At 41.8% G+C, this 72089-nt stretch overlaps 1 protein-coding gene across 1 annotated transcript; it reads left to right on the top strand.

Moving 5' to 3' along the window:
* The first annotated feature begins 25882 nt into the window (after nt 1-25882).
* Nucleotides 25883-66255, top strand: LOC117352671 (natural killer cells antigen CD94-like). Its single transcript, XM_033929249.1, has 6 exons — nt 25883-25999; nt 30521-30625; nt 43091-43171; nt 53274-53425; nt 59359-59444; nt 65888-66255. Exons 1-6 carry the CDS (start codon nt 25930-25932, stop codon nt 66090-66092), a joined length of 699 nt encoding a protein of 232 aa, XP_033785140.1. The 5' UTR covers nt 25883-25929; the 3' UTR covers nt 66093-66255.
* Nucleotides 66256-72089: the final 5834 nt, after the last annotated feature.

The raw sequence follows: 72089 nt of genomic DNA, 5'->3' as shown, positions 1-72089 counted from the left end.
AAAAAAACACGTCAAGAAACCCCCCCCTCCCTAAACCACAACAGCGGGACAGATGTTCAATCTCTCCCCGCTGTCAACCAACAACGGCAGAGACGCCCACACTCTCCTGTTTCCCTAAAATCCTCGCCGCGACAGTGTGTGTGTATGAGCAAGGATCGCTCTCTAGTGATCCTGGCCGTGGGTAGGGGCGTGTTAACGATCATCCCCATTTGCATGCAGGCCTTTAGTGAATTCGTCGACCTGCATGCAAACGGAAACGGATCGCACACAGATTGGAGGGTTAGTGAATCTAGCCCATAGTCTTACATTTCTGTCTTTTCTTCTCTTGTTCTACAGATCACAAGTGTCTGACTAATGCAGGCTTAAACCAAACGCAAATAAGATCAGATATACAGGGCAAGCTGGAGAAGTTCCAGAAATGGGAGGTCCTGAGAGGTACAGCTTTCGTGGTGTGATGGGCTCTCTAGTCAAGACATAAGGGAGTAACATTTTTACTTGTGATAGTAAAGACTGCAATGTAGGTACTTTGCTCTTCTGAGCAGGGACTGTCCAGTGCTGCGTACGCCTTTCAGCGCTTTAGAAACAATAAATACAAAATTTATGCGAAATAAATCACCTTGGTCGTTCTTGGATTCATATGTTCATTCTGCCTCGTAGACACTTCTACCCCTCTCTTTTTCTCCCTCTTTCTCTTTCTCCTTCTTTACCTTTCTTTTTTCTTTTACTTCATCCTCACTTTCTTTTTTCTTTTACTTCATCCTCTCTGCTTATCTACCCTTTCTATTTCTTTTCTTAGCAGTTTCAAATACTCTGAATGCTTCTTAATAATTTGTTATATGCAAATGAATACAATTACGGTTTCTTTTGTTTCTACATCAATATTTCTTATTCAATTTTCATGTACTTGAACTGCTTTCTGTATATTATTTATAATATTCAATAAAATTATTGAACTCAAAAAAAAAAAAAAAGAAACAATAAATACAGTGCTCCCCCAATATTCGCGGGGGTTCCGTTCTGGGAACCCCCACAAATGTTGAAAAACCTCAAATACATTTTTTAGCGGGGGAGACAGGAGAGGGCAGCCGGCGGCTGAAGGAAGTCCAACCGCCTCTTCCTGCACGAAAGTCGGGCCTTACCAATCAGGAGCTGCGTGTCAAAGCAGCTCCTGATTGGTGAGGCCCGACTTTAGTGCAGGAAGAGGCGGTCGGAACATACCGCAAGTGATTTCCTTCACTCGCTGATGCTCCGGTTGCCCTCTCCTGCCCAGTCATTTGCGGTCGGAGAATACCGCGAATGACCAGGACCGCGAATCGCCGACCGTGAATGACCGGGGGGAGAACTGTAGCAGTAAATAGGAGTAGCAGTACACAAAACATTCTTTTATTGAATTTGTATTCTGCATATCTAATGCAATCCTGAATGAATAACAGTAAAACATTAACAATGAGGTTGACAAAACATTAAAAATGTCAACAAATTATTATTTTTATGGTCAATTACACTTATAATTGTAATTGACCATAAAAAAATAATAATTTGTTGACATTTTTCATTATATATAAAAAATACGCACAGGTTCTAGACATTAGGAAAAGAGAATGGACTCACTTTACAACTTCTATTCTATCGTCTTCCAGCTCAAAATCTTCATCATTTTCCCTGTTCATGCTCTTCATCTTTGTTAACTATCTGACCTTAATACCTCTGACATAGCTTTTAACTGGTTTCAAGCCTATCTTGCAGACAGATCCACCTACGTTCACTGGTGTGGCTCTGCTCTGTGGTATCTCCTAGGTTCCATTTTAGGCCTCATATTCTTCAAAATCTATTTGACAACCCATACATTCCTTATCTAGTCATTTGGTTTTATATTTTTCATATAATCTGATGACATCTAGCTTCTTACTGTTGTGGACCCTCTCTCCCCTGCTTGGATCTATCACCGCTCCGTTAAAATTGATACTATCATGGATTGGATTATTACTAACTTCTTCAGGCTTAATCCCACTAGAACTATGGCTGCATTGTTCTCTGAGTGGAATCCTTCCTTCTTAACAGCTTACCCACTATCCATGGCACTCTAATCCCATTGAGAAATTTAATGAAAATACCATTAACGAAATTCTAACCTGTGATGCCCACATATCTAATCTTTTTGAAAAAAATCTTTCTATACTGTTCATCAGGTCTGATCTGTTTGCTTAATATTGGAAGCGAAAGCCCTGAGGCTTATGACTCATTCCATTGTCTTTTCTAGATTAGATTACTGCAATTCTTTGCTCCATGACCTAAAATCTTCCTGACTTCCTGCCTCCATATTTATGGGTCACGCACCACTAGTACACTTCACTCTAAATGGGTTGAACACTATCAAGTAGTCCATTGAGAGAATCCTATCATAGACCCATTGGATATGCTAACTTTTCTATTTCAGTATCTTCTATTCGGTGGTGGAATAACCTCAGACCATCAGGTGTTAGTATCCAGCTGTTTGGATGCTCTTATTTGTAATCACCGGCTTCCAACCACCAGCCTCCCTTCTTATTTCTATTCTATTTTTCTTCTATTTTAGTTTTTTTAATTCTTTTCCCATTTTTCAGTTATTAATAATATTTTCTTCACACCTTCTTACTAACTTATAAAACAATAAATCCCTTTGTTTCTTTAGAGGCCACACGGTTTCTAAACTAGTATACTGCGCCTCTCTATCTCAGGCGCTATCATACATACAGTTCTTTTTCGGGTCTTATGATAGTAGGTCCGGAAAACACTTGCTGTGGAAAACTCTTGTTATATCATTTCAAACATTCAGTACTTATCTTGTGCTAATCAACTCTTAGGACACGACAATTTCAGCCGCTTTTTATCACAAAGTATCTTTCACGCTGAACAACAACGCGGTTAGCATTTCTTGGTTAACCTGTTCTTTAGAACCGCTGCTTCAGGGTTTTTCACTTAGAACGGATATCTTTCTCCAGTACAGACTAATAGTCCTTTCCGTATGGGAACAGGTTATTTGCTTTTAACATGGATGCACTGCCTGTGGCAGATTATTCCAACTCTGCCTTTAAGAATGAGCTCCTTCAGCTTTCCCTGTGTATTGTGGGACGTTTTCTGCCCCCACCCCCAAAAAGCACAATCTTAGAAGCTGTGCTTAAACTTAAGCGCGGTTTACAGATATTGCTTATGCCCAGGAACTGCAACAAAATTTAGGCTTGTGTTACAAAAATGTGTTACAAATGCCTCCCCCTGTCCAGCAGTAGCCCTTCTCCCTTACTTTTACCTCCCCCCGTGCCTAAATTTAGGTGCGGATGTCCATATTCTATAATTACGTGTGCAACTGAAAGTAATGCCCGATCTGCCCATGACACCCCCCGCCCCATTTCTGCACCCCTTTTTTGACTTGCAAGTAAAATTTAGGCATGGATTCTGTGTCTTGTATCTTGTAATTGATTTTAATTAGAACCAATAATTGCTTATTAAGAAGTCAACTCTTGGCGCTAATTAGCTCATGATTCAATTAACTTGTGTACATGTGATAATCCCTCAGCTGAGGGAATGTTACGTTTCTATTTCCTTATATCTTGGATTCTTGATTTTGAGATTTTTATTTCATTAATTATATTTTACGGGCTTGATGGGATTTCTGATTTTCTATAACTGATTTAAGTTGGATTAAGAAAAATGATATTTCTATATTTTTTATATAAATTCCCATATCCTGTATACTTGTTTGGATACATTTACAAATTTAAAAAAAAAATAAAAATTATATTTTACGTGCAAATGTGAGTTCACTAAGTTGTTAATCATGGATGGATATTTCTGAAATGATGCATTTTTGAAAAAATTCTAATAAAAAATTGTGCGCACAATTTGGCTACATGACCAAAATTGCACATGTAAGTTTTAGTACTTTTTATAGAACTTGGGGGAATATGTGTTAATTTGAAACAAAAAGTATTCTGCACGATCCCTCTAATTCTGTAATCTTACAGCCATTCTAATTGCAGCTGTCTAGCGATGTCTGAGTTCGGGATCCACACCTAACTTTTCATTTTTAATTGGCTTATTCGGCATGGTAATTGGCCTCGCTGGTTTTCAGCTAATCCCCCCAAAAAATTAGCTCTCCCTTTTACTGAGCTGTGTTAGAGGTTTTTATCGTGAGCATCAAAGAAACCTCTACCGTGGCTTAGTAACAGAGGGCCTAAGCAATTTAAGAGTTTGGCGCCAAACTCTTAGATCACCTAGCGATGCCTAAGTGGAGGTGCCATCCCACACCTAAGGATGCCTAGTAATGTCTGCCTCAAAATGCAGATGTAGTTAGTTGTGGTGGAGTTAAGCATCTTTAGGTGTCCAACATAGGTGCCTAATGGAGCAACAGCTATTTCTAGAACGCTTAGCGATGCCTAAGTCCACTTAGGTGATATTAGCATGAGTCTATAATCCTACCCTTAGTGTTTCAATATAAGTGATTTTGCATTTCCCCCAGGAATTATAAACACTCTATGGAGTCAAAGTATGAACTGAGCTTTTAAACAGAGGCTTCTCAGTCATATCTCTCTCCTCAGCCGTCTCTTTTCCAAGCTGAAGATCCCTAACCTTTTTAGTCTTTCCTCGTATGAGCGGAGTTCCATTCCCTTTATCATCTTGGTCAATCTTCTTTGAACCTTTTCTAGTGCTGCTATATCTTTCTTGAAATTAGGAGACCAGAACTGAACGCAATACTCCAGGCGAGGTCACACCATTGATTGATACAAAGGCATTATAACATTCTTAGTCTTGTTAACCATTACTTTTTAAATAATTCCTAGCATCTTGTTTGCTTTTTTGGCCACCACCACACACATTGGGCGGAAGGTTTCATCGTATTATCTAATCCCCAAGGTGGACCCTAGCATCTGGTAACTGTGATTTGGGTTATTCTTTCCAATGTGCATCACTTTACATTTGTCCATATTAAATCTCTTTGTAAGTCGCCTTGAGTCTGCTTAGGTATGTGTGATGCAGAAATACAAGATTAGATTAGATCTTATCTGCCACTTGATAAGAGCGTTCTCTTATTTCATTAAGTGCCAATGTTCAGAAACAAAATTCTCTGTTTTGATCTTGTTTCAGATCAGTGATTGAACCATGTCCACCTCATTCTCTTCTTGGTTGGGCTGAGAACTTTGCAGCATCCCCTTGTAGCAACATTCCAGAGCTGAGACTGTGATGTCATAATAACTCATTCCACCAATGCCTAAGAGCCAACCTCAGCAGTGATGTCACAATGGCTCGATTGTCCCATACTTGGCTCACATAAGAACATAAGAGCTGCCTTAATGGTCCATCTAGCCCAGTCTGCTGTCTCCAACCGTGACCAATCCAGGTTACAAGTACCTGGCAGAAACCCAAATAGTACAAGGGGGTGATGAAAAGTTCTCAGGCCAACCAACCAGCTTCCTAAATACTGAGTGTTATTTTGCCACTGTAGCTGAAAAGAGCGTTCTCTTATTTCATTAAGTGCCAATTTTCAGAAACAAAATTCTCTGTTTTGACCTTGTTTCAGATCAGTGACTGAACCATATCCACCTCATTCTCTTCTTGGTTGGGTTGAGAACTTTGCAGCACCCCTTGTACATGTGTAACCACAACCATCTGCATGTGTAGGCCACAATTTTACAATATTTGCCAGTGCTTACACATGCATGTGCTGGATTTTAAAAAAATACTTTTTCATGTGTACATATTTCTGAAATGATTTAAATTTATCACATTAGAGACTATTTAAATTAAAACCTGCTTCAAAAATGATTCCATAACCATCTCCTTAATGTCTTGATTAATGTGTGTGCCTTGTGGTTTTAGTTGGAAAAATTTAGCTATTTAGAAGGAGGATATTTTTAAACATGTGAGGTTTAACACTCTAACTTCCAAAGTTAACATGTTAAACCTGTTCAAAACTTGACTTACATGTCTTGCTTTATACACAGGTAGATATGAGTACTGTCCAGAGGAATGGAGACCCTGGAAAGGAAACTGTTTCTTTGTATCTAAGGAGACGAAAAACTGGAGTTCCAGCCAGCAGGATTGCATTTCCAGAGATTCTCAACTTGCTTTACTCAAGAACCCAAAAGATCTGGTAAAAGTGAATTCCTTTATTGTGCCAGCTGTAGAAATTACATGTGATGCACACTGCAAAGTAGGGACTATATAGTGACTATATGTGAAAGTCAAAAGAACGCCTGGGATTCAGGAGCTCCAATTCCTGTACTTTCACTGCCTCTGTGTGACCTGGGACCAATACTTTTGCCATTATTTATCCCACTATAAATATTAAATAACATGAACTTTCTTATTTCTACTTATCCTATTCAGATGGTGTCGGTTAAGGTACAGAGTAGTGCTGCCCGATTCACGATTCAAATTGACTCAAAAACAAAACAAAAAATCGACCTCCCAATTCAGCGATTGACCCTTCCCCCTCACCCCCTAAAGCAGGATTGGCAGCACTGCCTCTTGCTGGCCGGCCGCTGCCGTTCCTGCTTTAGAGGGCGAGTGGGGAGGGTCAGTCGAGAAGTTCTGGTGTCTGGCTTCCCCCCTGGCCTCCTGGCTTCAATTTACCTAATTTAAGCAGCCTGCATAGGATCGCTGGTGCTAGCGATCTTTGCAAGCTGCCATAGGTCTTCGGAGCTGTCTTCTCTCTGCCGCGGTCCCGTCCCTCCTCTGCCGGGGAGGGGTGCAGGTCTTCAGGGGGAACAGGCAGGCCTTCAGGGCAACATAAAGGACCAGGAAAGTTGACCTTTGAGGTTTACACAGTGACACAAACATGTGTGGTGTGCTGGTAAGAATGGAGTTTACAAGGAGAATACCAAAAAAAAAAACCAAACCCCAACAAACTGAAAAGCTATTCTGGACAGGGACACCCAGAGTATCATAATGAGAAAGTTTCAAAAACAGTCAACAGTATCTGTTAACGGCAAGTCTCAACCCAGCCAAGAAATGTGACGCACCGTCAAAGAAAAGAACATCTTGGTGAGTTGGGGAGGAGAGAGAGAAAGTAGTAAGAAAAAACACAATGTCCGACAGGAGACCCTGCTAAACGTACAAGCCAATGTCAACTCTTCATCTGCCCCAATGTAGGCAACAGCTCAGTAGATTAACATATTTAGAACTCCAGAAAGTTAGATCTGGTGAGATTCAATGACGGAAATGATTATTAAACTCATGGCAGAGTGAAATCCGTAGTACTACATGGATCAGGAAGTCAACACATTTCAAAGCAGGCAACGGGAGTACTGCTTTTGTGGTGAATTCAAAAAATAAAATAAGATTTCACAATCGCAGGAGAATAAGTCCTAGCAAATAGATATATGGAGGTAATTATTCAGACAGTGGCAGTCAGAGATTTTTTGGCCACCTTTGGCTTTATGCACAAATAATTACGTATTGCCAGGCATGTCTGGGCACAAGCATTAAATATTTGGTTATCCAGTTAAGTGCAGGCCTTCAGGGGGGACAGGCAGGCCTTCAGAGGTGGGGTATAGGCCTTCAAGGGGGGTGCAGGCCTTCAAGGGGGGACAGGCAGGCCTTCAGGAGTGGGGTGCAGGCCTTCAGGGGGGAACAGACCTTTGGGAGGGGACAGACCTTCAGGGGAGGGGGTCCTGGTATAGAAGTACACGGAGGGAGGGAAGGGGGGTTTCAAAGAGACGTGTATATGCAGGACTTTGGGGGGAAGAAATAATGGGTCTAAAAACAGAAGAGGGAGAGAGATGGTGGACAATGGGATTTAGGGACGAAAGGAACAGAAAGGGAGAAATGGTGGACCCTGGGGTGGTGGGGAAGGAGGGAGAGATGCTGGATGAAAGGGTAGTTAAGAAAAGGTGGATCTGTGGAGGGAGACGAAAAAAAGGAAAGTTGCCAGACCTCCGGGGGAGGGAAGGAAAACAGAAGGGGAGGACAGAGATGGCAGATGGATGGTTAGAACGGAGAAAGAAGAAAGAAGGAGACCCTGGCAAGCAAGTTATCACCAGACAACCAGAGCCTGGGACCAACAAGAATTGAATAATGACCAGACAACAAAAGGTAGAAAAAATAATTTTATTTTCTGTTTTGTGATTACAATATGCCAGATTTGAAACGTGGATCCTGCCAGAGCTTGTGTTAGACCGCAAACATGAGCTAGGATTTAACAGAGAGAGGAAAAGTCTTTTTTGTTTGTTTATTTTGTTTACACCACAGCGCTAGTGTGGTTAGGAGAAGGCAAAGGGGGTAAAGAGGTTATAAAATAAACCCACCAGGATGTTTTAAAAAAACACCCAATTGGACAGGAAAATCGAAACGAATCGAAAAACCAATTCAATAGGCTGAATCGAATCGAATCGAATCGAAATTTTTTTTCCTGAGTCAGGCAGCACTCTTCAGCTTGGAAAAGAGACAGCTGAGGGGAGAAATAATTGAAATCTACAAAATCCTGAGTGGAGTAGAACATGCACAAGTGGATCAATTTTTCGCTCTGTCAAAAATTACAAAGACTAGGGAACATTCGATGAAATTACACAGAAATACTTTTAAAACCAATCAGAGGAAATTTTTTTTCATTCAGAGAATAGTTAAGTTCTGGAACGCGTTGCCAGAGGATGTAGTAAGAGCGGATAGCGCAGCTGGTTTTAATAAAGGTTTGGACAAGTTCCTGGAGGAAAAGTCCATAGTCTGTTATTGAGAAAGACATGGGGAAGCCACTGCTTGCCCTGTATTGGTTAAACTATAAACTCCTCTAAGTTGTGATTTATTTATTGTTAGTATTTCTGCACAGTTGATTTTGCACACTAGGGACGCCCGATGATGGTGTGCAGGCGGGGTAATTCACCTCCGTCTTTGTAAATGGAAGCGCTGGAGTTTGTTCTCCCGTCGCTAACAACCTCACACTGAGAGCACCCCTATTCTTCAATTGATATTTGGTACCTGTGTGGTTTGGTTTGTTAGGAGTGTTTAGCTGATAGACACACTCATAGAGTCCTTATTGACATTTTTTGCCTCCTTTTTTGCCCTGTATTGGTAGCATGGAATGTTGCTACACCTTGGGTTTAGGCCAGGTATTAGAAACCTGGATTGTCCACCACGAGAACAGGCTAGTGGGCTTGATGGACCATTGGTCTGACCCAGTAAGGCTATTCTTAAGTTTTTATGTTCTTACCCATCACATCAGAAGCTCTAGTTTAGGAACAAATGCATATTTATTTATTTTATAATTTCTATTCCACCTAAAACCTAAACAGATTAGCATTCCTGTCACCTGCAACTGAATACTAATCACCATCAATCAATAATCACACAACTCAATTTTATTGGAATAAATATTTGGCCACAGCTTTATTATCTATCTGAATATTATCTCCACTTATAATACAATCCGTGTCCAAAACCAACAAACCCCTAATGCATATTTCACCCCCCACCCAGGGAGCTATTTGGTGTCGAAACTAGCTCCCGTTACATGTTTAAACTTATAACATTCCCCCAAATATGACCCACGGTGATGCAAGGCCATGCTTCCTCTCCCCCCAAACATGACCCATGGCGATGCAAGGCCATGCTTCCTCTCCCCCCAAACATGACCCACGGTGATGCAAGGCCATGCTTCCCCTCCCCCCAAACATGACCCACGGTGATGCAAGGCCATGCTTCCCCTCCCCCCAAACATGACCCACGGTGATGCAAGGCCATGCTTCCTCTCCCCCCAAACATGACCCACGGCGATGCAAGGCCATGCTTCCCCTCCCCCCAAACATGACCCATGGTGATGCAAGGCCATGCTTCCTCTCCCCCCAAACATGACCCATGGTGATGCAAGGCCATGCTTCCTCTCCCCCCAAACAAGACCCATGGTGATGCAAGGCTATGCTTCCCCTCGCAGCGGTGCCACATACGAGTGTTACATTTATTTATTTATTAACTACTCATTTCCCAGATCCAACTGGGCCAACCCCATTTTCCGCTCTACCCAAAGCTGCGACCACCTCCCCCCAACCCCATAAGCTCAGCCAAACCCACCAAAGTCGACATATAACCTGTACCCTTAGGGAAGCCAACCCCACCCAGCAAACGGAAACGTAGAAATAGCTGGCCCATACAAGCAGGAGAGGGAGGTCACCTGAACGTTTGCCATGCTATACCTGTGCCATTTATGTGTCCACTTGTGGAGAGTGTATTTTCTTGTGTATATGATGCCTCTTTGTATCTGCGCTTTTGATATTCTTGTTGTTCCTGTTATCCAGTTATACCCTTTCTAATAAAAATGATTACCAAAAAAAAAATAAACGGTACCCTCCCTCCCCCGCTCCGCAACATTGACGCAAAACATAACACCAGCACACATGGGAGGGAGGGAGGGAGGGATCATTTTTTCCTGAAGAGACTACTCTACGCTTCCCCTTTCCTCACAGAACTCCCTCCAACCTGCCAGAAACATCCAACCAGTCCTGTGACTGCTCCACCCCATCACCTTAGAAACCTCCCTAATCCTTTTTCTTTTTTACATACTCTGTCTATTAACCCTTTCTTACCTGCCATTCAACAAATTACATATAATTGGAAAGACTGGAGGAGATTAAATTATAACTTTTGGTGGAATTCTTTATGCCATATCTATAAAATGGAAAGATTTATTGCGTTACAAAAGGGATATTTTAAGAAATTTCAGGATGTATGGAAACCATTAACAAAATATTGTCAGGATTAAGTAAAATTATTTCCCTTATCCCTTATTTCCCTTATTATTTCCCTTATGTAATAATAAAATACCCCCCTCCCTTATCAGTTTATGAGGTAGGGAGGGGGGTATTTTATTATTACATATATCATACAATAATGGAGTATATGGTTGGGAGGGATGGGCGAGGGGTGGGGATAAGAATCTATGTAATATACCAATGATTGTTTATAAGTGTTGTACTTATTGTTACTGTGAATGAAAATATTAACACTTAATGTAATTTGTGAAAATGAATAAAGAATTATTTAAAAAAAAACCCTTTCTTACCTCCTCTTATAAACTTGTCAATCCTTATTCTACAGACCCTTGACAACACCTCACCCTCTGCCCCCCATTTTACCCACACCACCATTCAATAAATATTACCAGCAGGTGGCATCAGCTCAGCTAATGTTATATCACACCAGATGAATCTGGCGTTCTTTAAAAGCACATACATAAGCTCGTACATATAACATTGAATGCAACATGGCAGCATTCACATCTTAACTTCTACTATCAGAATATCTAACTATATACATCATAATTAAATGCTTGTACAAATAAATGAGGTTTCAATTCCTTCCTAAAAGATTTCAAGTCCTTGCAGAGTCTCAAGCAACCTGGCAGACGATTCCACCATTGTGGGCCTGCTGCTGACAAACTCTTTTGTAGTGCTTCCCTACTGATTTGGTTGATAATCTCATTTCTGATTCTGATCGTAATGAGCGCAGAGGTGTGTATCTCCTTAGTGTCTGCGACAAATACCAGGGTACCATTCCATAGATTGTCTGATGAACAATTGTTAGGATTTTATATCTGAGTTTCTCAATCTATTGGCTTTTCCACATTTGCTTATGCGGACGATGTCCAACTCCTTCATCCCATCGATCTTAATAATAAGGAAGAAGTAGTCCTCATTAATCGTAAATTAGAAAAAATCAAATATTGGTTAGATTTAAATAAACTATCCCTCAATATCAATAAATCTAAACTTATGATTTTTCCGCTTAAAGAAGGAACAACACTCCAAGCCCCTTTGAAACTTGAATCGTCACCCATCAAAACTGTTCCAACTTTGAAATTATTGGGAGTTACTTTCGGTAGTAAATTTTCCTATTATTCTCACATTAGCACAGTCGTCCAGAAATGTTTCTATAGACTAAGAATGATACGCTCCCTATCCAAGTTACTCGAACCAGCTGCACTAAATACATTAATTCACTCTCTGGTAATTTCATGCATAGATTATTGTAATGCTCTGTATAAGGGCATCACAAAAAAGGAGATTAGATGACTACAGATCATCCAAAACACTGCTATTAAGATCATTAGCGGGGCAAAAAAATATGATCATGTCTCCCCCCTCTTGATCAACGCTCATTGGTTACCAGTTGAACACAGAATTAGCTACAAAATGTTACTTTTAACACTCACAACTAAACTGAATAATCAACCTGATTTTATTAATAGACTTTTAATCCCATATAGCACTCCAAAATCTCTCCGTTCAGCTTCCTAAAATCTCTTAGTTATACCTTCCTTAAAATCGATTAATACATTGCGCTCCAATAACTTTGCTGTTACTGCACCTACTCTGTGGAATTCATTACCAATCCATCTGCGCTACGAATCTGATATAAAACAGTTTAAAACTAAATTAAAAACATTTTTATTCCAAGATGCTTTTGGATAACAATTGCCCTTTTAAGGGCTAAATTTAAAATTTAAATTTATATTTCCACTACTTTTTACCCAACCGATTGTTTTATCCTTTTATGTCTCGCCTTTTCTATATTAATTGTAGTTCATCCCTACTATCCCATTGTTGTGTAATCTGTATGTATCCCATTCCTTATGTTTCATCCTTCCCGTTCCAATTTTTTTTTTTTTTGAACTATGTATTTTTTCCCCTTCCACTTCTTTCCCCTACCATCACTTTCCAGTATGTCCAGTTAAAGTCTAAATGTTCACAATCCCCTTCTTTTTCTTTTCAACTATTTTATATATTGTATAAATTTTATTTTTTTAATCTTATTTTAACTTGTAAACTGGCTAGATATTTGCTGATAGTCGGTATAGTAAAAATTTAATAAACTTGAAACTTGAAACTTTTATCCATTATCCCATTTTTATAAGTTTCTATGTAATTTATTATTTGTTTTTATGTAATTTTATATTGTTAACCGCTTAGAAACCAGAATAAGCGGTCTAAAAAATATTTTAATAAACTTGAAACTTGAAGACCTTAAGCTACTAGTACAATCATTCATCTTAAGCACTCTAGATTACTGTAATATCATATACCTAGGAGCTTATAAAAAGAACCTCAACAAGCTGAGATTAATTCAGAACACTGCGATCTGACTAATCTATGGTTTAAAAAAATGGGAACACATTACCCCTTACTATCAAAAACTCCACTGGTTACCCGTAGAATCCAGAGTCCTCTTCAAGTTTGCTTGTATTTGTTACAAAGCTCTCTTTGGGATTCTTCCAGCTTACCTAATCTCCCAGTTCTCCCCCAACGAGTCCAACAAGAGCACTCGCAGAACAAACCTATTTAATTACCCCTCCTTGAAATCTTACCAATACAAAAAGTTTCTAGATAGAATGTTATCATTCCAGGCAGCTAGGCTGAACACATGGCTTGGAAAACCCATACTTAAGGCCACTACATACGCTGACTTTAGAAAATCCCTGAAAACTTGATTGTTTAACAAATTCTAAATTCCCAACCCACCTCATCCTCTCTACGGCCCTCTTCTCTACCTCGCCACCATCCCAATTCAAGATTTGAGATTAACTTATACTCTTTTTCCACCTTGTATCCCATGTACTGACAAAATGTATCTTTATTGTAAACCGCTTTGAACTTCATGGTATAGCGGTATATAAGAAATAAAATTATTATTATTATTATTATATATAAAATTTCATGGAATTCTGAGATGGTCGACTGGGGACCACTTGACATGGAACGACCCTGAGGTTGATAATGTATTTCTATTAATAGCCAGAACCAGTCTAAAAAGTCAGGTAAAGAGAGTTTACACAACATTTATGTAATGGTTCACCTGAGGATATCAGCAAATATTTTCATACTTCAAATATTTTTCTTTTTTGATTTTGAGTAAATCAGGGCTATGGTGAGAACTGAGACGTCTTTTCTAGGGTGCAAGGAATGATGATTCAATGGAAGTTTCTTTTTATTTTCAGAAATCCATATATATCTCATCCCCTGATATTTACTGGGTTGGTTTGTTGTGGTCAGATGGAAACTGGATTTGGCCAAATGATACAACATCAAGGTAAATTTATACGCTAGGAGTATAATATTATAGAATCTTTTGTGTAAAAATGCTGCTTCCGAAGTCTACCATGCAAACTACCAACCTGAAAGAACAGTTAGCATGGGGGATTTTGTTTTCCCCCAAATGAAGATCAGCATTTCTAATCCAACGTCTACAAGTTCAGGACAAATATTAGGAAGTTCTGCTTCACGCAACGAGTGGTAGAAACCTGGAATGCTCTCCCAGAAGAGGTAAGGGTAAGTTCTAGGGTTTAAGGGTAAGTTAGATGTACACTTCCTTATGAGTGGCTTAAGGTGACATAGGTAAGGGTAAGCTCAATGCACATCTCTTATGAGAAGCTTAGAGTGATATGGGGACTAATACTTTGCCAGGGTACACCTGGCGGGGCCTCCGCTTGTGCGGATCACCGGACTTGATGGACCTAGGGTCTGCTCTAGTAAAGTGGCGTACCATGAGGGGGGAAAACCTCTGAACACGGGCAGTCAGTTACTTCTGCAGCGCAGGAATGAAACAGAGGAGTGGCGAACCATAAGCTTTGACCAGTACGTAGATGGGCAAAATGTGGTCTAAGTAGAGGGGGAAAGAGAGAGACGCTCCTGTTTTCTTTCAGTATAAATGAAACTAACTGAAATATTTTCATCCATTTCTTTCTAGAAACCCCACTGGAGAGTCTTCTCCGTCCTGCATAGTTGTGACTGTAAGTGCAGTGTACCCTACGGTCTGTAAAGATCTCCATCGCTGGATCTGTATGAAACCCAGTATTCAGATGGAGTTGGAGCCGTTTTATAATCTTACACTGAAAGTGTATGAAAACAGCAAATCTGAGACAAGAACTGAATATTATATTGTATAGATAAATGTCAATAAATCTCCATCATGCGTTTCCCCATTCTTCCCCTCTCTGGCTAAGTTGAACTATCCCATTTTCTTCCACTTCACCTCCAGAATCTCTCCACCACTGATCCACGAGACTTCTCTGCTACACATCCTGTTCTCGGGAACAGGTTCCTAAAATGTCATATGCTTTGTGCTCACCATCTCCTTTACGCCTGTTACTGCGCAGCTGACGGTCTGTCTGTGAAAATGGCACTGTTATGGAGCAGCAGGCCGGGGAGAGTCCAAAGACTTCTGAAAGAAGGTTAAGATATGGATTTTCTGAACATCCTTCAATGGATCCGGGTATTAAAGGGTCAGGGAGTTGGAGATTTGAGATGGAAACAGTGGGTTTGGTGTTGGTAGAGATCTGGTGTAATGTGCTTGTTGGAAAGAAATAGTTGTCCCCCAGTGTTTTCAATTGGATGGCATCAGGCTGCCATCTTTGGCTTTGATAGAAAGGGGGGATAATATATAAAGTGTTTGTGGCTAGAATTGTTAATCTAATGTTAAAATTATGTTACCTATGTTTCATGTACAGTGCTCTCTCGGTGATTCGCGGTCCCGGTCATTTGCGGTATTTTCCGATCGCGAATGACCGGGCAGGAGAGGGCAGCCGGAAATCACTCGCAGTATGCTCCAACCGCCTCTTCCTGCACTAAAGTCGGGCCTCACCAATCAGGAGCTGCGTTTTTCAAGATTCACGGGAGTTCCTGGAACAGAACCCCTGTGAATATTGGGGGAGTACTGTATTACGTTTGAGGGCCAGTGTTTACCTACACTGTTCACTGCTTTGGACTACCATGAAAACAGTAGAATAAAGATTTAAATAAGTAACACAAAACCGTGTCTTGAGTTCTCACCTACACTTTGATATGTTTTTGTCGAAATCTATTGCAATTTAGAAAGTTGCTTAAGACCCGTCTGTTCAAGCTTTTCTCAGCTAATATTCTGTTTCTTAAGTTAATACTTTTTCTTCTGAATATCATCTTTTTTTGTAGGTTATCAGATTTGTGCTGCTTTATTGTAGTAGATGAGTGAGATGTAATTTATAAGTTGAGATGGTAGAATCTTATGATTTTTCAGATGTTTAAATCCTGAAATGTGTATGTGATCCTGTGAGCGGATTAAAAATGTCTTAAATAAATAGCTATCTCCTCCTAAACACGCCTCCATTGCCTTTTCCTTGCATTGTTATCTAGAAACCTTTTCTGGGGCAGCACTGCACCATCTAGTCCAGTTTCAGCAGGTCCAAATGCTCAGTGAAAAATAAGCTTTCCGTCTCTTCCTGAATCGCATAACTCAAGTGGAAAAGCATTCAGAACTTTGCCTCGACAACAGAAACAGTCTAAGCTTGTCATTCAACCAAGCAACAAGTCTTTGTGGTACACACCAGCCAATATTCAGACTGCGGGAGAGAGCTGGTTGCCTCCCTCAGTCAGTGGAGAAATGGAAATTCAGTGCCAGCATCATATCTTGCAAATAGAATTGAGGTTTGTTTGTGTGTGTGTGTGTGGGGGGGGGATGTTGGCCAGCTGAGACATAGCTAGATAAGCTGATATTCAGTGGCTGGCTGGCTAAGTCTTAGCAGCTATGGACCTGCTTTTTATTTACAATACTTCCCCGAAATTCGCAGGGATTTCGTTCCAGGAACCCCCGCGAATTTTGAAAAACCGCGAATACGGTTTTTAGGCAGGGGAGACAGGAGAGGGCAGCTGGAGAGGCAGGAGAGGGCAGCCGGAGTGCCAGCGAGTGAAGGAAATCACTCACTGTATGCTCTAACTGCTTCTTCCTGTACTAAATAAAATCGGGCCTCCTGATTGGATTAGTTTATGATTAGCTTTCGAGGGTAACCCCTTCTTCCTCAGATCAGAAATAAGCAAATGTTGGCAAAATCAGTTTATATAAGGGAAACGTGAAAGCATTTCAGTGGTAGTTGGAGACAAAAAGGTGACAAAACAGTTTGAATTTCTTTGTAGTAGGAAAGAAAGCCAAGGTCCTTTTTTTTTAATGGGTTCCATTGCTCACACATTTCAGTGACCTTCAGCAATAAGGATTTTTCATTTACTTTTATCGTTTCTTCCAATGTTTTCTGAATCCAAATACATAAATATTTTATGCCTTCTTCATTCCATAAGAAAGGGAATTTATCAAATAATCCTTTGGAACAATAAACGTTTAAAGGAAGAACCTTTGATTTACTCCAATTTATCTTATATCCTGAAAATTTCCCAAATGTGGAATGGTTGTTTCCAGATTCCTCAAATGAAGCAAAATATCATCTGCATAAGCAGAGACTTTATATTCCCGACCTGCATAAGGAATACCTTGAATCTCCTCTGCCTGTTGAATAGCCAATAACAAGGGTTCCAAAACGATATCAAACAGCAGAGGAGATAATGGACATCCCTGTCTAACTCCCCTCTCCAGACGAAAGCGTTCTGAAAAAGTATTATTAATATATAATCTGGCAAAGGGGGAGCTATACAAGGTCTTTTTTGTTAATTAAGAGACAGAGAGGTATCAAAACAATTTTAAGTTTCTTTATATTGGGAAAGAAAGTTAAGGTCCTTGTTGAGTCCTGTCCGGTGGGTATCAAAATATTTGATCATTTTGATTTCAAAAGTCTTACGTTCTTGGATTGTCTTAAAATTTTCTTTTAATATTCTCATCATAAAATCATTGTGACTGTGGTCAGTTTTTCCAAAGTGCTGTCTGACAGAGGTGACATCTTGGTTGGCGTAATTTTTAATGTGATATCTGTGTAAGTTGATCCTGGTCTTTAGCATCTGGCCTGTTTCACCAATGTTGCATCCTTCTTTGAAGCTTGAAGATGACCCTTGCCTCCATTGGTAGCCAGTGAAGTTTTCTGTAGAATGGGCTTACATGATCTGACTTTTTGAGACCATAAATGAGACGGACGGCAGTATTCTGAATGATTCTCAGACGTTTGATGGTTTTCTTGAAGGATTCCAAATATATGATATTGCAGTAATCTAAGGTGCTTAAGATTAGAGACTGAACCAGCAATCGAAAGGAGAGGAAGTCAAAGTAGTGTTTGATGGTACGGAGTTTCCAGAGGGTGCAAAAGCATTTTTTTAACCTGAGCATTGGTATGGCATTGGTCCAGGATGACTCCAAGGATTTTAATGGTGAAATTGATAGGGTAAGTTAGCCCGTTTCATTTCAGAGAGGTATTTGTTAGTTTGTGGTTGGGACTTGCGAGGAAAAGCTTAGTTTTTTCTGGGTTTAATTTTAGTTTGAACTGAGTAGTCCATTGTTCTACCATAGTGAGAACAGATGAGGTGAGTTGTTCAGTCTCTTGTGTCAGTTAGGTTATGGGGATGATAATTGTAATGTCATCTGCATATAAGTATGATTTCAATTTTTAATCAGATAGCATATGTCCCAATGATGCCATGTAGATGTTGAACAGAGAAAGAGAGAGAGGGATTCCACAGGGGTTACACCAAGAATGGGAAAAGGTTCCATCGCTGTGGACCTGGTAGGTGCGGTTTTTTAGGAAGCCTGTGAACCAGGTTAGTACCTGTCCCGAAATGCCTATAGAATTGAAGCATCTGATCAGAATGTCATGGTCGACGAGGTCAAAGGCACTGCTTAAGTCAAACTGAAGTACCAGTGAGCTTTTTCCCAGAGAAAACAGACGGAAGAGGTGGTCAGTTAATGATGCTAAGACAGTTTCCGTACTGTAGTTTGTGCGAAATCCTGACTGGGAGTCGTGTAGAATGTTAAACTTTTCTAGGTATGTCATGAGATCGAGATTAACTAGACCTTCCATTATTTTGAGGAAGAAAGGTATGTTGGCGATGGGTCTGTAGTTGGCGGTCGAAGAGACTGGTTCTTTGGAGTTTTTGATAATTGGAGTTACAAGAATGTGCCCGAGTTCCAGCGGGAAGTAGCCAGTGGTCAAGCAAAGAGAGACCCAGTTGAAAAGTTCAACTTTGAATGGGAAGGGGGCTGTTTTCATGATAGTCGGTGGACAGTTATCTAGCAGGCAGTTGGATTTAGCATAATTGGAGTAGAGCTTGAGGAATCGGTTCCAATCTGGGTTTTCGAAATGATTCCAGATCATGTCAGCAGTTGAGCCTTCGTTTTCTAGAGCAGGTAGATTGATTGATGGGTCTGTGCTTATAGCTGCGAGAGACGTTTTCAAATTATGAATTTTTGTGGCGAAGTAGTCGGCTAGGTTTGCAGCCGAGGGTGGGAGATCTGTGTGGGAACATTTATGTAGATCGATATCAAATAAGGAATTGACTGTTCTGAAGAGTTCTTTGCTGTTCAGCAAAGGAGAATTGATTGTTTGGGAATAATATTTGCAACACTTTTCTTTAATCATTCTTTTGTACGCTTTAACTTTTAATCACCAAGTGTATCTGTCATTATCTTTTCCTGATTTGCACCATATTCTTTCTAATTTACATACTTCTCATTTTAATGCTGATAGGTCGGCATCATACCAGCAGGCTGATAAACGATGTCTTTTCTTACATACTTTCAATGGTGCAATGTCGTTTAGAACCTGATTGCTGAAGTTTTTCCATCCTATGATGAAATTTGGGTCTATGTCGGGGATGGATATTAAGTTATAGTGTGACCAAAATTCTACTGGGTTTAGTTGTCCTCTTGCCCATATCATTTTTTCTTTGTGACTGATCCTTGGTTGCCTTTTGGTGTGTTTTTTGAGCCAGTGTAATTTAAAATTACATAGAAGGTGGTCTGACCAGAGGGTGTTGGTCCAGGTTTCATCTTTAAAGCTTATACTGGGGGTAGTTGGAGCATTGGAAAGAAATGTGATCAAGTCTAAATGATGACCTTTCCTGTGGGTTTTTGTCAGAGGTGGTTTGGAAAAGCCTAGAGATGTGAGGAAGGAAAGTAGATCTGCAATGTTGGAATTCTTTTCCTGCTCAAGGTGTAGATTGACATCGCCGGCAAGAAGATTGTAGGTGCCAGCTACCGAGTTTGTGAGGAGGAATTCATAGAGATCTTCTTTTGCTAGGTTCCATTTGTTAAGGGGGGGGGGTAGAATACTGTAATGATCAGATTATCTTTACAGTCTTCTTTGGATATTTTCAGGTGAGAATTTTCAGGTCATTGGTTAATTTAGAGTCAAGAGTTTGAAACTGGAAGTGATCTCGAAGGATTATTGCTAAACCACCTCTCTTTGAGTTTCTTGATAAAGGAATAATTTTGTAATTTGAAGGTAGTAAGTCACCTATGATAGCGTCTTGATTGGATATTAGCCATGTTTCGGTTAAGAGTAGGATGTCTAGGTGGGTTCAGTGCGTTGTAAGTTTTTTAGGAGTCGTTTTCTTTTGTGCGATGGTCTAGAGGAGTGTTGGGTGGCATTAACCACGGTGATTGGGAAGGGACCTGATTCCATGTAGTCATGGAGGATACGAGGGGTGCGAAGTGATTTTTCAGGTCCAGTGATTCTGTCCCATGTGAAGTAGGTTGGGATAGGTTCAAATGCTAAGGCTCTAGAGATACAATTTCTCGTGCCAAGTAGGTAGAGAAGGAGGAGGGCTATAAACTTTCCTGTGAAGTCAGACATGTTGGCCCTTTAATTAAAAGAAAGAATTAAAGAGAATGGAGCTAGGTAATCTGCCGATCGATGGGAAGTGGAGCAGGCTGTATTCGATGGGAAGTGGAACAGGCTGTGTTCTGTGAGGATAGGGGGACGGATTGGTTGCCCTACCCCTCACAGAGCTGGTGAGAAAGATGGCCATGCGTTGGGTCAGGGCTAGAAGAAAATTAGTGGAGCTGGTAGTTAGTTGACCCTGCAAGTATTGGTTGGAATTGACCAGTAATTATTGGAATTAACTAGTTAATAGAATAGCCAGACATTCAGTAATTTAGTATTTCTTAGAGATAACTGATGTCGTGTAAGTAAATAGTATGTTATCCAGACATGTCAGTATTTGAGTTGTCCAGGCTAACTAGAGGTATGCAACTGATTATCTGGCGTCAGTTGATTATCTTTCTCAAGGGACCCTCGGTCACAAGGGGGCATCCGCTCAAACTCAGAGGAGGGAAATTCGATAGTGACGTAAGGAAGTATTTCTTCACAGAAAGGGTTGTAGATCACTGGAACAAGCTTCCAGAGCAGGTGATCAAGGCCACCAGTGTGCTTGACTTTAAGAATAAATGGGATGCCCTAGTGGGATCCTTACGAGGGTCGAGTTAAGGAACTAGGTCATTAGTACTCAGACTTAATGGGGTGGGTCAGTAGAGTGGGCAGACTTGATGGGCTATAGCCCTTTTCTGCCGTCATCTTTCTATGTTTCTATGTTTCTATACAAGCTATTAGAATATTATCGAGACTTGCCGGTACTTGAGTTAGTCGGGCATGCAAATACTTAGCTGCTTGGCCAGAGCTACAGGTGGTATCTCCAGAGCAGGAGGTAGGGCGTTTGAAGTCAGTCGTCAGCAGTAGGCTCCCACGGCCATGTAGGGCAGGATCTGGTAGCTGAGTGGGAGGTGGCGTGGTGTTGGGAGGCTTCTTTGAGCTCCGCTTGGTCGCTTCGCTAAGGCATGCGCCTTTGCCGTGCGCCTTAGCCGGCATGCCAAACGGCAGTGCGCCGTTCAGCTGTAGTCATTTAAGTGCTCCTGGCAGGTACTGGAGCATGCTCACACGCCCGGCCCAGTAGGAAGCAGACAGCCAGGAGCTCTGGTGGGTGTCGGTCTCAGTGCAGGTCGTCGGCGAGGCAGGGCAGCCCACATGACTTCCCCCATGTCTGTCTCAATAGCAGAGTTTAGGCTTCTCCAGGAAATTGTCCAAAATATTTTAAAACTTGGCTACACCACCCACCGATATCACATCATTCATCAACAAGTTCCTACTAACTTGATTAACCTTGCTCCAGTTAATTCTTTACAGTTGTCAAATATATTTTCACCCAAATGCACAATTCCAGCAATATCAAAGTTCTTAAAAATAGGTTTAATTAATGTCAGATCACTACGCACTAAACATCACATTATTAAAGATCTCATAACCAACCAATCATTTGATCTTTGTTGCATTGTAGAAACCTGGCTCATGGAAGGTGATGAAGCTTACCTCTCTTATGCTTCTCCCTCTAATTACAACTTTTGTTTTAATCATCGCATAGGTAAAAAGGGTGGAGGCCTTGCTATCATTTATAAATCCGATTTATCCTTAATAGTTGAAAGCGCCCAAGTCTTAGGTACCATTGAATATATCCAATTAAAACTTAATTCAAAGCCAAACATTAAGCTACTTCTATTATACAACCCTCCACCAATTAATCCGTCTACATTCTCTCAGTTATTATCAATTGTTTCAAACTTTGTCACAACCTCTCCTTTTCCTATTCTTCTTGGAGACTTTAATCTCCACTTTGATGATAAATCTAACCCTTACATCTCCGAATTTCTTGTTCACACAAATGATCTCAATCTTATACCATTAAAAATTGCCCCAACACATATAAAAGGACATACTCTAGATATGATTTTTGTCCCAGGGGATATACTTGATAACTTTTCCGATCTTGACATTTCCAAAGTTCCCTGGTCTGATCACAGTCTTATTCAATCAACAGTAGAAATTCTACCTTCTCAAGATCCACTTAGGTCCCCCAAAGTCATTAAAGTAAGAGATTTCCAAAATATCGATGACTCGCTTATCCCTTCACCATTACTTGACCTTGAAAACTTTAAATCCCTATCTATAAATGACCAACTACTGACCTGGAATAACACTTGTCAATCTCTTTTAGACAAAATAGCTCCAATAACAACTCAAATAATTTCTCCAAAAAAACAAAAAAATCCCTGGTTTAACTCTTCTCTTGCTTTACTAAAACGACAGTTACGATCGGCTGAACGTAAATGGCGCTCCAAACCTACACCATACAATCTGGACAATTACAAAAAACATTCTCAATATTATCGCCAAATGATCAACGACACTAAAAAGAAATTTTATAAGAAAAAAATTTCTATGACCAAGAATTCCTCATCTCTTTTCAAAATGTTAAAACAACTAACTATCTTTAAACACAAACCAGATATTGCTACAGAAGACTCTCCCACTGCCAACTGTTTAGCAAATTTTTTCTACACAAAAATTACATCAATTAGAGCAAATATATCTAACAACTCCTCTACTAACCCAGACGAAGATCAAATTAACTACACATCATTACAAGCTACTTGTTCTAGCTTTACCCTTCCAACTTTAACTGAATTAAAACAGTTTTTTCAAGCTATAAAACTTAAAGGTTCTAAAACTGACTCATTTCCTCCTTTTCTTCTAAAATGCTATTTTTCAATTTTCGGTCCAGTCATTCTTCAAATTATTCACAAAAGTCTGTCTACATCATCAATCCCAACAGATTGGAAACACTCTGCTCTTCTTCCAATTATTAAGGATTCCAAAACTAGTCTCCGTGATTGTGCAAATTATCGTCCAATAGCGAGTCTTCCATTTCTAGCAAAAATTACTGAAAAGATAGTATTTCAACAGTTATCAGATTTCGTAGATAAAACTCAGGTCTTACATCCCAACCAGGCAGGATTTCGTAAGAATCATTCAACAGAACATTCCTTATTAGGTCTTGTCACAACTATCCACTACTATTTGGATCAACATAAACCTGTGGTTCTCATTTCCTTAGATTTAGCGGCAGCCTTTGACACAATTGATCATCATCTATTACTCCACCGCCTTTCTTCCATTGGTATAAAAGATCATGTATTAGAATGGTTTCGTTCTTATTTCACAGATAGATCTTCTTCTGTGTATTTTAACAACTCTATTTCAAAAACATATCATACTAATTATGGAATACCACAAGGGTCCATATTGTCACCTCTACTGTTTAACATCTATTTGGCCCCTCTTTTAACCCTATGTCAATCCATAGGATTCACTGTGTACGCCTATGCTGATGATTTCCAACTTTTGCACCCCATTGATCCCTCTAGTTCCCAGGACATATTCGAAATCAACCATAAACTGGCTAAAATCCATAAGTGGTTGAATATTAATCAACTTTCTTTAAGTATCAATAAATCCACAACTGTGCTTTTCTCAGGGAAAGAAGGCGTTCAACTCATTAATCCAATCATAATCGATAACAAACCTCTTAATCACACTACTAATACAAAAATCTTGGGTGTCATAATAGACAATAATCTCACCTTTCGACCACACATTAGCTCTTTGGTTAAAAATTGCTTCTATAGACTAAGAATGATTCGTTCGCTGGTCCCCCTTCTTGATTCTCCATCTCTCAATACTCTAATTCACTCCCTAGTGATCTCAAAATTAGACTATTGTAACTCTTTATTAAAGGGGGCTTATCTCAAGGATATTAGGCGCCTCCAAATTATACAAAACACCGCAATAAAGGTAATTTCAGGTTCTAAAAAATTCGACCACGTCACGCCTCTACTCCAACATGCCCATTGGCTTCCCATTTCATATAGGATAACATTTAAAATAGCTCTTTTAGTCTTTAAGACATTAAAAAATAATACTCCAGCATTTATAGATAGACATCTGATTCCGTACAATTCGCCTAGAGTTCTCAGATCATCCTCACAGTCCACCCTATATGTTCCCTCTTTAAAAATCATTGGTACTCGCCGTGACTTGATTTTCTCGGTTACTGCTCCAACAATTTGGAACTCATTCCCTCTTTATTTAAGACTTGAACCAGACTTGCAAAAATTTAAGAATAGCTTAAAGTGTCTTCTTTTTAAAGAAGCCTTTAACTAAAAGTTTTTTATTTTTTTTTTTTGCTGGTTATTTCCTACTTTCATCACCCTTCATCAAATTAAGATCCCCTTCCCTTTTAACTTTTCTTCTGTTCTAAATTTTTTCTCCCTCACCTTCCTAATGTACTACCCCATTTTGGTTATTTTATTTTAAAATTGTATTTTTTCTTTCTTTCCTACCGTTTCATGTGGCATGTCACCCCAGTTTGTTTTTTACTTTTTTAAAGTAGTCATTTTTAATTTTAATGTATTTGTGATTTTATTGCCTTTGTAAAACGCTTTGTAATCTGAAAAGCGTTTAATCAAATATCATAATAAACTTGAAACTTAAACTTGAAACTAGACCACCTACTAAGACGTCAGAATCACATGTCCATCCATCTTTCCCCTCACAGAAAAGCTTACAGCATGGATTCCCTTTTCTAGATCTTTGATGAACTTACATGGATTCCCTTTCATGGATATTCTCTCCCCTAAAGTTCCTCTCTCCATTCTCCATCCCAGTCTTCCTATTCTTTCTTTCCCCATCTCTTCACTGGACTTTGAGCACACCAAATCATATCCTGTGTTTGCTGCTCTCTTCACCCCTTGCACTCCTTTAGACAAACAAGTCTTAAGGTCCCACTTTCCAAACAACGCTGAATCCCTCACTTAACTGCTCTCTTAATCTCATTTTCAGCCAGTCAGTCTTAAGTGTGCTACAAGTTTCAAAGGTCTGGCTAGGGTTTGTCTACTCGTCTAATTACTTCATAGTTACCTCTTATTCAACTAGGTTGCTAGATTAAATTGCTTTGATCCAAATCTAGCCCTAACCTGGTCAGTCAATTGGGTCCAGTTTAAAAAACGACTGCTTATAATTTGAAAACAGAATCTCTGAGGTCCAACATTTCAGTTGCTTACTCTACTCAGCAATCAGGCAGCACTACCCAATTCAATTGTTATTTGGTATTTTCTGGCCGTGGTATTTCACTGTATAATTTTATCAGACTTCCTGTCCGCCTGCACTTACCTTCATCTCTCCAACAGAGTAGGAGGTAATGGAAATGGCTGAGACAGTTACTTATTCTGAGCTACAATTCGGAAAGGCAAAAAGACTCAAACCCTCCCAATACTGCTCTACAGGTAAATATGCTGAGATGTTTCTCATATGAAGGGCCTGGATCTTATTTCTAAACTGTGCATAATTCCATGGAAGGTTCTTCAGTGCTGCAGGACGGGCAGGTCACGTACGCTGCCATGAGAGCCCCAGAGCCAAGGGAAGAAGAAAACAGTTCCACATTTCCAAGACCTAAAGAAACACAGCAAGGTAAGAACAGAAGCATTTGGCCATTTAAAGAAGAAATTTAGCATTTAACTTTATTAGAACGTATGTGTGGCAGAGATCAAATCTAAACAAACTTCTAGATGGAGTGTGTGGTACAGTGGTTAGGGCTATAGCCTCAGCACCCTAAGGTTGTGGGTTCAAATCTTGTACTTAATCCCCATTGCCCCAGGCACATTAGATAGAGTGGGAGCCCACCAGGGCAGTTAGGGAAAAATTTGTAATCCACATAGAAATTGTAGGATATGCAGAATATAAATTATAAAGTAAGTAAGAGACATATGTTGTGGGTCTAATTTAAATGGATCATCGTTTAGGGGAGACATTTCTTTCCTCAGACTAGAGGAAAGAGCCTAAAATCCGAACAAAATCAAGAGACATTAGGGTGAGCATATATTACGAATGCATGTTATTTCCAAGGCTAATTCCATACAATGTGCCCTATGGTGGTGAATGCAAAATAGTGACATTAGCACAGACAGAAAATGAGTAAATGACACTAGTGGAAAAATTAAACAATTAGAGCACATGAAGACAAGACTGGCTGTGTATGATACACAAGTTTGCCTCTTTGCAGTTAAGACTTAATGTGAAGAAGTGAAAAGTACTGTGTCCAGTTTTGGAGGTTGCATCTGTACAAGGATGCAAAAAAGACTTGAGGAAGGTGACAAAAATGGTACAGGGTTTATACCATAAGATATATGAGAAGAGACTGGAGGACATGAATATGAATACACTGGAAAAAAGAAGAGAGAGAAGTGATATGATATAGACCTTTAAGTACTTGAACGATATTAATTTTCAAAGAAACCTCTTTCAGAGACGTGGGGACAATAGAACTAGAGGGTATGATGGAGATTGCAGTAAGGTAGACTCAGGAGTAATGTTAGGAAATTCTTTTTTTTACAGAGAGGGTGGTAGATGCATGGAACGCCCTTCTGAGAGAGCTGGTAGAGTCTAAAACTGTGAATGAATTAAAAAATGCATGGGACAGACACAGGAGATGCTTAAATAGAAAGAAGATGGAAATACAACATAGAACCATGGCTGTTGAAGGCTTACCTTGAGCAAGAATAGTGGGAGCTGAGGCTGATGTGGTACAAACTGGTCTGAATGGTCTGCCCCACACAGTGAGAGACAAAAAAGAGTGGCCAAATTCAGCATGGAGGAACAGAGCCTGATGCTAGACAGATTTGTATAGTCTGTGTCCCTCATGTGGTGACAGACAGGTGAAGATTGGGCAACTCCAGTATGGGCTCATTTTATTTTCACATACTGTGAGTGTGTGTGTGTGTGTGGGGGGGGACTGCACAGCTTAGGAGGGTGGGGAAGGCATCTTGACTGATGAGTTGAATACTGTCAGCAGTACACCACGTATCATCTCCATCATATTTGGCTGCCTATATGGCTGACGTGGTGGTGACTTCTCAAACAGCATCTAAACATGGGTGACGGGCCTACATAGAGTGGTGGGTGGGATATTTGTTGCCTTGTGGGCAGATTGGATGGACCAAGAGGGTCTTTTTCTGCTGTCATTTACTGTGTGGGAAAAATGAATAGTGGAGTATCACAAGAATCCTTACTGGGACTGGTGCCACTGTTTCACCTAGGTGGTGTGGGAATCCTCCACCTACAGCAAACAAAATGACAAGTAGTAACAATTTTTTTAGGTACATCAAAAGCAGAAAACCTGTGAGGGAATCTGTGGGATGGATGAATGATCAAAGAGTAAAATATGCAGTCAGGGAGGATAAGGCCATAGCGGAGAGAATGAATGAATTCTTTACTTTGGTTTTTATCGAAGAAGATGTAAGAGATCTACCTGAACCGGAAATGGTTTTGAAGGGTGATGAGGTGGAGGAATTGAAAGAAATCTCAGTGAACCTGGAAGATGTACTAAGCCAAATTGACAAGTTATAGAGTGATAAATCACCTGGACTGGATGGTATACATCTCAGGGTACTAAAATCTCAAACATGAAATTGCTGATCTGTTGTTCGTGATCTGCAACATGTCGCTAAAATCATCTGTAGTACCTGAAGATTGGAGGGTGAACAATGTTACGCCAATTTTTAAAAAGAGTTCCAGGGAAGATTTGGGAAATTACAGATCGGTAAACCTGACTTTGGTGCAGGCAAAACGGTGGAAACAATTATAAAACAATAAAATTGTGGAACACGTAGACAAACATGATTTAATGAGACAGAGTCAGCATGGGTTCAGCCGAGGGAGATCTTGCCTCATCCATTTTCTTGCTTCTTTGAAGGTGTGAATAAACATGTGGATAAAGGTGAGCCGGTTGATATAGTGTATCTAGATTTCCAGAAAGCTCTTGATAAAGTTCCTCATGAGAGGCTCCTGAGAAAATTAAAGAGTCATGGGATATGAAGCAATGTTCAATTGTGGATTAAGAACTGGTTATCGGACAGAAAACAAGGTATGGGTTGAATGGCCATTTTTCTCAATGGAGGAGGGTAAATAGTGGTGTGCCGCAGGGGTCTGTGCTGGGACCGGTGCTATTTAACTTATTTATAAATGATCAAGAAAATGGAACTACAAGCAATGTGATTAAATTTGCAGATAACACTAACCTGTGGACTGTGGAAAATTGCAGGAAGACCTTAGGAAATTGGAAAACTCAGCATCCAAATGGCAGATGAAATTTAATGTGCACAAATGCAGAGTGATGTACATTCTGGAGGCCACATTACCGTAAAGATGTGCTTCGAGCTGAGTCAGTCCAGCGGATGGCCACTAGGATGGTCTCCGGACTCAAGGGTCTCTCATACGAAGAAAGACTGGGCAAATTGCAGCTCTATACTCTAGAAGAGCGCAGGGAAAGGGGTGACATGATTTAAGTACGTCACAGGTCGTGTCGAGGTGGAAAATGACATATTCTTTCCCAAGGGACCCTCGGTCACAAGGGGGCACCCGCTCAAACTCAGAGGAGGGAAATTTGGTGGTGACACCAGGAAGTATTTCTTCACAGAAAGGGTGGTGGATCAGTGGAACAAACTTCCGGAGCAGGTGATCAGAGCCACCAGCGTGCTCGACTTTAAGAATAAATGGGACATCCATGTGGGATCCCTGCGAGGGTCGAGTTAAGGAGCTGGGTCATTAGCACTCAGACTTAAAGGGGTGGGTCAGTAGAGTGGGCAGACTTGGTGGGCTGTAGCCCTTTTCTGCCGTCATCTTTCTATGTTTCTATTGGGAAGAATGATCCAAATCATAATTATCGGATGCAAGAAACCACCTTTGAGATCAGCGCTCAAGCAAAGGAGCTGGGTGTCATCATACGCTGAAGTTTTCTGCCCAATGTTTGGCAGCAGCTAAGAAGGCAAACAGGATGCTAGGAATTATTAGAAAAGGGATGGTTAACAAGACTAAGAATGTTATAATGCCTCAATGGTGCGACCTCACCTTGAGTACTGCATTCAGTTCTGCTCTCCATATTTCAAAAAATATATTGCAGAACTAGAAAAGGTTCAAAGAAGAGCGACCAAGATGGTAAAGGGATGGAACTCCTCTCGTATGAGGAAAGACTCTTCAGCTTGGAAAAGAGACCGCTGAGGGGAGATATGATGGAAGTCTATAAAATCCTGAGTGGTGTAGAACAGGTACAAGTGGATCGATTTTTCACTCCATTAAAGATTACAAAGACTAGGGGACACTCGATGAAGTTACAGAGAAATACTTTTAAAACCAATAGGAGGACATTTTTTTTCCACTCAGAGAATAGCTAAGCTCTTGAATACATTGGCAGAAGATGTGGTAAGAGCAGTTAATGTAGCTGCTTTTAAAAATGGTTTGGACAAGTTCCTGGAGGAAAAGTCCATAGTCTGCTGTTGAGACAGACATGGGTCGGTAGCATGGAATGCTGCTACTATTTGTGTTTTTGGAAGATACTTGTGACATGGATTGGCCTCCGCGAAGATGGGATACTAGGCTAGATGAACCATTGGTCTAACCCAATAAGGCTATTTTTATGTTCTTATTACAACTGAGGGGAAATATGATACAGGTCTATAAAATCAAAGGCAATGGAATGAGTAAATGTGAGTTAGTTGTCTATCCTTTCAAACAGCAGAAAGGTATGCCATAACATTACATAGCAATATGTTAAAAAATAATCAGAGAAAATATATTTTCACTAAACTCCTAATTAAGTTCTGTAGTTCATTGCTAATGTGTGCGGTATAAGCAATTTACATGATGAGTTAAAAAAGGGATTGAGCAAGTTCCTGGAGGAAATGTCCATAAACTTGGGGAAGCTACTGCTGCTCTCTACATTTTGGGACCTTGCCAGGTACTTGCGTCCTGGATTGATCGCTGTTGGAATCAGGATCCTGGGCTTGATGGACCCAGTATGACAGTTCTTATTTGTTTAGGTAAGATGTTCTCTTTCTCTGGAGAGCTGAATCTTGTATTTTCTGTGTGTTTATAGACCTCAACAGGGCTTAATAAATAGGGCAAGTAGTGATTAACTCTTTCCTTCCTCTTTCCTAGCTTTTCCCCAGCGATGCCAATCATACCCCTGGTTCTACGCTTCTCTTTCTCTATCAATCCTATGTCTTCTTTTACTGATTGTGTCAATCACCTTGGGAGCTCTCTGTAAGTATAATCAGTCCTTTTCCTGTGTTATAACACATTCAACACATAAAAATAATCCTGTAAACAGGTGTAAATTTCTGCATGAGTTTTGCTGCTGGTTCTGGGACGCTATTGTATAAAGACACATAGAACCCAATAGTCAAAGCAATTTAAGAAGGCAGGAGAAGCTTCTGTCCATTTAAATCATGCTCAGCAAGCTGACTGCCAATATCCAATGGAGCTAAACTGGGAAATACTGCAGACCATCGATTCTGACTGGCTATTTTTCAATTGGTCCCCTAGAAGGGTGCTCCAAGGGCATAGTTGAGGAGAAGCTGGCAGCTATGTGGTTCTGGCAATATTCAAAGCACTACCCATATAAGTAAATGAACAATAAGATTGCATAAAAAGCAGTCCTAACTGCGCTTGGAGAAGGTTTCCAGGTCTCGCTGGATCTTGTCAGATAGAAAGCTGTAGCTTTCTTCAGGGTATGCTGGGAGATGTTGCTCAGCCAATCAAATTCAGATCAGTACTGTCAGGGCCTTTAGGGGGTGAGGTGAATTCCCTGAAGGTCCATAACATAACTTTATTTTTGTATCCCGCCACAATCAAAAGAATTCTAGGCAGTTTACACAAGAGAGAAAAAGTGGACAATCAGCAAAGTACAATATTAAAATGAGAATACAGCATATTAACTAAAAAGACAATAAAAATTTAAATAAAAGCAGTAAAATTATTATATTAGAAATAAAAACATCGAATTAAGAGATAAATTTATCAAATAATACTGTCTTAATTTCTTTTTGGAAGGCGCCGTAAGATAACCTGGCTCCGCTAATATAGTTACCCAACCAGGACTGTTGTGTACTTGCTTGAAATGCAACATCCTGTCTAAAAAAGACCTAACTTTACAGCCTAAAATCTTCGGGTATGCAAATAAGTTACAATTCCTGGTTACCCTCACGGGATTATATAGCACGAAATGAAATAACAGGTAGGTAGGGGCCAATCCCCAAACCAACTTGAAACAGAGACATGCAAATTTGAACATTGCTCGTGCTTCCACTGGCAACCAGTGTAATAATCGATAATAGGGGCTATGTTCGCTTTTCTTCAGCCCAAATATTAAGCGAACAGCCGTATTCTGCATTATTCTCAATTTTCTCACAACTGAACCACACTCCACTGAACAGACTGAAGATCCATCAAATCCAGTATCCTGCTTTTTTGGTTTTTTGGTTGAGCAGGCTGCCTACTCAACAAATCAACCTGCAAAAAGAAAACAAAACAATAAAAAAACAGGGCTGTAGAGCTGGGGATTCACCGAAACACCCGAAAACCCTCACCACATGCCACTGGTTCTGTCCCAGTATGGCTCATCTAGATATGGCTGGAGCGGCAGGACTAAGACCTTTGGTGCGATTTATCTGAAAATGAGAAAACAAAGGGTTCAACTGAATTCTATGTTTTAAATACATTTTATTATCTGTCATTAACTGGGGTATTTTTATTATTTAAGGGGTCCTTTTACAAACCTGTGTTACCTGGACTAAAATTATGGACTAAAGTAGGGGTGTCAAAGTCCCTCCTCGAGGGCCGCAGTCCAGTCAGGATTTCCCCAATGAATATGCATGAGATCTGTTTGCATGCACTGTTTTCTTTGTATGCTAATAGATCTCATGCATATTCATTGGGGAAATCCTGAAAACCCGACTGGATTGCGGCCTTCGAGGAGGGACTTTGACACCCCTGGACAAAAGTGTCATGTGGTTTTTGCATTTGCATATGCTAATCGTGCACTAAATAGCTCTTTATATTTTTGAAGGGCTTTTCAAGAGTCGGGAGTGGTCATTTTTGCACTAACCAGTTAATACTTCTATATTACCATATAGCAACTGATTAGTCATAGATAACGGGTTTTTATGGCTGTGTTAAAAATGGCTTCAGTGCACCAGTACGCTAAGGCCAAATTTTATTGCAGCTTTGTATAAGGACTCTAAGTAATTTATGGTTTTAAATATTTATACATTTAATAATCCAAAACAACAATTGAGATCTGTCTAAGAATTTGGTTATATGTACCTTACATTACATTAGAGATTTCTTTTTTTTTTTTTTTTTTTAATTCTTTATTCATTTTAAAACTTTCATCAAGTGTACATATATTATATAATAAACACATTTAGCTTGAGCACTTGAACATCTTATCATTATATCTTGTCACGAACCTAGCCCTAGAGCTGGGCTCGTGCCAAGCTTTGCTAATGCAAAAGCTAGTCCTTTAATTCAAAGGGCTAAGCAGGGAGATAAGGTTAAGCCCAGAGGAAGAAAAATGCTGGACTTTCCCTTTAACTCTGAAGCAAGCCACCAGCAAGGGGTGGAGGGTTTAGAGAGGAACAGCTTAGAACAGCCTCTGAGTCATCCTTTTCCCTCTGCTGTCCCCCAGCTGAAGGTGATAAGCAGGAAACCAGGCAAGCCTAGGCAGGCAGTGCAACTAACTCCTCCTCCTGTGAGAACAGGGCGTGGGCGTCTCTGCAATTTAGAGGCTGCTCTCAGGAAGAGAAAGTTAGTCTTCCCTGAGCCAGCTACAGGAGAGGGCTCACCTGAGGCAGTGCTTCATTCCCAGGATATTGAAATGCTTGAGGCAGATACTGACCTGGGGCTCAACCAGCAAGCAGTTCCAGAGCCGATGGAATGTTCCCAACCAGATGAACTGACTGAGGATACCGGCATGGATTTCAGCTAAGTAGCTGGGCTGGGTGATTAGCATAGTAGCAGCAGTGCTCTGACTGTTTGTGCTTTAAAACAAGTTCTGTTGGAATTGTTTTTGTCTGGTGCTGCTGTGCTATGTCTTGAAGCAAAAAGAAAAAAAAAAACGTTTTTGTTTTTCAACTTTAAAGTGTTATGAAAGCATGAAGTTTATCTATTTTGGTTGCTGAAGAATGTTCTGAGGGAAGTTAAGCAAGTGGGGAGAATTCACTAACAACTAGGTTGGGTTAGTGGGGCCATTCTTGGCATTCTGTTTTCAGAGAATTTAATAGTGAATTCACTTGCTCCCCTCCCCCATTAGCTTACCTGAGCTGATTGGGGATCAAGCCGGTCTAATCGAAGGGCTTGTACTCAGCACCGTAAGGAGTGCTATCAGGAATCTTGTTGGCCTGGTGAATGTTAAAAGCAGCAGCAATTTTGGGACTTTCAGTTGCTGACTTGGACAATATTAACTTTTGAGTTTTTGTCAGGATTGTTGAACTACCTGAAGGAAGGTGTGGGCTGTGAATATATCTTTTTGTAGCAGCCACATATTTGTGTTTTTTGGACTTTCTTTAAGGTGGGGAGTCTGAACCTTATGTAAGTAGACTCTCATACCAGGGTTCAATAAACTGTTTGATTGGAACCATGAACTGATTCATTTGGAGTGTTTTTGTTCTCTGTATGGAGAAAGGGTCCAGCAGGACTTCCTACTTGAAGGAAGCACGCGAAGGTGGAGGTGAAGTGAGCAGAGTCCGGGGAATACTGAGGATACAGGTACCGGCTCCGCTACAATCTTATAATTAAAAAATGTAACCCTCATCCCACCCTCCCTCAAAACCCTCTATTTATTATAAGATCATATAATTTGAATCCCATCCCCCACCCAATACTGAATGGTGTGTAATTAATAGAAAAATGGCAATTAATCATGACAGAAAGATGTTAATGGCTCCCATATTTTAATAAAATTTTTATTATTTCCATTCTATATATGTGACAAACTGAATTCCACCAAAAATTAAAATTAAGCCTACTGTGATCCTTCCAGTTATTAGTAATATGTTGGATGGCAACTCCAGTCAAAATCATTAAAAGTTTGTTGTTACACGCTGATATCTGATTCTTTTTTCTCATAGACATTCCAAATATCACAGTATCATATGTTAACGCTACATGGTTTTCCAATAAACAATTTATTTGATCCCAGATTGAGTTCCAGAAGGCTAAGATATGGGGACAGTAGAATAAAAGATGATCCAAAGTCCCAACCTCTAATTTACAATGCCAGCACCTATTGGACAAGGAACTATTTAATTTTTGTAATCTAACTGGGGTCCAAAAAAAACCAAGTTTGTCTCATAGACGCTGACATTGTACATCTCATTCTCCAAGACCAAATTTGTGGCCATTGAGATGCTAAAATCTGATGCTTAATCTCAATGCGGTTCAAGGTGGATTACAAAAGAATTAGAGATGGGTTACAATGGAAGAATATTTGTCATTTCTAGAGGAGTCCAGTAGATTTAGTGTGGCGGGAAGATGGAGCAAGGACGGTAAGTGTGATGTTAGGACTGTTTCAGGAATTTCTTGAAGAGTATAGTTTTTATTTCTTTTCTGAACATCTTGTAGTCTGGGATAGATATCAGTAGATTGGAGATCTGATTATCTAATTTTGCTGCTTGAGTGGCTAGGAGGCCATTGTATAGTTTTTTCTGTTTTACTTCTTTGATCGGGGGTGGGGGTGTGTGAATGGTGTGTAATTTTTTCTATGTCTGATTGAGGTGGTTTGGATGAGGCGGTTGTTCAGGTAGGTTGGGCTGTCTCCATTTAGGGTTTTGAATAACATACAGTAGAATTTAAATAGTATTCTTTCTTGTATTGGTAGCCAGTGTGAGTTGATGTATGCTTCTGTAATATGTTTGTGTTTCCTCAATGAATAGATGAGTCTCAGGGCCGTATTTTGGATTGTTTGTAGTTGTTTGGTCATAGTGGTCAGGCAGGGGAGATAGAGGATGTTGCAGTAATCTAGTAGGCCTAGGATTAGGGATTGTACTATAAGTTGGATTTGTGTTCTTTCAAAGAATTTCCGGACTTGTCTTAGGTTTCTCATAACTGCGAAGGATTTCTGTATTGTTTAATTTATTTGCGGTTTGTAACCCGTACCGTGGTCAGATCGTGACTCAACAGCACCCCTCAGTGGTTACAATATATACTAGCACTTGCGTGTGACCCAGACTGGAGTCACCCTGCAGGCTTGGACTGACACCATAAAAAAAACCAAAATGTTCAAAAAGGTAGTAAATCAAAATACTGCAGGTTTATTCCTTCCAACATAAAAATCAGGAAAAACATGAACCAAGCAAACAGGTAAGTAAATCATAAACCTTCAAGCAGTCCAAACTCAAAAGTGAGCAATAAACAGTTCCAAGAATAAAGCTCAACTGCTTTCCTGATTATTTCCTCTTCAGGATCTCCTTCCCTGAGGTTAGGCTCACCTCAGAGCTCAATGCAGCCTACTCACACACAGGTTGTACAGCTTATCCAAACATAGAGTTCAAGTCACTGAATTCACTATACACAGTGTCCCTCTAATGAAGCCTCTGGCCGGTTTACACTAAACTGCCAGGCAAAGGAGAGTGTCACGGGTTTGCTTTCATTTAGCTATTATATAGCCTACAAAATGTCCTCCCAGGTAACAGCAAACCTCTCCCAATTAGACACTATCAGCTTAACAAAAGAAAAGTAAAGCAAAAATCCCCAAAAGGTTAAGTTCCAGCACACAGTCACTTTCAATCAAAGGGCGCTGAAAACACACTCACTGTTCCTGTCAATTAGGATCTGCAGCTGATGGAAAGACCAACCTCCATGGCTTCCTGACAAGGACTTACTTCTTCAGGCAGGTTGTCAAGTTCCATTAGAAGATCAGCATCAGAAAGAACTTCCTCCAGCAATTCTCCAGCCTCCTGTACCTCCATAGGTGAGGCTGTATCAGCCCTGCTTGGCCCGAGGAGACTCTCAGGGAGGAAAGGTCTGAACCTTCTCCCTAGCCTGCCTGTCTGCTTGCTCTCAGCTGCTGGCTTTTGTACTGCAGGGACACGCCCTATTCTACCTTAGTCAGCAGACCTGCCTGGGGCTCTTGGGCTCCTCCTGTGGTGACCTAGATACTGCTCTTGCAGGAGGTCCTTGGAGATTTCAGGCTCCCCCTGGTGGTTAACCTGAAAATCATCCCTAGAACAATCCTTATCCATTCCCTTCCGGGTTTTCTTCTATGTCCTAGGAGGAACTTTAACTGGAACCAGGGCAGGCACGATGCCTGTCTGGTTACAGGTTGCATGGTGCAGCATCTGTCTATAGTCTTTCCTAGCAGTTTTATGGTAGTTTGGATGGGATAGTTGGTTGAGTTGATTTCTATATTGGTTATGGTTGGGACTTTGTCATTTTCGAGGAGGATGAATTTAGTTTTTCCTGGGTTGAGTTTCAGTTTGTGATCTTTCATCCAGGTCGCTACTGTTTCTAGTGTTCGTTGTAGTGTGCTTGTCATGGCAGTCTTTGGCTGGTCAAAAGGTATGAGAATGGTAATGTCATCTGCATAACTATAGGTGGTTATGCCTAGATTGTCCAGGTATGTTCCAAGAAGGCAGTGTATAGGTTGAAGAGAGTAGGGGATCCTTGTGGTATGCCACATGGGTTGGAGCAAAGTTCGGATTTTTCTTTATTAGATTTTACTCTGTATGTTCTGGATTTTAGGAAGCCTTCGAACCAAGAGTATACTTTATCTGAGATACCTATTGCGTCCAGAATTTGCAGTAGGATGTCTTGGTCTACCAGATCAAATGCTGCGGTCAGGTCCAGTTGTATGAGAAGTATTTTTTTTCCTATGCTAAGGTGTTATCTGGCTGTGTCAATAAGAGAGCCTAGTAATGTCTCTGTGCTAAAGTTGGTTCTGAAGCCAGATTGCATGAGGTGAAATATGTTATGGTCTTCTAGATAGTTGGTGAGGAGTTTGGCTACTAGTCCTTCTGTTAATTTGACATATAGAGGTATTGAGGCAATGGGTCTGTAGTTGGATGGTTGGTCTATTGGTCCTTTTGGGTCTTTTTGGATTGGGGTGATGATGATTTCACTGAGGTCAGTTGGGAAAAGGCCGTCCGTGAGCATGGTTTGAATCCATTGCAGAAGTAGAGAACAGAATTTTGTGCTTGAGATTGTAAGGAGATATGAAGGGTAGTGGTTGAGGTCACAGGACGCGTGGCTGTATTTTTTGTAGAATTTGTTGAGTTCGGGCCATTGTATGCTGGGGAATTGGGACCATGTTCTGTCTGCTGCAGTTGATTCTATTTCTGTGGGAAAAATTGTGAGTTCATTTAGGTGGGATGAGGTACAATTGAGGGTGGCTCTGGTGTTTGTAATTTTCTGTAATTGTAGTGTTCTGCTAAGAGGGTGGCTGAGGGGGGTGGGGTATTGTTGGTGGTCATGTAGGGTTTGGTGTCTGTTAGTTCTTTTAATATTTGGAATAGTTTTTTGATATCTTGGATTTCTGTGCCTATTAGATTGTTGTAGTGTGTTTTTCTCTTGTCCTTTAGGAGTAATTTGTATTGTTTGTTAATTTTTTTCAAGGCGGATTTTGTGTGATCTAGGTTAGTTTTTCTCCATTTTCTTTCTAGTCATTGGCATTGTCTTTTAAGTTGGAGTAGTTCGTTGTTGAACCATTGGTCTGATCTTCTGCTGGTTCTGGTTTTGGTTTGTAGTGGGGCTAGTTCATAAAGGATGTTGGTGGTCAGGTTGTCCAGTGTGAGATGAAGTCTTTAGGGTCGCAGTCCTGGATATTTTCATCAATTTTTGTCCAGAATTTGGAGGACTCGATGTGTTTGCGTGAGGTGTAGGTTATTTTTTTGAATTTAGGTGTGGTTTTGTTCTTGGTCCCGTTGATGTTGAAGGTGTATGTGTAGTGGTCTGACCAGAGGGATGGGGGACCAGGTTCCATTAGGTGTTTGAATTTCAAGGGTGGATGGTTAATGGGTCATAAAGGTTGCAATGTCGAGTTGGTGCCCTTTTTCATGAGTGGTTTGTGGGTTTAGGATTTGGAAGGATAAGGCATTGAGAAATGATAGACAGTTTTCTGCTGGTTTGGATGTTTGGTCTTCAAGATGTAGGTTTAGGTCTCCTAGGATAAGGTTGTATTCTGCTATTAGAGAGTTTTGGTATATGAACTCTTCAAATTCAGGTCTTACTCTGGTCCAGTTTCCCGGTGTTATGTAGCAGAGCATGCAGTTTAGTGAGTTTTTTAGTGTGGTGCTTGAGAGATGACAGGCAAGGAAGTCCATGTGTGGGGTGGATGTTTTTTCAAGTATGTTTAGGGTTAGAGAGTCCTTGATTAAGATTGCTAGTCCTCCTCCTCTTTTTTTCTCTCTGCAGGTTACTGTTAATTTGTATCCCTGAGGGCATACTTCTGTTATTTTGGGATCTGTATCTGAGGTTAACCAGGTTTCTGTGAGGAAAAGGCAATCTAAGTTTTTGGTTTTTATCCAGTTTTTTATATGTTCTGTTTTAGGTCCTAGGGTTCTGATTTTAACGTAGGCACAAGTTAGGGTGATGATATTAGTTTGATAACTGTGAGTTGTTTCAGGGTAGATGAGTGTTTTAGTAGGAAGTTGGGGTTTGGTCTTGGGAAGCGATGATCTTCTCCACCTTATTTTAAAAAGTATAAAATTTGGGTGAAGACACAAATTATTGACATCTGTGTGATTCTTTGGCTCTAATATCCTTTCATATCTCTTCTTTTCCCACATTATTTATGAGGGGTGTTCAATAATGTGTCTACCTGAGTATGAAAGAAAGTAGCAAGCACTTTGAAACAAGTCTGCATATTGGGACATGTCTCAAGGTTACTCGTGCACAGTTGCAGCTCAGTGCGAGTCTAACATTTCAAGAGGTAGGATGTCAGGAAAGTCCTTGTGTGAATCAAGAAACTGCTAGATTTGGAGCACCGTTCAGTGATAAATTTTCTCACAAAAGAAAGGAAAAAGCCAAAGGAGACTGCAGTTTATGGTGAGTGTGCCCCATCATCCTTCAAAGTAAAATTTTGGCGAAGCAGTTGAAATGGGGTAGAGAGTCCATTGAAGATGACCCTCACACTGGATGGCCTGTGGAAGCAACTTCCACAGAAATGTGCAAGAAAGCTGAGGATTTAATTTTGTCAAACAGATGAATTAAGGCTTCCCGAATAGCTGAAGAAATGGGCATCTCGGCAGGTGCAGTTTGGAAAATAATTCATGAAAAGTTAGGCATGTTCAAGGTTAGTGCAAGATGGGTTCCAAGAATGCTGACGCCTTGTCAGAAGGCCACGAAACTCCAGTGCTGTCAGGAGAACTTGGAGATGCTCCGTGAAGACCAAGTGAATTTTTTTATCATTATATTACTGGAGATGAGACTTGGGTCTATCACAAAGATCCTGAGTCCAAAATGGAATCAATGCAATGGAAACACAAGTCATCCCCCACCCCAAAAATGTTCAAGACAGAAAAATCTGCAGGCAAAGTCATGGCAACTGTCTTCTGGGATGATGAAAGACTTTTGCTTTTGGAGTTCATGCCACACAAGACAACCATATCTGGGGAGAGTTACGCCAACATCCTAGCAATTTGATGAATTACAGATCTAAAAAGAAATCAGTTTTGTGTTATTCTGGTAAGATCCTCCAGCGTCATCCCCATAGTTGCAGGTCATCCTCTTTGCCTGGTTCCTTCAATCTTCCCAAACATAAGAACATAAGAACTGCCATCTCTAGATCAGACCCATGGTCCATCGAGTCCGGTGATCCACACACGCGGAGGCCCAGTCAGGTGTACACCTGATGTAGCTCTAGTCACCCATATCCATCTATGCCTCTTGTAAGGAGATGTGCATCTAATTTGCTTTTGAATCCTAGAACGGTGGATTCCGTAATAACTTCTTCTGGGAGAGCATTCCAGGTGTCCACCACTCACTGCGTGAAGCAGAACTTCCTGACATTTGTCCTGGACTTGTCCCCCCTTAGCTTCAGTCCATGTCCTCTTGTCCGTGTCAGGTTGGACAATGTAAATAATTTATTTTCCTGCTCTATTTTGTCGATGCCTTTCAGTATTTTGAAAGTCTCAATCATGTCCCCTCGCAGTCTCCTCTTCTCAAGGGAGAACAGTCCCAGTTTCTTGAGTCGTTCCTCATATTCCAAGTTTTCCATACCATTTATTAGCTTTGTTGCTCGTCTCTGTACCCTCTCCAGCATTTTTATATCCTTCTTTAGGTTGGGAGACCAATGTTGGACAAAGTATTCCAAGTGTGGTCTGATCATTGCCCTATAAAGCGGCATTATAACTTTCTCCGATCTACTCGTGATTCCTTTCTTTATCATGCCTAACATTCTATTTGCTTTCTTTGCTGCTGCCGCGCATTGTGCGGATGGTTTCAGGGTCCTATCTATCAGTACACCCAGGTCCTTTTCTTGTTCGCTCTTACCCAGAGTTGCACCTGACATTCTATACTCGTATTCCTTGTTCTTACTGCCTAAATGTATTACTTTGCACTTTTCCACATTAAACTTCATCTGCCATTTCTTCGCCCATTTCTCTTACTGACACAAGTCACTTTGGAGTACCTCGCTGTCCATCTGCGATCTGATTGCCCAGCATAGCTTTGTGTCGTCAGCAAACTTGATGATCCCACTGGATGTTCCTTCTTCTAGGTCATTGATGAAAATATTAAATAAGATGGGCCCACGTACCGAGCCCTGGGGCACACCGCTAGTCACTTTCTCCCAGTCCGAGAACTTCCCATTTATACCCAATCTCTGCTTTCTGCTCTCTAGCTATTTGCCTATCCATCTTAATATATCTCTCTCTATTCCATGGCTTTGTAGTTTCCTGAAAAGTCTTTCATGTGGAACTTTGTCGAACACTTTTTGGAAGTCCAGTATATTATGTCCACCGGTTCTCCATTATCAATTTGTTTGTTCACGGTTTCAAAAAATTGAAGTAAATTCGTGAAACATGATTTCCCTTCCCTGAAGCCGTGTTGACTGGCTCCCATCAGGTTGTGTGTGTCCAAGTGCCGGACTATGCTATTTTTAATCAGTGCTTCAACATGATGTCCTTCTCTAATGATCTTTCTGTTCTGATGGTATGACCAAAATAAGACAGTCGTAACTTGTTAGTTTTTCTAGTTGTCCAGGTACGCATAAAATCCTTCTCCAACACCAGAGCCCAAATGAGTCACTCTAGAACAGGGGTGCCTACACTTTTTGGGCTTGCGAGCTACTTTTAAAATGACCAAGTCAATATGATCTACCAACAATAAAATTTAAAAAAACACAAAGCACACCGTACACTGAGAAAATGTTAATTATCATTTGTATTCAGGGTTTTTTTCAAAGGCTAAGGCAAATGACTTTAAAATATTCAATGTCACCTCAGTATCACCTATACAAAAATAGACAAATATACCCCCTCCCCTTTTACTAAACCGCGATAGCAGTTTTTAGCACAGGGAGCTGCGCTGAATACCCCTCACAGCTCCTGACGCTCATAGGCTCCATGCGCTAAAAACCACTATCGCGGTTTAGTAAAAGGGGGCCATGGTTCAAAAATATAGACAGCAGATATAAATTCAGACACATTTTGGTCACTAAATTTAAAATAAAATCATTTTCCTACCTTTGCTGTCTGGTGATTTCATGAGTCTCTGGTTGCACTTCCTTCTTCTGTAAATCCAATATTTCTTTCTTTCTGCCTTTCTTTTTGCCTTTCTTTCTTTCTGCCCCCTCCCCTTTTCTTTCTGTCTCTCTTTCTTTCTCTCTTCCCCTGCCTGCCTGTCTTTCTTTCTCTCTCCTCCTGACCCCCCCAAGCTACCATGCCAATTTCTCCCTGCTTCCCTGAGCCAGGCTTGGCGCGAACAAGTGCCGGGCCCTCAAGCCTTCACCTCTGACGTCAATTCTAACGTCGGAGAGGAAGTTCCAGGCCAGCCAGGCAGTGATTGGCTGGCCCAGAACTTCCTCTCTGACGTCAGAATTGACGTCGGAGGTGAAGTCTTGTGGGCACGGCGCTTGTACGTACCTGGCCTGGTTCGGGGAGGCAGGAAGAAAAAGATTGCAAAGGCAACGCGATCAACTCGTGTTGCCTTTGTGATCTACTGGTCAATCGCAATCGGCCATTTGGGCACCCTTGCTCTAGAAGATCAAAATCAAAGAATAGGAAGGTTAATGGTTGAAAAGTTGAGGGTGCTTTATTTTGTATTTCTCATTTCTCCATCAGTCAACTCTTCTTCCTCCTTAATCAAATTCTCCATGATTGCTTCTCCTTCTCTACACCATGCTTATATTAAATACATTTGGTCAACTTCTCTATTCATTCTGGGAAAAAGTAAGAGCAACTGAGACACAATCTACTTTCCTCATGCATCAAATAATACACAAGTGGTAAGAACTGTTGGCAAGCAGATATATAAATTCTCATTTATTTTCACCTAGCAGCCTCCTACAAATTTAGCCACATTTTAACACATCTTCATGTGATTGTTAGAGAATCACATATAATGTGTGATTTTATTGGTCATACTAAAAGATGTAGCTCCTTGATGCCAGCTGATAAGTTTGTCCCTTATGTCCACCTGTATCTGTCTGCCGTGGATCTAGCTCTTGACCTCTTTCTTCATTGTCCATAGTACTGTGAAAAGTTATGACCTTTCTCCCCAATCCCTCTGCAGATCACACATGTTTGAATAATGCAGAACTGAGCCTGAATCAAACAAGACCAGATTTACTGCAGAAATGGGAGGCCCTGAGAGGTAGGTCTTCTATAATCCGCTCAGGACACCAGAAGCAAAATGTTGAAATCTATTTATGTGGGTAAAAGCGTTAACCAGCTTTCTAAGAACGGCCCTCCGTTAATCCAGATGAATGTTTGTACTTGTGGAACTTAAGATTCGCCATTTATAATTTAATCTAACAGAAAGTAAAATTTTAAAAGTAAAATAAGATTTAATGGATCAGTGAAGAACTTTATGTACTCTCCTCTCCTGCGTCATGCAGTTAAACACGACAGTAGGGAAGGAAGGAAGGTGCATTCCAGTGGAGATAAAGAGTAGATGAGATTGCTTTGGGGAATCGGGAAGGTATTGGGAAGTGGGAAGTCGAAGATATGAAGATATTTTGATTTGACCGTTATTTGCATTTGTACTTGTGGAACAGCATGTAAAGTTTTTTTCTTCATTTTATTTAGAGAAAATTTAAAATAGAGTCATGTAATATAGCAATTTAGCAGTAAGATATCATTCAGTGAGGTAGCAGAAGAGAAACCCTTGGGGTGAGTTTAGGATAGGGGAGGACATGACTGCAATTTGCATTTTCAAACTACTTTGGGTACTGTTAGAGCAGACCTTGTACACACAAAGGAAAAATATGTTTACTAGAAATAGGGTATAATTATTTGTAATTCCGTGTTAGGTGCCATTGACTCATGTTGGAGTCCTAGTGACTTGATGAACATCATCATGTTTTCATGGCAGAATGAAGAAGTAGATTGCTGAGCCTTTCTTCTGCGCAGTATAAATTCTGTTTCCAACACTGCCCATCTGCTGCTGCCCAGATAGGTAGTGCATTGTTAATCTGACATCTTGAGTGAAACCTGTCCGCCTTGGGAGGCCCTGCTGGTACTGAAGCTATCAACAACATAATTTTCAGCTTCTCAGATGCATGCAAGCCCCAGTGGCATGACAAGCCCATCTACCATGACTGGGGATGGCCAATCAAAAATAAACCCTGAAGAAAATCAGGTAGCGTACTCAGTAAGTTGCTGTCAATGCATTACATGCTAACAATTCTAAAAGTGAACTCAAGACAGATCAACCAACATACACTATTTTTTCAGTGGTAAGAAATGTACTATTTTATGGGGTGTCAGCAAGACCTTTGAAGACAAACTTCAAGAGATTCTTAAGATCTTCATTCATCCCCTATGGCTTTATGAATAGTCATTTAGATTAATTATTGTATAAATAAGATAATAACTTAGCTTTTTTTCTTTTATTTCTTTTTAACTTCTTTTTTCTTTTTTCTATTAAATGTATTGCATTGCTTTCTCTAGCGGTCAGCATATATCGCTCCCCTGCCGACGCGTTTCGCCTAACTTTGTCAAGGCATGGGGTCTAGGGAAAACACAAAAAACATGCAATATAAAATCTATAAATATAATTCTGAAAATCTTATTACTAAACCAGACTATCACTCCCAGACATACCTAGATCATTAAATGCTCCTGTCTGTAGTATTCAGCGGCTTCTAAAGAATGGCCAAATTTTATATTGCATGTTTTTTGTGTTTTCCCTAGACCCCATGCCTTGCAAAGTTAGGCGAAACGCGTCGGCAGGGGAGTGATATATGCTGACCGCTAGAGAAAGCAATGCAATACATTTAATAGAAAAAAGAAAAAAGAAGTTAAAAAGAAATAAAAGAAAAAAAGCTAAGTTATTATCTTATTTATACAATAATTAATCTAAATGACTATTCATAAAGCCATAGGGGATGAATGAAGATCTTAAGAATCTCTTGAAGTTTGTCTTCAAAGGTCTTGCTGACACCCCATAAAATAGTACATTTCTTACCACTGAAAAAATAGAGAATGCATTACATGAACATTATGCTCACTACGGGTAATTTGATAAGAATTTACGCTGCTACTAATTACAACAAATTTGTAAGGGAAGCTAATGTTGTTTTAGGTTTAGTAGCCCGAAATAATACATGCATTGAGGAGACATAACTTCAATAGGTACAGTTATGCATAAACATATGTGAACACTAACCCCCAAATTCTGTTTATAGTGCCTTAAAGTTGTTGCAAGCCAATTTGCATACATCACTTGTTTAACAAGAGCAATTGGTGTCGATAATTAGCAAATAACATTTCATAATTGGCAGTAATTAAAAGTTACATGCACACTTAGTTCTACTGCGTGAATCACAAAGGGGGCGAGGCCAGGGGAGGAGCAAGAGTGGATTGTGGGCATTCCTAAAAGTTAAGCACACTGATATAGAATATGCCCAATCTGTGCCCAGGAATTTATGCCATGCTTTCCTTAGCTGAATGGGTGCATCTAAATGTTAGTGAACATAAGAATAGCCCTACTGGGTCAGGCCAATGGTCCATCAAGCCCAGTAGCCTATTCTCATGGTGGCCAATCCAGGTCACTAGTACCTGGCCAAAACCCAAAGAGTAGCAACATTCCAGCATCTCAAAGAATAGCAAGATTCCGGAACCCCAATGAGAGCAACATTCTAGAGCTGAGATTGTGATGTCATAATGCTTCATTCCACAGAGCCAACCTCATCAGTGATGTCACAATGGCTTCATTGTCCTATACCTGGCACACGTAAGAGCATGAGAACAGCCATACTAGGTCAGACCAATAGCCCGTTTTCATGGTGGCCAATCCAGGTCACTAGTACCTGGCCAAAACCCAAGGTGTAGCAAAAGTTCATGCTACTGAAACAGGGCAAGCAGAATCACAGTAAGCACCATTCTAGTCAGCATCAGTTGTTTCGGCGCTATATTTAGAATCAGGCCCTAATGGGACAATTGTATAAAGCACTCCAGTTTAGGCTCCCAATGTAGTGTAGGGAATGCCTGTACAAGTGGCGTAGCCACAGATGGGCCTGGGTGGGCAGGGGCTCACCCAGTTTCAGCTTAAGAGCTACTTCATCATAGAAGATTAAAATTCTGAAATTTATTTAGTAACTGAGATAAGTACTGCTTGATGCATTTTTTACTGCCTTTTTGATGACTGTGTGGTACAGGCAGTCCCCGGGTTAAGTACGAGTTACGTTTTTAAAGCTGTTCTTAACTTGGATTTGGGTGTAACTCAGAACTTGTAGATTTTAAGATTCTGCTCCCAGCTGACAAAAGGTCCAATCGTCCTACCCGTGTTCCCTTTAAGGTACAACAGGCACAACCACACACTGTTCTTAATGTGATCATGCGTAATTCCTGAATCTGCGACAGGGCAAGTGTAGGAGTCTATGCCACTGGAGAAACTGCTCAGTGAAATCAATTTAAGCCACAAGCACGTTCTTAAGTACGAGTCGTAGTTAAGTTGGACGTCTGTAACTTGGGGACTGCCTGTATTCTAGTTTTGATAATGACTTTGATATTGAGCTTTTGGTATAATTCTAGTGTCTGGCAACTAAAATTCAATGTGAAGAAGTGCAGAGTGATGCATTTGGGGGTAGAAATCTGAGGGATCCATATGTCCTGGGAGATGAGAGGCCGATAAGCACAGATGGAGAGAGGGACCTTGGGGTGATTGGTTCTGAGGATCTAAAGGCATCTAGACAGTGTGATAAAGTGGTGGCTGCTGCCAGAAGGATGCTGGGCTCTATAAAGATAGGCGTAGCCAGTAGAAGGAAGAAGGTGTTGATGCCCCTGTACAGGTCATTGATGAGGCCCCACTTAGAGCTGTGTTCAAGTTTTGGAGGCCATATCTGGCAAAGGATATAAAAAGACTTGAAGCGGTCCAGAGGAAGACTAAAATGGTAAGAGGTTTGAACCAAAAGACGTATGAGAATAGACTGGAAGACCTAAATATGTATACTCTGGAGGAGAGAAGGGACCGGGGAGATATGATACAGATGTTTAAATACTTGAAAGGCATTAATATAGAACCAAATCTTTTCCAGAGAACAGAAAATGGTAAAACTAGAGGGCATAATTTGAGGTTACGGGGAGGAAGACTTAGGAGCAATGTTAGGAAATTCTTCACAGAGAGGGTGGTAGATGCCTTTACAGTCTACAGCAAAGAAATATCAAAGAAGAGACAAGTTAATCTAATCATGTATTTTTTAATGAATATAACTTATGGGCAGGGAGGGCGTGGCCTGATCGCCGCAGTGACTACACGTATGGGGTAACGGCTCCTCACACCCGCACATAATTTCAAATAAAACTGTGCTTCTATTCTTCAAATGTTTATATAATCGGAGGGAACTCGCTGCCAGAATCCTTAATTTGTATCTAAAATCGGCAAAAAAACAAACAAACTGAATTCGCCCGCGCTGCTCAGCAGTAAGAGGCCTGGGGATCACAAGTGTCCCGGAGCTACTTAATTTAAGATCTTCACTCGTCTGCTTAACTAATAAAACTAATCGGATCGCCTCACCTGGGGGTCTCTGTCGACGGGTGTATGTAAGTGGCTCTTCTTGCTAGTGTGCAACAACCCGGCATGCTGGTAAAATCGGCGAAAACGCCGAAGAACAAATCTGACTGCTCCGTGCTCAAAATGGCGGCGTCGCCGGCTCCCACTCTGACCTCGACGCACTGGGGTGAATGGGCCCAGGAAATTTCAAAAATGGCCACTAAGGCTCTGGAAGATAAACTTCAGAAATTACAGTCTGCAGTGGATTGTATTAATGAGCGTTTTGAGACGCAGGCTGGCCGTATTGCAGCAGTGGAGCAAAGGGTGTCTGAAAATGAGGACGCAACACTACATGATAGAGAGATTTTGATTACTCTGCAGACTCAGGTGGCAGCATTGACAGAACGTTTGGATGATCAGGAGAACCGTCAGCGTCGCAATAATCTACGAGTTGTGGGGCTACCTGAGCTTCGGGCAGACCAAGACCTCTATCATTTTTTTCAGGTTTGGCTCCCAAAACAGCTTGGCCTAGTGACCCCAGTGACTGTTTTTTTATGCGAGGGGGCACACCGTTTGGGCCAACGTATGGGTGATAACAACCATTCGCGAGCAACAATTGCTAGATACATCAACTGGAAAGAAAAGGAGCTCATCATGCAAGCCTTTCGGAAATCTGGTCGGCTTGAATATGAAGGACAAAAACTGCTACTATTCAATGACTACTCCTTACATGTATCCTCCCTTCGCAAGGCGATGGTGCCGCTATGCTCCACGCTTCACCGTCGGGGAGTGCGGTTTGCACTTGTATATCCGGTGTCTCTACGCATTTGGCAAGATGGTAAATCACACACCTTCACAGACACAATAGCTGCTCAACAATTTATAGATTCTATGCCCGTGATAGTAGCTGGTGGTGCCTCGGCGGTGGATCCGGCGGTTTAACTCTACTTGATTTTGCCTGTTTTAAATCACCTTTATGTTGGCCAATATGGAGATGTGATATCCTGCTTGGACAATTCCTGACTTGATGCTCCAGATTATGCCAAGAATTTCTTATCTTACAGCCAAGATCTTAATAACATTGGCAGTTCTCCTGGATTCCTTACAAATACACTATCTGTTTTGCCTGTTTCTCTCCTGATGTTACGTAATGAAATGTATATACTAAGTCATATTTTCTGCTAAATTAAGCACACTAATCTCATGTTTTCTATTATTGAATGAGTGTGGATTTTGCTAGTTATTTCATATGTGTTACTATTCCGTGCTCACAGGAGCACCAATGCTTTAAAATATGCATGATAGTGTGGTCCTTTCCTTTTCTGACCATACAATATGCTGACTTTATTGATTTCTTTTCTCTTATTTTCACACTCTTTTTATCTTTCTTCTTAGACAGGAGTGTCTGTTTGACCTTACAATTATATCAGTTATTTTTTCTGGATAGAGGTGATATACTTTATGTTTCACTAATGCATATTATATATTATGGCTGATTTACATGTTTTTTCCTTTAATGTGAATGGTCTGAATCATCCCATTAAAAGGAAAAAGATAGCTAATTATGTGTCTAACAAACATCCTGATATAGTTTATTTGCAGGAAACCCACCTCCCACCCGCTGCTGCCTCGAAATTTCAATTAAAGGGATTTTCCACTCATTTATATTCCCCTGCAACCCACCAAAAGAAAAATGGTGTGTCAATATTTCTCAGTGATAAACTATCTCCCGTTATTCACTCTCTTAAATCAGACACGGAAGGAAGATGGTGTCTGGTGCATGCTGCGGTGCACTCAACAAATTTTGTTTTTCTTAATATATATGGCCTGGTCAAAGACCACCCAGATTTTTTCAAAGAGCTTCAGCTGGCGTTGGTTGAATTTGGTACTTGTTCTCTGATATTGGGAGGGGATTTTAATCAAATTCAAGATTTATATATTGACAGATCTTCTTCTTGCAAGCCCTCCAAATCCAAGTCTTTCACAGCTCTTCATGCTTTAAAGGACGCCTTCTCCCTTGTAGATCCTTGGCACTTGTTTTACCCGAAAGGAAGAGAATACACACATTTTTCACCACCACATAACACATACTCGAGAATTGATTTTTTCCTCCTATCCTCTTCCCTTACTCAAGATCTTACCAATACTATTATACATCCAATCTCTCTCACGGATCATGCTGCCATCTCTTTATATATATCCATCTCGGCTCCACGTAAAGAATCCCCCTCTTGGAGAATGAACAACGCCTTACTCCTAGATGAGGAAATTGTTGAAAAAATCAATTCTTTCACTGCGGAATTTTTTGAAAACAACTCTAAAGATCCTGAAATTTGCCCTTCAATTGTCAGGGAAGCATACAAAGCAACCCTTAGAGGTGAATTGATCAAAATTGCCTCTTGGAAAAAGAAACAGTCCATGAGAAAGGAAAAAGAATTAGAAAACTCTATCAAAACCTTAGAATTACAACATATGTCTAATCACATACATGACCCAGCTACTTTCCAACGTATCCGAAATCTCAAATATGAATATAATACTTTAGTTTCATATACAGCCAGGCGTGATATCTTTATCTCTAATTCTGGTCATTACATGGGAGATAATATAATGGGTCGCCCTTTGGCCAGATACCTAAAAACTAAATCCAAAAGACTACATATCATGGCTATTCAGAATCCATCAGGTCATTTAGTCAAAACCAGATCTTTAATTTCCTCTCAATTTGAAAATTTTTATGCTTCTTTATACCAATCTGAATTTGCTGCTTCTGAATCAGATATAGACTCCTTTCTTACCTCTTTAACGCATCCGACCATATCAGATCCTATTAAATTGGAACTTGATTCTCCAATAACTGTATTAGAAATTGAAAAAGCCATATCTTCCCTTCCTACTGGGAAAGCCCCCGGCCCGGACGGCTTCACTAACGAATTCTTTAAACAATCCACACCATCTTAGCTCCTCATCTCCTTAAATATTATGAATTTCTCCATTCCACTCCGGACAAACAATTCAATTTCACTGAGGCCAACATTGTAGTAATCCCTAAACCTGACAGAGACAACACTTTGGTTAAAAACTTCCGCCCTATTTCTCTCCTCAACTTAGATTACAAGATAATGGCAAAATTACTTGCATTAAGACTTACCAAAGTGATCCCATCTCTTATACATAAAGATCAAACAGGGTTCATTAAACAGAGATATATAGGAGATAACCTGCGTCTTTTTCATTATATTAACGCTCACGCTAAAACAATGTCAGACCCTGTAATAGGCCTAGCTATTGATGCTGAAAAAGCCTTTGACTGGGTGGAGTGGCCTTTTCTTTTCCGTGTCCTGAAGTGGTATAATTTTGGCCCATTCTTTACAGATTGGATAGAAACGCTATATCATCAACCCACAGCTCGTATTCTGGTTAACAACTCTCTATCCAATAAATTTTCCCTTTACAGAGGTACTCGACAGGGCTGTCCTCTCTCACCATTGCTATTTAATTTAGTGTTAGAGCCACTCCTTTCAGCTATTCGACAAAGCCCCTTAATTAAAGGTATTCCCTCCTCTGATCGAGACTTCAAATTAGCAGCTTATGCTGATGATGTTTTACTTTTTCTTAGGGACCCTCTACTCTCTCTTCCTCATCTTATTCATATTGTCACTCAATACTCCCTCCTTTCCGGTTACTCTGTCAATTGGGAGAAATCTGAGATCTTCCCTTTGAATGATAATATACTTCCATCAGATCTGGCTCACTTTCCTTTCTCATGGTCACATGAAGCTGTGAAATACTTAGGGATTTTAATACATAAGGATCCGATTCATGCTCAAGATCTTAATATATCTAAAGTCAAAAATCTAGTTCTAAACACTACATCTAGATGGTCTCCACTCTTTTTGTCTTGGTGGGGTAGAATAGCATCCATCAAAATGACTCTGGCCCCTCAAATTAATTACACTCTTTCTATGCTTCCTCTTTTATGCTGGAAATCGTTTTTTCATTGGCTAAATAGGAAGCTATCTGAATTCATTTGGAACAAGAAAAAACCTCGAATCGCTCTCGCCAAGCTGAAAGCCTCTAAGATCAACGGTGGTCTCAACTTTCCTGATTTCTATCATTACTATATTGCTTCTCTAGCTAAATATGGAGCTTACTGGCTCACTAGCTCCTCCCCCCAAGATCTTCCTGCCTGGTTTGAAATGGAGTGCTTTTTATGTGCGCCTTTACACATCTCCTGCTTACTAACGGTGTCAGTACCCAGACACTTGAAAAGGTACTCTTTGTTGGGTTCAACGCAGCATGCTCTTTATCTTCTAGATACATTGGCTGAAATCTCAATTAATGTTAGCCCACTCATGTCCCTTTGGAACAATTCTAAAATTCAAAACCATGGCAAATCCCTCTCAAGAAAAGATGGCAGCGGGCAGGTATATGGTTTGTCCATCAATTGTCTACTCTAAATTTGTCAGTTCCTTTTGATATACTTTGCTTTACATACTCGTTGCCTTCTTCTGTTTATTCACAGTGGCTTTCTTTCACTGGAGTGTTGTCTTCTATGCATATACAATTTGACTACATGACCTCCAAAAATACCATTTGCCACTGGTCTTTATTGACTCTATTAAAAGGCAAGTCGATATCATTCTTCTATAGTATTTTAAGAGATCACTCCTTCACTTTTTCACCACATTCTATGAAACACTGGGATGCTATACTTACCACTCCGCTTTCAGACATTGATTGGGAACTCTTTTGGTCTTCAACAAACCGCCCGCTTTTATCTTCTAGAGTCTCACAATCAATGTTCTTTCTTATGTGGCAGGCAATATGGACCCCATTTCGCATGTGGAAAGCCAACTTAAAACAAGACTCTGTTTGCTGGAACTGTTTGAAAGAGGAGGGTACTCTTGATCATATGCTTTTTCACTGTACTCTGGTCCGCTCCTTTTGGACTCACGTTTGGAACACCATACAATCTATTACTAACTGCTTGGAAGAGATCTCTATGGACATTGTAATCCTTCGCTCTCAACATCCCTGTTTCGCACAATCAAATTGTCCTTCTAAACTCGATACCATGTTTGTGACTGCTCTCATGCACATTCTGAAAAATTGGAAATCACCTTCGCTACTAGATTATACTTTTTGGTGGAACTCTCTGTGTATGTATCATAGATTTGAAGCACAACAAATCACCTTGGTTATTCCTGGATTCCTATGTACGCTCTGCTTCTTAGACACTCCTGTCTTCCTTTTCTTCTCTTTTCTTCTTTCTTTCTTTTCTCTTTTCTTTTCCTTTCTTGTTCTCCCTCTTCTTTTTCTTATATATTCTTCACACGCAGTTCCAATACTTGGAACCTTTCTTACTGTTTTGCTCCTCTACAGTTAAATATAGATTTGTAGATTCTTTATACAGAAAGCTTTATTTTGTTTCTATGTACTTGAACTGCTTCCTGTATTTTTCAAAATATTTAATAAAAATTATTGAACTTAAAAAAAACAAAAAAAAAACAACAACTTATGGGCAGGTTTTTTCCCGATGATTGAATGTGAGCAAATGTGAGACTACTAAACACCTATATAAGTGGTGGCTCCATCTTTGAGGCTTTTCCTACCTCTTAGTTGACAGATATTTGATGATATACCACCTATCTATTTCGTGGGAATTCCATTTGATTAGATTTGTGTATTGTATTGTTTGACCACTGCTCCACATATATTGGTTTGGTTTTTATTTTTAAAAAACCTCTTTTACACACAGGTCAGGAATACAAGTTCTGTCCAGAGGAATGGAGACCCTGGAAAGGAAAATGTTACTTTGTATCTAAGGAAACCAAAAACTGGAACTCCAGTCAACAGAACTGTGTGTCCAGAGAAGCTCACTTGGCCATGCTCAAGGAACCAACAGATCGGGTAAAAATGGATTTTCAGCATTGATGGGGGTATAGAGAGAGGTGGGAGGGTGGCCATGGACCACCAGTGATTTTGGCAGATAAAGGAGAGAGCATGCTGAGATGGTGGATGCAAAAGCAGGATATAACTTACTGTGGGTTTTACTTTGTATCGTTCCATGCCTAACCATGCCATCTACTATCCCCTCCTCTTCCTTAGAGAGTGAACATACTTGTCCCAAGCTTTGTTAAATTCAGATACATTTTTCATCTCTAGCACCTTCACCGGGAGGCCATTCCAAATATTCACCACTCTTTCCATGAAAAAGTATTTCCTTAGATTACTCCGGAGCTTATCACCTCTTAACTTCATCCTTTGCCCTCTCATTGCAGATTTTCCTTTTAAATGAAAGAGATTCAACTCATGCACATTTACATTATGTAGGTATTTAAACATCTCTATCATATCTCCCCTCTCCTGCCTTTCCTCCTAAGTATACATATTGAGATCTTTAAGTCTGTCCCCATATGCCTTATGACGAAGACCACACACCATTTTAGTAGCCTTCCTCTGGACTTCAATCAAATATCTCCTGAGAGTGATATTAGTAGCATGTTCATTATATTAAGCACTGTTATCCATACAAATATTAGCAGTGCATATACGTACTAAGTGATCATTGCATAAGTACTGCCCACATACTGTAGATTTAGCTAAAGTGAATGCATAATTTCTAGCACCATCCAACTTGCAAAAATAGTAATAACCAATAAGCACTGGATGAAAACCACACGACAGAAAAAGAACTAATTGCGCATCTCTACTCCAAGGAGTGACAGACCACATACACAAATTGCAAAGAACAATGTGAAAATGTCCAAGTGCTGATTTTCAAAATGGTCTTTTTTTGATGTCTTGCAGCATATTCACCCTCTAGGACGTCTAAATGTTAAGGGGTGGGGGTGGGGGGGCATATTAGAGGCATGTTTTGGGCAGGCTTAGCACTTGCAGGGATAATCAAACCTTTTTGAAGACATCTAGGGTAAAATTTAGACCTTCAGAGTTAAACCTGTTTTCAAAGCCAAAAAGGTACCCAAACTGACCAGATGATCACTGGAGGGATGAAAGCAAGCTCCCTACACTCTCCCAGTGGTCACAGACTCCCTTCCCATCCCCAAAAGATGTAAGAAAAACAGCAAATACCAGCCTCTATGACAGCTGCAGTTATTATGGAACATCCTAGTAGAGCAGCAAGCAGGTGTCTGGAGTAGCCTAGTGGGTGGAGTAGTAGACCATAGAGAGGAGGATCCAGGTCTATATCCCACCCTACCTTCTCTATTTATGGTGGAAAGTGTGAACCTATCCAGAACCTACTACATTGCCATATACAAGAGGAACTGCAGCCATAAGGGCTATTGGGGTGGTAGACAGGTGGGTATAGTAGGTTTGGGGGAGGTTTGGAGGGCTTACCACACACTATAAGGAGATTATGGTGAAATGAGCCCCACTGCTCTGTTGGCATGTCTGTGTGGCCAGTCCATTAAAATTAGATGTTTTGATTTTTGAAAATGGCCCAAAAAGATAGATGTCCTAGGGGCTAGGATGTCTAGAAGGGTCCTGCGGGAGACGTCCAAAGTTGGACTTAGACATCCTTCTGAAAATGGCTCTCTACAAGTCAATATTAAGAAGGAATTGGAAAACCCAGTACATATTTCTTGGATCTTGCCAGGTACATACTTTTGTCATGGATTGGCCACTGTTGTAAATAAGATCTGGGCTTGATGAACCTTCAGTCTATTCCAGTATGGCAACGCTTATCTTTCCCATATGGTTTTAATAACGTGCTATGATGGCTTTGAAATAGTCTTCAGAGAGGCGGAGCTTACCTAAGATGGCAGCTTGAAGTTTGGTTGCAGACGCCGTCTGAGTTTTCTTGCAAAAATTTCTCTAGCCATAATTATGGTGAAGAGGAACTATCAGGTTTGGTGGCTGGCCTGATTGACGCCTTCGTCGAATGTTGTTCCAGTACACAGCAACCAGAGGGATCCTTGGCAGGAAGAGGTTTGCAGGCTGAAGCGAACAAGTACTCCCTCGAGGGTGCCATCTTGTCTCCAGAAGAACAAAGTCCACCAGTATGACCTGATGCTATGGAGCCTATGTTAGATGCTGAGCCTGCCCAGGTCACTTCCTTCCTGCCCCAGCAGAGTGGGAGAGCCATTTCTGAGCGTAGTCAGGAGGTTCTAACATTGAGCCCTGTGGAGGACTTGAAGTACATCCATGGAGAGGACTTTCTACATATTTCCCCAGAATTTCTCAGGTACTGTAATTACAGGGGATATCAGGTTGGAAGTTGTCCCTTTGCAGAGACCTAAGGTCTTTAATATGGAATCCATCTTGGAAGCTATATCTAATATGCAGTTAACCTTGGGTAATCAAATTCAACAACTTTCTTCTCGTTGCACAACGGTGCTTTCAGAAAATTTGGAGATAAAGAGCAAGATTTCTACTTTGGAAAATAAGTCGGCTGACTGGGATACCAGATTACAAACTGTGGAAGCACAAGCTCTAACTTGGATTAGAGATAGTGGAAATCTTCATTTTAAATATGAAATGCTGGAAAACTCAATTAGGAAGTGTAACCTTAGGGTGATAAACTTCCCATAAGTTTTTTTCAATAACAGCCTTAGACATGTTTAAAAAATATCCGCCTCTCTCAAAGATTCATTACCTGCCCAGGAGGATAAAATCTCAAAGTCCTAATCAACACAATGTATCTGACTTGACTAAATTCCTAGAGAGATTGGATACTGAGGCTCAAGTTTCTGGAACATTACTTGTACAGTTCGCCATAGATTCCGATAGGGATTGGATGTTAAACTTGATCTTTAAATATAGAGATGTACCCTTTATGTCATGTATTGTTAACATAAGTACATAAGAATTGCCATCTCCGGATCAGACCCTGGGTCCATCGAGTCTGGTGATCCACACACGCGGAGGCCCTGCCAGGTGTACCCTGGCCTAGTTTTAGTCCCCATATCACTGTATGCTTCTCAAGGGAGATGTGCATCTAATTTACCCTTACTCGTATCACTCTATGCCACTCTTAAGGAGATGTGCATCTAGTTTACCCTTAAATCCTAGAACAGTGGATTCTGCAATTACTTCCTCTGGGAGAGCATTCCAGGTGTCCACCACTCGCTGCGTGAAACGGAACTTCCTGATATTCGTCCTGGACCTGTCCCCCCTCAGCTTCAGTCTATGTCCTCTTGTCCGTGTCACATTGGACACTGTAAATAACTGCTTTTCCTGCTCCATTTTGTCGAATCCTTTCAGTATTTTGAAAGTCTCGATCAGATCCCCTCGCAGTCTCCTCTTCTCAAGGGAGAACATCCCCAGTTTCCTAGGTCGCTCCGTGTCAAGCTTCCTATGGTTGAAGACCTGGTATATAAGGCTAAGTTTTAGTTTAGTTTAGTATAGTGAGAATGTAGCCTGACCTACTCAGAAGAGGAGAAAACCGTTTCTTTTGTTAAGACTGCAGGTATTGCAGTTGGGGGCAACCTTTGTCCTGCATTACCCTTGTAAATGTGTTATGGTATATAAGGATAATAGATATGTTTCCTAAATTTATAACTACTAAACTTTAGAGCTCCTCTTGTATGAGAAGGGCAGGAACACTGCCGATATGCTGAGAGGTTGGATAGGCTGGGGCTCTTCTCTCTGGAAAAAAGGAGGCTCAGGGGTGATATGATAGAGACCTTCAAGATCATGAGGGGCATAGAGAGGGTGGATAGGGACAGATTCTTCAGGCTGAAGGGGACAACAGGTACGAGGGGGCATTCGGAGAAACTGAAGGGAGATAGGTTCAAAACAAATGCAAGGAAGTTTTTTTTCACCCAGAGGGTCGTGGACACTTGGAATGCGTTACCGGAGGAAGTGATCAGGCAGAATACGGTACAGGGATTCAAACAGGGATTGGACGGATTCCTGAGGGATAAAGGGATCGTGGGATACTGAGGGAGGAGCTGAGATGTAACACAAGTATAGAAAGCTAACCAGGTAATAAGTATAGAAACCCAACAGGTCGTGCATGTGCAAGACCGGAGGGCAAGGACTTTGATGGGAAGATAGGACTCAATAGGAAACCAAGGTGGCATGGGGGCCCCTTCTGGTGATTTAGACAGGTCATGACCTGTTTGGGCCGCCGCGGGAGCGGACTGCTGGGCAGGATGGACCTGTGGTCTGACCCGGCGGAGGCACTGCTTATGTTCTTATGTTCTTAAGTAAAACCGTTTTGAGAAATTTGTTTTCGGGCTGTCAAGCTATGTCTTTATTTTCCCCTTTTCTTATTTAGAATTGATGATTTCAGCTCCGTCTCCACTTATTGAGAATTATGTGCTCCTTTTACTAAGGTGCACTAGCGTTTTTAGCGCACGCTAACCCCGTGTTATGCGGCTAGAACTAACGCCAGCTCAATGCTGGCATTAGCGTCTAGCACACGGGGCATTGTAGCATGTGCAATTTCGCACGTTAATGCCCTAATGCAGCTTAGTTAAAGGAGCCCTAATAAATATATAAGAACATAAGAACATAAGAAATGCCTCCGCTGGGTCAGACCTGAGGTCCATCGCGCCCAGCAGTCCGCTCTTGCGGCGGCCCATCAGGTCCAGGACCTGTGCAGTAATCTTTTATCTATACCCCTCTATCCCCTTTTCCAGCAGGAAATTGTCCAATCCTTTCTTAAACCCCAGTACCGTTTGCTGCCCTATAACGTCCTCTGGAAGCGCATTCCAGGTGTCCACTACACGTTGGGTAAAGAAGAACTTCCTAGCATTTGTTTTGAATCTGTCCCCTTTCAACTTTTCCGAATGCCCTCTTGTTTTTTTATGTTCTGAAAGTTTGAAGAATCTGTCCCTCTCTACTCTCTCTATGCCCTTCATGATCTTGTAAGTCTCTATCATATCCCCTCTAAGTCTTCTCTTCTCCAGGGAAAAGAGACCCAGTTTATACTTAGGATTGGACTTTATTTTCCTTTTAATAATGAGAAGTAAGGATAATTAACCCTTACTAAATAGATTTTTTCTATTTGTATTATTTTCTATTTGTAAATTTTCTATTTGTATTATTTTTCTATTTGTATTATTTGTATTATTTTCTTTTTGACTGTTTTATTGTCAAATGTTTGAAAATGTATAAATGAAGAATTTTATTTTATTTTTTTCAAGAAATAATCTTCAGAAACTAAAACCAATCAGGAGAAATAAATCTATTAAAAACTCAAAGATCTTCAGTGCAAATATCATTTTAAAAATAAGAGGATGTAACTCCATAAGTAAAAATTGCTAAAATAAATAAATATATATGGTGCTCAGTGAGAGATTGATTAATTAATTAATTATTTTTAAAATTTCTATACTGTTTTATTCCAAAACAGTTTACAAAAAAGTTACATACACAAAATATTAAAACAGGTCAGAACAAATAAAAGCAAAGGCCCTGCTCAGCTCTGAGATTCAAAATGGCCACCACAACTTCCTGTGGCAAGTTCCCTTTCCCGTCCCTCATATCCAGAACTACTTGTGAATTTTTACCAATCATTATGTGCCAAGTAATCTGCACCTAGGAGTGCAGTGATATCCTGTCCACATCTTGTTCACATTTCTCTATCTTCTTGAATATCTTCCCACCACTTAAAGCTGAGGCAACAAGAAGAAATGAACTTTCTCTTCCTCCCATGTGTTTCCCAGGTAGTTAAAGAAAATTAAAGATTAAATTGTATTCATATGAATGCGTTTTAAATGAAAGACACCACACCACTTAGAAAGATATAAGGAAGGCCTCCTGGAAGCCAGTAAGTGGTTTGGGTGAATTCTATAAGCGGAGTAGATAGTATATTAGTGGAGTTCTAGAATGGACAGAATGAAGATCCATTGGACTGTTCTTTTTATTTCTAGGAATTCCTACCAATTGGTAACAAGTATTGGGTTGGTGTGAATTACCTAAATGACAGATGGGTATGGCTGGATGGTATGGAGTCAAGGTAAGTTTATTTATTAAAGGGTTCAGTTCACCACAAGGTGCAAACTCAGACTCTGATGTCACCAAGGAACAAGCACATGAATCGAACACAAAGCATAAACATGTGTTACCCAGGTGAGTTGGTCATGGGGTTTAGTTACATAGAGGGGCATAATCAAAAGAAACGTCTAAGTCCATTTTGGGCCCAAAGTCGGCAGTGTCAAATGTCCATTCTTGAAAAATATATCCAAATTTTTTTTTAAAATATTGACTACTTCTACGTCCAGCTGTTTGATCGTCCAAACCACTAGTACGTCTATCTTTATACCATATTCTCATCCATGTCCAAATGCCTAGAACAAGACCTTTTGGACATGGGAGGGGCCAGCAAAGTGATGGACTAGCCACCCAGACATGGCAACAGGGTAGTGGGGTACCTTACATGGCACTGCTGTAAACTTCAGCAAAAGGATGTCACATAAACATCTCACAACTTCCTTGCAGGTCATGGTGAGTCCCCCAAAACCCACTATACCCACCTGTCTACAACCCCAATAGCCCTCCCTTATGGCTGCAGGTGCCACCTATATGGCAGTACATTAGGGTTTTGGGGGGCTTTGGTGTACTCACATTTTCCAGCTTGAATGCAGTGGTTAGAGTGGCTTATGGGCCTGGGTCCTCCTCTCTATGGTTCACTAGCCCACCCCCCAGGCTACTTAAGCCACCTCTGTGCAGCTTTACTAGGCTTTCCTATGCCAGGTGCTGATGTTCTGGAGGCAGGTATGTACGTTTTCATTCTGATTTTTATGGCAGTGTGGGGGTCAGTGATCACTGGGGGAGTGTGTGGGAGTCTGTACTTTGTCCCTGCAGCGGTTATCTGGTCACTTTGGATATTTTCTGGCACCTAGACCTGTTTTTAGATCGCCTAAGTCACTACATAGAAGTACACATGTTTAGCCACCCAACATTAAAGGCCTGCCGATTCAAGAGATTCTGGGCAGAACTCTCGCCTTCCAGGCAGGCCAACAGAACGATTGGTTGGGTAACATCATTAAGCATGCCTCAACCTATCTTAACTTTAGAAAACTAGTTAAAACAAACCTGTTCAACCGATTTGTAACCAAGATCTCTTAATGCCTTACCATGTAAGCTTCCTACATTTACGCGACACCTCTCTCTGTGTCTTTCACTCTGTCTTACTCCCACTCAACTTGTATCCTCCCTCTCCACTTGTACTTAATGATACCACTGTAATTTTTATTCGCTGATTGTCCAGCTCTTCTTGTTGTAAACCGCCTCGAACTACCATGGCTTTGGCGGTATATAAGAATAAAAATTATTATTATTATTATTATTCTGTCCAAGCAGCCTTGTAAAACTTTCAGTTATAGTTGCAGTACGACTAAGTCTAGGTTGGCCCACCTCCCGCCCTCACCACTCCTCCTAAAATGCCCTTTTCAGCTCTAGGCATTTAGAGGCCTAAAAAGTCTAAAAATCCATTTCAATTATCAGCACTTTTAGGTCATCCAAGTGCCATTTTAGGCGGGTTTTTAGATGTATTTCTGTTTCGATTATGAATCTCTTGTTTTCCAATCTGGGCCTTCCTATGTTTTGTTTCTGTCTTATGCAACAAGACACAAGTTAGATCTTGTTATAACTTTTCCTGCTACTCCCTATCTTCCAGTCTGTCTTCTTTACCTATTTCATAGTCAGATCATTCGACCTTACTTTTTACTGTCCCTGATGATTCCATAAACATGTCATTATTCCAGCAGATGAGATAGCACATTGCTTGCTTCCTGCACTAGATTAATTTGCTCTTCTGAAATCATTTACCGTTCGTTCCCATTGCTTCCAACCTTGGTACCACAATGGTCTTCATTTTTTGAAATGTCAGGCAAGAAAGGTCCCCGGGAGAGGAGAGACTCCACCTTCCCTAGCCATAGGCTGAAGTAAAGGCCTTGGGAAGCAGTGACCTCCAAGCAAGGGGTTTGCTGTGTGTGAGACTGTGGTAAATGACTGGCTAAGGTAAACCAGTAGAGTTTATGAGTTGTGTTTCAGGGTCTGACTAGAGCCAGACCTGGATAAGTGTAAAGATTGTTAAACCCTGTGTGTTTGAGGAGGGGCAGTGAGAGCCCAGAAGTTAAGGTCTGTTTCTGTAACCACAGACCAGGGGTGCCCAAAAGGTCGATCACAATCGACCAGTAGATCGCGAAGGCAATGTGAGTTGATTGCGGAGCCCATCCTGAGCTCCATGATAGACTCGCATTGCCTTCACATTCTACCTGCTTTTCCATGGACATTTGCTTTCCTGACATGGTAAACAGAAGCGCCGAGCTGACCAGCTTTCCCCCCCTCCCCCCCGACGTCATCAGAGAGGAAGTTCTGGCCCAGCCAATCACTGCCTGGCTGGCCTGGAACTTCCTCTCTGATGTCAGAATTAATGTCGGGTGGAAGGCTGGTTGGCCCGGCGCTTTTGTTTACCATGTATAAACTATCCTTCCCCTCTCTACACGGTATTCGCTATGCAGGCAAACTGGGAAAATCCCTTCTCTTCAGAACCACAGGACTTTGGAATGACCTTACTACCCCGCTGCGGAACCTGGGCTCCCTCCAATTATTCCGCAAGCAACTGATAACCTGGCTTTTCACTAAAATGGAATTCTATCCCCCCTTACTCTTCTCTTCTATATATAAGTTCATGTAAACCTTTTTTTTCCCTTCTTTTCCTATATTTTAAGTTCTTGTAAACCGTGCCGAGTTCCACATCCGTGGAGATGATGCGGTATATAAACTTAAGGTTTAGTTTAGTTTAGTGTCGGGAAGCAGGGACAGCTCAGAACTTGGCGGCAGGCAGCTTGGGGCCCGTTCCCCGATGGCGGCGGTGGTGGCTTGGGGGAGGGCAGGGAGAAAGAAAGGGGGCAGGTAGGGAGACAGAAAGAAAGAAAGGTGAGACAGAAAGAACATAGGGGGCATGGAGAGAGAAAGCGAAAGAAAGGGGGCAGGGAGACAGAAAGAAAGAAGGAAAACAAAGAAAGGGGGGACAGCATTTTTCCAGCGTTGCAAAAAGACTCTTCCCTGACGCAGCGGGGATGTAATTTGATCCCGTGAAATGTAGGCCACGTTGGATTGAGAGTAGCAAGCAACGTTCCTGTTTCTTAAAGAGCATAAGAACAAAAGCTAAGTACTTTAAGCTCTATGAGGTTGAAAAGTTTACAGCACATATGCACTTTTTGAAATGGCACCTTTAAGCACTAGTACACTTTTTGCACTAGTGCACTTTCTGTCGGTTCTGAGTTTCTGAAATGAACTGTGACATTTAAATAGTTTTTAGTATTAATGAACTATAGAGCCCCTTTAGTATTAAATAGTAGTTTTAATGTAAATCATTGAAGAAATAAAAATTATACTTGACGTTCGAAAGACGATAGGGAGGATGGGTTCAAGCCAGTGATGTGAATGTGAGTAAGAGAAAAGAAGTGTCTTCCTCTCTGAAAGAACCCTGAAAGGGTGAGAACTTAATACTCAATATTCTGAGGCTTGTTCCCAAGAATTACCTCCAGTGTCATTTTGGCATTTGTTGGTGGTTCTATATATTGTAATTAACTATTGTTGGACATTACTGGGGAGTGGTTCAAACCCATGCTGCTCCTTATGACCTTGGGCAAGTCACTTAATCCTCCAGATACATTGTGACGCTATAGGGACAGACAGGGAAAAAGGCTCGAGTGGTTGACTACAAATTCATATAAAGTGTTCTGAGTTCCCCAGGAAAAACAGTATAGAAAATTGAATAAATAAGTTATTTTACTGTGCTTTAGCTCAAAGTTTTTTGACATGCAAAAATTGCTAGGTAGTAACGCTAAAATGTCATTAACATCAGCATAGCTTAAGATAATTAAATGCTGTTTTAAAGTAATACGTAATTCTGATGGCTAACGATGGATTTCACTAAACGGGCCGGTGAGGTAAATACTCCGACGCTCATAGTATTCCTATGGCCCACAGTAGAAACCTCTAGTGCCGTTTAGCAAAAGGATCCCTAAATGAATAGGGGAAATTTCTCCTTAAAATTTGAAGCAGTTGCTGAGAAAATGGCAAAAGCCTGTAGATGCTTCTAAAACGGCATCTGAAAGTTATATTTTCTCTGGTCATTTGTCTCAGTTGTATTATGTAACTTATTTATCAAGCTATATCTGTTGTACACTGTCTTGAGTGAATCTCTCCATATAGCTGGTTCACTAAATGTCCCTCTAAGAGGAGTTACCGTATTTTCTCGCATATAACGCGCGCGTTATACGTGGTTTTTACGTACCGCGCATACCCTTGAACGTTATACGCGTGAGCGCGTTGTACAAATTTTTTTTACATAGTTCCCCTCCCGACGTCCGATTCACCTACCCCCCCCCCGCAGGACCACTCGCACCCCCACCCCGAAGGACTGCTCGCACGCACCTGCTCCCCCACCCCGAAGGACCGCTCGCATGCACTCCCACCCGCACCCGCACCCCCACCCTGAAGGACCACTCGCACCCACACAGCCTCCCGACCCCCCCCATCATGTAGAAGCTCCTACCGGTGTCCTGCTGCTTCCTCTTGGCGGTCCCAACACCCGACACGATTGGGGCAAGAGGGAGCTCAAGCCCTCTTGCCCCAGCCAATCGCAGCACCCCGGACACGATCGGGGCAAGAGGGAGCTCAAGCCCTCTTGCCCCAGCCAACCGCGGCACCCCCGACACGATCAGGGCAAGAGGGAGCTCAAGCCCTCTTGCCCCCCCCTGACTCCCCAACACGATCGGGGCAAAAGGGAGTCCAAGCCCTCCTGGCCCTGGCAACCCCCCCCCCGCTAGTTGTTCGGGCCAGGAGGGAGCCCAAACCCTCCTGGCCACGGCGACCCCCTACCCCCACCCCGCACTACATTATGAGCAAGAGGGATCCCAAGCCCTCCTGCCCTCGACATAAACCCCCCTCCCCCCAACGACTGCCCCCCCAAGAACCTCCGACCGCCCCCCAGCCGACCCGCGACCCCCCTGGCCGACCCCCACGACATCCCCACCCCCCTTCCCCATACCTTTGTGTAGTTGGCCTGACAGACGGGAGTCAAACTCGCCTGTCCGGCAGGCAGCCAACGACGGAATGAGGCCGGATTGGCCCATCCGTCCCAAAGCTCCGCCTACTGGTGGGGCCTAAGGCGCCTGGACCAATCAGAATAGGCCCGGGAGCCTTAGGTCCCACCTGGGGGCAGGGCCTGAGGCACATGGGCCCAACCCGATCATGTGCCCAAGGCCCCGCCCCCAGGAGGGACCTAAGGCTTCCAGGCCTATTCTGATTGGCCCAGGCGCCTTAGGCCCCACCAGTAGGCGGAGCTTTGGAACGGATGGGCCAATCCGGCCTCATTCCATCGTTGGCTGCCTGCCGGACAGGCGGGTTTGGCTCCCGTCTGTCCGGCCAACTACACAAAGGTACGGGGAAGGGGGGTGGGGGTGTTGTGGGGGTCGGCCAGGGGGGTCGCGGGTCTGCTGGGGGGGCGGTCGGAGGTTCTTGGGGGGGGCGGTCATTAGGGGGAGGGGGGTTTACGTCGAGGGCAGGAGGGCCTGGGATCCCTCCTGCCCGTAATGTACTGCGGGGTGGGGGTAGGGGGTCGCCGTGGCCAGGAGGACTTGGGCTCCCTCCTGGCCCGATATTGTCGGGGAGTTGGGGAGTCGGCGGGAAAGAGGGCTTGGGCTCCCTTTTGCCCCGATCGTGTCGGGGAGTCGGGGGGGGCAAGAGGGCTTGAGCTCCCTCTTGCCCCGATCGTGTCGGGGGTGCCGCGGTTGGCTGGGGCAAGAGGGCTTGAGCTCCCTCTTGCCCCGATCGTGTCGGGGGGGCCGCGGTTGGCTGGGGCAAGAGGGCTTGAGCTCCCTCTTGCCCCGATCGTGTCGGGGAGTCGGGACCGCCAAGAGGAAGCAGCAGGACACCGGTAGGAGCTTCTACATGATGGGGGGGGGTCGGGAGGCTGTGGGGGTGCGAGCGGTCCTTCAGGGTGGGGGTGCGGGTGGGAGTGCGTGCGAGTGGTCCTTCGGGGTGGGGGTGCGAGCGGTCCTGCGGGGGGGGGGGTGAATCGGACGTCGGGGGGGCATCAGGCTTTCAGGGTGGGGACAGGACTTCAAGGGGGAGAGGAGAGTCGGGGCGAGCAAAAGGAGAGTTGGGGTGGCCAGAGGAGAGTCGGGGCGGGCGAAAGGAGAGTCGGGCAGCATGCGTGGTATACGGATGTGCGCGGTATATAAAAATTTCTGTACATAAATTTGTGTTTTTCACGTGCTATACCCGTGTGCGCGTTTTACACGGGTGCGCGTTATCTACGTGAAAATACGGTATTTATTTATATTTATTTAATTTAAAAAAATCTTATAGACTGCCACTTTTACCCTTGAAATTCAAATGATTGAATAATTAGTTTCTCCCTTTTTTTCTCCTTCACAATAGATTTCCAGTTATGAGTTATTACAATGATCCCTGTGGAATTCTGATTTCAAGACATCTATTTACGTGGTCCTGCAGCAATCGCATTCACTGGATCTGTGAGAAACCAATTGTTCAGCTACGGTTTCATCAGGATCCTAATCTGCCAGGGATATCGGTCAACGGTGTAAAACACATCCACATCGCTAATGAGAAAGTGGAAACCTAGCGGTGGAATCCAAGCGCAAGGAGAAGACTCTCTGTGTGCATGCGTCTCTCTCTCATATTCAGGAGATACTAATGGCGTGACATTCTGTGCATGTGTTTCCAAAGTACCAAATAAGAAAAGAAAGAAATGTGTATAAATCTAAAACTAGCAAAATAAAAATGCCAACGACAAAGACAAGCATTATATCCACTTTTTGGTCATATTTATTGCCCAGAGGCAAAGATGGAACATTTGATTGATTGATTTTTAGGTATTTATATTCCACCTATCAAAGTTATCTAAGTGGTTTACAATCAGGTACTTCAAGCATTTTCCCTGTCTGTCTTGCTGGGCCCACAATCTATCTAACGTACTTGCGACAGTGGAGGATTGAGTGACTTGCCCAGGGTCACAAGGAGCTGTCGCTGTTTCTCCTCTTTCCCCCAGCAGTTTGGGCTTTGGAGTCACAATCGGGTCCTTTTACAAAGATGCTCTGCCGTAGCCTGTTCTGTTCCTGTTGATGGCTCAGTGTTTAGTCTGAGCTGCCTGGCAGCACAGCTTCGTAAAAGCCCGCCAATGTTTCCTAGACGTACCGTAGTACTAGTAGGAGTTTTTGTTCCTGTAGAAAGAAAAGGTCAACCAAGGTTCCAAAGGGTTCCCCCCCCCCTGCTGTTTTGTAAGTAAAATGAAGCAAGAAGCACTTCTAAGGCTTCCATTCTGTGCTTGCCGAGAAACCAATCTCTAAGCCTGAATTTATTAAACACATACCCCCCCAACTGCTGTGGAAAATTTGCTAATCAGGAAATCGGGTGACCCCTGCAGGTACGAGTCGGGAGAAGGGGAGGATCTACCACTTTAGTTCTTCACCGAATCACTGCCACCTCTCCCGTCTACCCACCAACCTTCCACTGACCCCTGGGGATGGAAACTACACATCTTCTCTCCTCCAAACTTACTACCTGCTCCTCTGATCCCATCCCCACCTGTCTACTCATCACCATGTCTCCTACTGACAAATCCTTAACCTATCATTGTCTACTGGGCCGGACAATCTACATCCCAGGGTGCTCAGTGAGCTCAGGGACGTCCTAGCAGAACCATTATCCGTACTCTTCAATCTGTCCCTGAGCACGGGAATAGTCCCCTTGGACTGGAAAACAGCTAATGTCGTTCCTCTGCACAAAAAAGGTTGCAGGACAGAGGCTGCGAATTACAGACCGGTAAGTCTCACATCGGTAGTGAGTAAACTCATGGAAACACTCATGAAACGCAAATTAGACATGATACTAGACGAGGAGGAACTACGCGATCCCCACCAACATGGATTCACCAAGGGTAGGTCCTGTCAATCCAATCACATCAGTTTCTTTGACTGGGTAACAAGGAAACTGGATTTGGGAGAGTCCCTAGACGTAGTGTACTTGGACTTCAGCAAAGCCTTTGATAGCGTCCCCCACCGCAGGCTATTGAGCAAGATGAAATCGATGGGATTAGGTGAAACACTTACAGCATGGGTCCACGATTGGCTGAGTGGTAGACTTCAGAGGGTGGTTGTTAATGGTACCATCTCTAAAACGTCGGAGGTTACAAGTTTCAAGTTTTATTACCATTTGATGAATCGCTTATACAAATTTTCTAAGCGATGTACAATTTAAAAAGCCATTAGATAGTGGTCTCACATACAATTGGACAAACAAAACAACATATAAATTAAATAAATCAGTGGGGTGCCGCAGGGCTTGGTCTTGGGCCCGATCCTTTTCAACATATTTGTAAGAGACATGACTTAAGGGCTTCAAGGTAGAATAACATTATTCGCCGATGATGCCAAACTATGTAATATTGTGAGTAACGGCAATCTGTCCGACAGCATGACGCAAGACCTGCTTTTATTGGAACATTGGTCCTCGACCTGGCAGCTTAACTTCAATGCTAACAAATGCAAGGTCATGCACCTTGGCAACAATAATCTGTGCAGAACGTACACATTAAATGGAGAAACCTTAGCAAGGACTGCCGCAGAACGGGACTTGGGGGTGATCATCAGCGAAGACATGAAAACGGCCAAACAAGTGGAGAAGGCTTCATCCAGGGCTAGGCAAATACTGGGTTGTATCCGGAGAAGCTTTGTTAGTCGGAAGCCCGACGTCCTAATGCCTTTGTACAGAACCATGGTGAGGCCTCATCTGGAGTACTGCGTACAATTCTGGAGGCCACATTACCGCAAAGATGTGCTGAGAATCGAGTCGGTACAGCGAATGGCCACCAGGATGATCTCGGGGCTCAAAGATCTATCATACGAAGAAAGGCTGAACGAATTGCGGCTATACTCTCTCGAAGAACGTAGGGAGAGAGGGGACATGATTGAGACATTTAAGTATGTCACTGGTCGCATCAAGGTAGAAGATGATATTTTCCTTCTTAGAGGACCCTCGGCCACAAGAGGACAGCTGCTGAAAATAAAGGGCAGGAAGTTTCATGGCAACACCAGGAAGTACTTCTTCACTGAAAGAGTGGTGGACAGCTGGAATAAGCTCCCAGTACAGGTGGTCGAGGCCAGCAGCGTGCCAGATTTTAAGAACAGATGGGATGCTCATGTCGGATCTCTACGAGGGAAAAGGTCATCAGAGAGCGATTAACTAGGGGGGTGGGTCAATGGAGTGGGCAGACTCGATGGGCCTTGGCCTTTTTCTGCTGTCACTTTCTATGTTTCTATGTTTCTACTGCAACTGTACTCGATGCCTTCAAACATGCCATAATTATGCCACTTCTGACAAATAGATCTCTGTACCCTACCTGCCCCTTCAATTAGTACCCCCATCTCTGTCCTCCCCTTCTTATCCAAGCTACTTGAACGCACTGTTCACCAACATTGTATTGATTTTCTCTTGTCGCGAGTCATCCCACTCTGTTCTATGGAAACTGCTCTTGCTAAAGTCTTCAATGACTGGCTCCTGGACAAATCCAAATGCCTCTACTCCATCCTTATCCTCCTTGATCTATCTGCGGCCTTTGACACTGTAGAGCACCACCTTTTCTTTGAAACATTGTCCTTGCTTGGATTTCAGGGCTTTTACGTCCGATCTCTCCAGTCGCACTGCTAACATATGCTCTGGAGGATCTTTCTCCACTGCCATTCTGCTATCAGTTGGTGTACCTCAAGGCTCTATCCTGGGACCTCTTCTTTTCTGCATTTACACTTCCTCCCTTGGAACTCTAATTTCCTCTCATGGCTTCAGGTACCATCTCACAAATTTACCTCTCTACTGCAAACCCAAAATTTCTACAGGGATCCAAACCAGAATCTCAGCTTTCCTGGCCAATATTTCTTCCTGGATGTCTTGCCGCCACCTAAAATTAAACATGGCCAAGACTGAACTCCTTATCTTTCCTCCTAAACCTGCCTCTCCCCTTCCTTTGTTCTCTATTTCAATGGATAACGCTGTCAAATGTGGCATGAAATGCTGCTACTAATGGAAACTGGCCTGCTATCTCCTTGATGTTGCTTTATTATGATGGATTAGCCACACAGCCATGCCAACAGAGCAGTGGGAAGCCTTAGAGGGCATTGCTTTGAATTTCACATAAAGGGTGCCAGAAGTATGTCTTACCATAAGCCCCTTCTAATTTATGGTGAGTCCCCCCCCCCAACTCCCCAAAATCTCCTATACCCACCTGTCTACCACCCCAGCAGCTCTTATGGCTGCAGCTGGCACTATATAGGAGTATAGTAGGGTTTTGGTGGACTCACACTATCCACCATAAATGTAGTGGTTAGAGTGGCTTATGGGCCTGGGTCCTGCTCTCTATGGTTCTCTAGCCCATTCACCAGGTTACTTAAAACACTTGTGTGATGCTTTACTAGGCTTTCCCATACCAAGTGCTGCTGTTTTAGAGACAGGTATGTACTCTTTCATTAAGATATTTTGGGGAGGGAGGTGGTCAGTCAGCAGTGGGGAAGTAATATCTTAATGGATCCATTTGTCATTGGATACTTAGATGCTTCTAAAATAGATGCAACACTGAATGTCTAAGTTCCATCCAGGATGTCTTAGGAACCACAAGACTTCTAAATTAAGCACGCCCAAACCCACCCAATCATTCTTCCCAATATGCCCTCTGGAGCTCTGGATGCAAAGTTCATGAAATGTCTTGCCAGATGTCCAGGAAAATGTTTTGATTATTGGAATTTGGATGTCCTAGTGATTACATAGAAGCATGATGGCAGATAAAGGCCAAATGACCCATCCAGTCTGCCCAGGTCAGAACATAAGAATTGCCGTTGCTGGGTCAGATCAGAGGTCCATCGTGCCCAGCAGTCCACTCATGCTGCGGACTTTAGGCCCTGAGACTAGCCCTACCTGCGTACGTTCTGATTCAGCAGGAACTTGTCTAACTTTGTCTTGAATCCCAGGAGGGTTTTTTCCCCTATAACAGCCTCCGGAAGAGCGTTCCAGTTTTCTACCACCCTCTGGGTGAAGAAGAACTTCCTTATGTTTGTACGGAATCTATCCTCTTTTAACTTCAGAGAGTGCCCTCTCATTCTCTCTACCTTGGAGAGGGTGAACAACCTGTCTTTATCTACTAAGTCTATTCCCTTCATTATCTTGAATGTTTCATCATGTCTCCTCTCAGCCTTCTCATTTCAAGGGAGAAGAGGCCCAGTTTCTCTAATCTCTCACTGTACGGCAGCTCCTCCAGCCCTTTAACCATTTTAGTTGCTCTTTTCTGGACCCTTTCAAGTAGTACCGTGTCTTTCTTCATGTACAGAGACCAGTGCTGGATGCAGTATTCCAGGTGGGGGCGTACCATGGCCCGGTACAGCGGTATGATAACCTTCTCCGATCTACTGCAATATCATTTACCTAAGCTCCACAAAGAAAATCACCAGAAGACTAAAACTGATTCAAAACACAGCTGTCCGCCTCATTTTCAGCCTGAACAAATGGGAACACATCACCCCCTTCTACCACCAACTGCACTGGCTACCCTTCGAATCCCGAGTCCTCTTCAAGTTCGCCTGCATCTGTTACAAGACAGTATTTGGTCTCTCACCAAAATACCTCTCCCCACATTTCAATATGTATTGCACCAACAAGAAATCCCGCAGAATCCAGTTGTTTACCTTCCCCTCCATAAAATCATGCCAGCTCAAAAGATTCATCGACAAAACCTTCGCCTTCCAGGCGGCCAAGCTGAACCCTTGGCTAGCCCAAATGATGCTAGAGGCCCCGACCTACCTAGACTTCAGAAAACTTCTCAAAACACACCTCTTCCGCGAACAAGACCCTTAGTCCTTACTCCCCGCATACACTCCAACCCCCCCCCACCCCCACCTCCCTCTCCCCCCCCTCTTCTGGTTTCCCACTCCCTCCATTTTATCCTCTAACCCAACTACGATAAACCTGTGCCTCCTTCCGCGCTACCTGCAATTCCGAAAAATTTTTTTGTAAATCCGGGTTCAGACCGGATCCTAATGTAACGAATGTAAACCGCCTAGAACTCTTTGGGTATGGCGGGATATAAGAACCTAATAATAATAATAATAATAATAATACTCGCGATCCCCTTCTTAATCATTCCTAACATTCTGTTCGCCCTTTTCGCTGCCGTCGCGCATTGCGTGGATGGCTTCATTGACTTGTCAACCAGTACTCCCAAGTCTCTTTCCTGGGGAGTATCTTCAAGTACTGCACCAGACATCCTGTATTCATGCATAAGATTTTTGTTACCGACATGCATCACCTTACACTTATCCACGTTAAACCTCATTTGCCATGTCGCAGCCCATATCTCAAGCTTGTTTATGTCACATTGCAGGTCTTTGCAATCCTTCTGTATCTTCACTACTCTGAATAACTTCATATTGTCTGCAAATTTAATCACCTCGCTTGTCATACCAATTTCCAGATCGTTTATAAATATGTTGAAGAGCATGGGTTCAAGCACCGAACCCTGCGGCACTCCACTTGTGATGCTATTCCAGTCTGAATATTGTCCATTTACCCACCACTCTCT

The sequence above is a fragment of the Geotrypetes seraphini genome, chromosome 1 (assembly GCF_902459505.1).
Source record: "Geotrypetes seraphini chromosome 1, aGeoSer1.1, whole genome shotgun sequence".
Taxonomy (NCBI): domain Eukaryota; kingdom Metazoa; phylum Chordata; class Amphibia; order Gymnophiona; family Dermophiidae; genus Geotrypetes; species Geotrypetes seraphini.
Note: the sequence above shows the minus strand (reverse complement) of the source record. Positions and strands in the feature narration are given on the sequence as shown.

Excerpts from the sequence above, each read along its gene's own strand:
- LOC117352671 (XM_033929249.1), top strand. The coding sequence starts at position 25,930 with ATGAGAGCCCCAGAGCCAAGGGAAGAAGAAAACAGTTCCACATTTCCA. Across the intron at positions 43,172-53,273 it reads GAAATGGGAGGCCCTGAGAG|GTCAGGAATACAAGTTCTGT; the intron begins GTAGGTCTTCTA and ends TTTTACACACAG. Across the intron at positions 59,445-65,887 it reads CTGGATGGTATGGAGTCAAG|ATTTCCAGTTATGAGTTATT; the intron begins GTAAGTTTATTT and ends CCTTCACAATAG.